Source organism: Tupaia chinensis, unplaced genomic scaffold (genome assembly GCF_000334495.1).
Source record: "Tupaia chinensis unplaced genomic scaffold, TupChi_1.0 Scaffold000661_1, whole genome shotgun sequence".
Lineage (NCBI taxonomy): Eukaryota > Metazoa > Chordata > Mammalia > Scandentia > Tupaiidae > Tupaia > Tupaia belangeri.
Window position 1 is genome coordinate 3,194,361 of NW_006160183.1, and position 71,677 is coordinate 3,266,037.

Genomic DNA, 71,677 nt, shown 5'->3' on the forward strand with positions numbered 1-71,677 from the left:
ATATAAAACAGGCAGTGAAAAATGTAAAGAGAGAAATAACATCGAGTCCTCACCCAAAGCAATTCAAGACTGCAGGGCTGCTGCCGGCTCCGGGGGCATTTTGGTAAATTAGGAAAAGCAGGCCCCCAAAGCACTCCTTTTTTGTCACTTTACTTCCCCTGTCAGAAATGTGCTGCAATGTAACTACACAGAAACATTAGGATAAGACACTTTCCTGCCGCTGTTGGAGTTGTGATGTCACAGTCCACATGGCTGTGATGCAAGCGGTGCGCTCCTGGATGGGGCAAGCTTCTGCTCTGTACCAACTGCCCTGCTCACTGGCCCTGTGGTTGCAGACCAAGCTATAGTTTTTATTTTTATTTAGTGCATCAGGATTATTTTCAGAAATACTTCTTGGGCCAGCAGGTAGTGTGGAAGTTAAGGCAGTTGGATCCCACATAGCTGACTCCATGGTTTAAATCTCAGACCTGGCAGCCTGAAAATCACTCCAGGTATGTGCGTACATGCTCAAAATCCTGAGAGAATAATGGGGAAAGAATTGCAGTGTGATCTTTCACCCCTGGGGCGCGGGGGGTGATTCCTCACTTTCCCTCCCTCTGTCTCTGTCCCCCTCTAGCAATCATACATGCCCTATAGCAAAACCTAAAAAACTTTTTTTTTTTTTTGAGAGGTTTTTGCTATAGGGCACATGCACTCACCAGACAGAGACAGAAAGCAAGAAATCACCCCCCAGGGGGGATGGCCACGCCGCAATCTCTTCTTGTCCATTCTCCTCTCGGGATCTTGGGCATGCACACACACACGCCTGGTGTTTTTTAAGCCACCGGGTCTGGAACTAGAACTGCAGTTGACTACATGGGAGTCCAGAGACATAGCCATTACACTAACTGCTGGTCCCAAAATACAAATTATTTTAAAAAATTTTTTATTAAAGTATAACATATAAACAGGATAAAAGGAAGATGTATCTTTCTTTTTTTTGGGGGGGGAGAGGTTTTTGTTATAGGGTGCAATTGCTCACCAGAAAAACAGGGACAAAGAGACAGAAAGCAAGAAATGACCCTCCGGGGGGGATGGCCACGCTGCAATCCTTTCTCCTCCATTCTCCTCTCGGGATCTTGGGCACACATGCACACGCGCCTGGTGTGAGTTTAAGTCGCCAGGTGCTGGACTCAAACCATGGTCAGCTACATGGGAGTCCAGAGATATGGCAATTATACCAACTGCTGACCTGGGAAGATGTATCTTTAAAAATTACATAACAGGATCCAGCAGGTGGTATAGTGGTTAAGGCAATGGACTCCCACATGGCTGGCCTCAGGTTCTAGTCCCAGATCTGGCAGCTGTGATATATGTGCATGCCCAAAGTCCTAGGAGGAGAATGAAAGAGAAGGGACTGTGGTGTGACCATCCCTCCTGTGGGATGATTTCTCACTCTACCTCCTCTCACGGTCTCTGTCTCTCTGGCAGGTGCACATGCCCTATAGCAAAAACCTTTAAAAAATTACATAACAACAAAAACCAGAAACCACTAGCTGCATAGGAAGAAATGTAACAAGTTCGGAATTTCAAAAATGCATAAATGATGCAAGAAATACCATAAGGATAAACAAACACTAGAGATGTGTATGGACCTAAAGGAACAGGGTCAAAGGGAGAACTCCACGTAAGTCGAGTTATGCACAAGTGACTTCAGCAAGGAGTGTAAAATCCATGATCTCTTCGTAGATAACTTGGAGAGGTATGAGCTGGTAAGTGGGTTGGCACATTGCTAAAATTCTTACCTCCTGGGTGTTGACATTAGGTCAGTTTGTATCATACTGAAGAGAAGTATGGCCCATTACAAGTCCTCAGTCCTCAGTCTTGTTTCATTCAATAGCAGACGTTTACGTACCAAGTTGTTTTGTTTTTCAAGAGAGATTTTTGTGATAGGGCTCATGTACTCACCAGAGACAGAGAGACAGAAAGTGAGAGGTCACTCCCTAAGAAGGATGTCCACTTTACAATCCCTTCTCCTCCACTCTCCTCTTGAGATTTTGGGCACACACACACACACGTGCCCAGTGTGAGTTTCAAGCCACCAAGTCCAAGACTCGAACCACGGTTAGCCATGTGGGAGTCCAGCAATGTCACCATTATGCCATCTGCTGGTCCCCATACCAAATTTTGGAGTAACTGGAAAGAATAACTAATATACCTTAGGTGAATTCAAAATCAACTAATAAATTAATGAATTCAATCCAAGAAAACTTAATTGCAATAAATAAAGGTCCTGCAAAGTAGGTTAGCTAGAATATCAACTGCACAAAGGCAGGAAAAGATTGCCTAAAAAGGCACTAAAATAATTCATCTCCAAGGACTTAAACGGTATCACGTGGTTCTCAGAAAAGCGAGTCCAATATTCGGGTGTTAAATAAAAGAACAGGAGGGTACTAACTAGAACAAAGGATGGGATGAGTGCCCCTAAATGTTCACTTCCAGCTTGTATCCTTTAAGTACAATGAGAAAACAAGAGAGAATTCGGAGAAAGTAAAGTGGTCATCCTACATTATGGATGGCATAACTGGGGATAGAAAGTTGAAGTCACTCTATATAATGGATGAAATAACTGGAGATATAAAAAGAGGTCCTGGAAGTTACCACCATGGCTGTGGCTAAATGCTTTGGTCCTGAGAGTAAAAAAGAGGACTGAGAAGAGCACAGACATGCAACCAGGACAGGCACAGCTGCCCAAGTATGGGAGGAGGCTCCTGTCCTGGCAGTCATACCAGAGGCTGCGACGGACTTCAGGTACTCAGTTTTTTCTACCATGAGATTCCATTAATACATATTAAAGATCTATCCAGCTCAGAATTTATGGTTCTATTTTTTTTTGGGGGGGAGGGGTGTTGCTATAGGGTGTGTGCGCTAGCCAGAAAGAAAGAAAGAGACAGAGAGACACAAAGCAAGAAATCACCTCCCAGGGGAGATGGCCATGCCGCGATCCCTTCTCCTCCATTCTCCTCTCGGGATCTTGGGCACGCACGTACATGCGCCCGGTGTGAGTTTAAGCCACCGGGTCTGGGACTTGAATAGTGGATGACTACATGGGAATCCAGTGACATAGCCATTACACCAACTGCTGGTCCCTATGATTCTATCTCTGAAAAATACACAAATGACAAATCTTTTACTACTTTAACTTTTCAGCATGTAAGACTACAACATCTTTGAAAGAATTTCCTTTATTGGGCATTCTTTTATCTCTCAAAATACAAGTGTTGACTGTTTTTGGATGTGAACTCAAATCTAGAAATTGTTTACTTTGGCGTATTTTTTCTAATATTACGGCAATCAGCACTGACATGTACATTGCTGATGGTGTAAGGCATTTCACTAGTGTAGTGTAGTGCACTGTTACACTATTACAGTGGACTTTCTGTCTTAATTGTCAGATTCACACGTCCCACCCTGAAAAAGTCAAATGCTAAAGACAAATATATGTATGCATAATTCATATATATATATATACATATAAACACATATATATATATATATACACACACACATATATACACATATATATACACATACACACACATATATATATACACACACACATATATATACACATATATATTCACATGCATAGAGAATTCATGTTTGTATTTTGTTTAGTTTTATATTTATATATTTACATATAAACCCAATAATATATAGTTTATAGAAAATAAATATATACATACAGTGATTATAACAAAATACAAACACATATTATTAAAAAGGAATTTTTTTTTTCTCTTCAAAGAACTTTATAAAACTATTCTGTTTTTTTTTTTTTTTTTTGGAGAGGTTTTTGCTATAGGGTGCATGTGCTCGCCCGAAAGACAGAGGGGGAGACAGAAAGTGAGAAATCACCCCCCAGGGGGGATGGCCATGCCACAATCCCTTTTCCTCCACTATCCTCTCAAGATCTTGGACATGCACACACACAAGCCTGGTGTGAGTTTAAGCCACCGGGTCCAGAACTCAAACCGAGGTCGACTGCATGGGAGTCCAGCGACATAGCCATTACGCTAACTGCTGGTCCCATTATATAACTATTCTGAAATGTGGGAAGAACCTAATTCTAACAAATTCCAATTTAGTCTTGTTAAAGGTATGTTTTAGTACATGGCAAGCCAGCTTTAAGCATAACTACTACATAGCATGGATTCCAATAACTCTATTATTTATTTATTTAAGAATTATTCATTTAATTTTATTTCTTCTTCTTCAAGTTGACCAGAGAGAGAGAAAGAGAAAAAGTCACCAGGTCTGGGACCCAAACTGTGGTCAGCTATGCGGGAGTTCAGCACCTCAACCACCACACCACCTGCTGGCCCCCCAATAACTCTATTTAAACATTTGCACTCTGAGACTAACAAAACATGGAGAAATTTGTCCAACACATTAAAGTTCACTATTTCACATAACTATATAAATGAAGTTACTCAGGGACCCAAATTAAGAGGAAAATTTTTTTAAGAATTATTTTTATTTAACTTTACGTATTAATTTATTTTAATTTCACTGGGGAGTGGGGAGTGGAGGAGAGAGAGAGAGAGGGAGAGAGAAAGCCACCAGGTGTCCAGAACTTGAACTGTGGTTGGCCATGTTGGAGTCCAGTGTCCTTAACCACCATATCACCTTCCGGCTCCAAGAGGAAACTTTTCTATGGATTCTCCTAAAAGATTACCTACTATTTAAAATATTCATTGTTATCTCCATATTTATATCAATTTTCCTTGGAGAAGCAAGAGTTAATCTTGGCATACCTTCGTGCTCAAGGATCAAACCTGTTCATTTTTTGTTATCACACCCTCTTGTACTCAGTGGGAATATCGTCTCTCAGAAAGGGAATTTAGGCTCCCCCCATGAATGGCACACACCCGATGCGGTTATTTGGCAGGCTGGGGCCACATAGGAGGCCTGGGTATGATTCCAAGCTCACCCTAAAAGCCAGGCATAGAGGTGTGCACCTGTGGACCCAGCTACTTGGGAGACTGAGGCAGGAGGACTGCAATACCTTCAGACTCTGTCTAAAACACACACACATATACACACACATTCACACACACGCATAAAACAAACAAAACAGTAAAGGTAGTGTATATGGCTACAGTTGCTGACTACTTCTTGATTACAAAAGTGTATTGGTTGGGACCAGCAGGTGATGTAGTGGTTAAGGTGCTAGACTCTGACATGGCTGACCACAGTTCGAGTCCTTGAACTGTGAGGACCCAGAGGCTTGAAATTCAAGCTGGGAGTAAGTGCATGTGTGTACAGAATCCCAGAGGAGAACGGAAGAGAAGAGACTGTGGGGTGGCCATCCCCCCAGGGGGTGATTTCTCACTTTCTGTCTCTCTGTCTCTGTCTCTCTGGCAAGTACATACACCCTATAGCAAAAATCTCTAAAGAAAAGAAAACATATCAGTTAACAAATGGAATTGCAAAAAAACAGTGTAAGAGAGGAACTTGCCTAGCAAGTCTATTACTGGTTAAAAACACTATTTTTGGCCAGTTAGAGGCCTATCTAGAAGAAAATATCTGATTCTACTCCTTGCCTAAGTAATTCATTATTTTCTATATTCTTAAATAATAGATCTTGGAAGTCATCTGAATTGAGCCAAAAGGGTCTAATTTAAGAGAGCTATTAAGAAGTGTATTTATACAGAACATGTCAGCAACAATGCTACTTCCCTTCATATTAACTATAAACACTAGCTCGTGTCAGAGGAGATGTGGGAATGATACAGACCAGAGTCCAAGTTGCTCTTACACATTGAGAAATCTAGTAACTTCTGATTTAAATGGTGGTTTTAGGAGAAGGGAAATAATAATGACAGACTAACCATGAGAGCTCCTGGAATAAAAGCAAAAGTGCTACTAAGAAGCCACAGGTGTTTATCATATAGAGAGGGAAAAATATGATTTTGAAGGGCACAGTGACAGTCCTCTGCCTGCACTAATGGGCTAGAAGACTAAAGGTTAATAGCAGTATAAATACTATAATTACATAATGTTGGGTTCATTTTTCTTTCAGGTTCACACACACACAAAAAAAAAACCTTTTTGTCCTTGTACTTCTGGGCACTTGGAAGGTCTGTCAGCCACTGCCTTTCTCGTCACCAGAGCTCTCAGCGGGTTTACAAATGGATATGCCCAACACTGCCATCTGGTGGAAATGATAGAAATGGAAATTATTTTGTTGCAAGTGAATTAGCTGGTTGTCTATTACTAAAGTAGGAATTAAAAATAAAGTGTGTGTGTGGGGGGGAGTGGAAATTGTTCATTCATAATAGTAATGAGAAATACAAAATAACAAGGAGTCAATTTAAGAAAACTGTAGACCATCTGGGGAAACTACAGAACCTCACTGGGGGCATTAATGACCACTTATATAAACTGCAAGATGAAGCATGTTCCTGGAAGGGAATTCTGCTAAAGACATCAATGATCCAAATCGATCTATACATGTAACAACCCAAACAAGGGGATTTTTATTTGGGAGGGAAGTCTTGGTCAAATTAAGTTCATCTGAAAGAATATTCAATTTTTGTAAAAGAACAAAGGGATACTTTCCTAATTATATATAAAATATATAATAAAGTTCTAGTAATGAAGATGACATGCTAAAGATACACAATATAGAACAACTAAATAGATTTTCCATAAAAATACAAGCCTACACAAAACTATATGAAGAATTTCCAAATAATGAGAAGACTGGCATATATAATAGCTGGTGTAAAGAGATAATGGTAACAGACTCACTCCACAGCAGTAAGTTCTAGCTGAATTAAATATATACAAATGCATTTATTAAAAAGGCCAAAATCCTAAAACAAATTATATATACTTACTCATAATGTAAAAAAATTGTCTGTGTATACATCTGAAGGCTGATGAAACTGTTAAAGAAAATAATAAAATTCTAAAATATTTGAATAAAAAAGGCACTTCTCAAAACTCATTAAATTTATTACCTAAGAGCTTTGCAGTTTAATGTAGGTAAATTTGACCTCAATTACTTTTTAAAAGTAAGACAAAATAAACTCTCATTATATTTCATTAAAAAGGGTATATGGGTCAGCCACTGTGATGCAGTCAGTAGGGAGCATCCACATACTACCACAGCCACATGGGAGGCCTGGGTTCAGATTCTGGGTTGAACTGAGTATGCCAGACGTGCCCATGCACAGTGATCCTCACTGCCTGGGTGGCTGGGGAGGACTGCAACACAGCAAGACCCTCTCAAGGGTATCTGTCTCTGTCTCACATGAAAGAATGCAACTTTAAATGAAGTAAAAGGGTTTCGAGAAGGTAACAGAATATTTCTGACTAAGGAGAACTATTCAGTTCTCTTCAGAGAGAGCATCTTAGCCCCCTCTAGTTTCTCTCAAGTCACTGTGAGTAGAAAGCCCTTACTCTTCTGATAGGAAGAGCTGGCATAGAAACAAGAAATCACTGTGGGAAAAACAAAACCAAACCATGGAAACAAAGTAGCATGATACAAGATTTAGGGGGAAAACTCATGATATTGTGCTTGTGGTTTTTCAGGAATTAAGTCATTTCACTATAGTTAGATGCCCTTTGCTCCCAGTTCCATTCCTCAATATCCCTCCTTTAAACAAATAAAAGAAACAAAGAAAAAAATTACAGCATTGGAAGGTAAATGGTGAGCCAGAGAAAATAATTTGTGACATATATAACAGAATAATGATTAATATCCTAAATATATAAAGAGTGCTCAGAAATTAACAAGAAAAATAATAGTATACATAGAAAAATAAGCAACACATGTGAATAGGCTTTAATAAGACATATAACTAACCAAATACAAGGAAAAAAAGGTCACTCACTAGAAATTGAATAACTGGGATTAAATCAATAAAATATCATAAATTATAATATTCTAACCACCACCTTGGCAATGTGCAATGTTTGGTGAGAAAACAGAAAACCTGGGCATTAAAAAATTCCTGTATACTACTGAGATTACAAATTGGAATCCCTCTTGGAAGGCGATTCAGAAGCACTAAAATCACTTTACTTCCATATTTTATTTTCTAATTCAGAAATTTAAAACATACAGAAAATTATGGAAAATATAACACTATCTGCTACCCAAATTTAACAGATATTACAATTTTTACATTTGTATCTTTTTTTGAGAGGTTTTTGTTTGTTTGTTTGTTTTTTGCTATAGGGCACGTGTGCTTGCCAGACAGATAGAGACAGAGAGACAGAAAGCGAGAAATCACCCCCCGGGAGGATGGCCGTGTCACAATCCCTTCTCCTCCATTCTCTTCTCAGGATCTTGGACATGCATGCATGCACATGCGCCTGGCCTGAGTTTAAGCCACTGGGTTCAGGACTCAAACTGCAGTCAACTACATGGGAGTCCAGTGACATAGCCCTTACGCCAACTGCTGGTCCCAGACTTTTTTTTTTCTTTTTAAAGATTTATTATTATTATTTTCCAATTTTGGCCAGAAAGAGAGAGAGAGAGAGAGCAAGAAGCCAGGTCCAGGACTTGAACCGTGGTCGGCCAGGCTGGAGTCCAGCTCCCTGAACCATCACGCCACCTGCCGGCCGCCGAGATGACTTCTTAAAAAAGAAAAGCAATAGCAAAGACCCTAAAGGGAAGTCAGATGATGGTACAGCAGTAATGTAGACACTCTTGAGAGGCAAGCCCATGTGGGAAGGTGCCTGGTGGGCATCCGGAGGCCTGAGCATGGCAGTACGTGTATGCACATGATCAGGGCTGGCTGGAGGCAAGGGGGGAACTGTCACATAGACCATAGCAAGAGTGCTGTCTCTGTGACTTACGGAAGAAATAAACATAAACTATAAAGGAAAGATTGATAAATACACGAAACTCCATATATAAACTAAAGACAGACATATGAAAACAAAAATTGCAGACTAGGAAACAAATAATTAGTATCCAGGTTATACATGTAAAAGACTACAAATACATGAGCAAAAGACAAACCCAACAGGAAAAAAAATGAGCAAAGAATGTGAGCATTCAATTCAGAGACCCAGTGGCCAACACACACAGGAAAAGATGTTCTCACAGGTAATCAGTAATGCAAACATGAGATATTATTTCATATTCATAGGACCGGCCAATTTACAGTCTGACAATACCAAGTGTTACTGAGAATAGGGACAGATGGAGAAATAGGAATTCTGGTAACTTCTGGTGAACATATAAATCAGTACATCTTTACTATAATGGTTTTTGCAATATTAACTAAAAGATGTGCATAACCAATGAGCTATTAATTTTATCTCTAGGTAAATACCAGTCGAGAGAAACATCAGTACATGTGCTAAACAGACACCTGCTGGACACCCATTCCAGCAGTTTTTGTATTAAAAACCTGCCAACAACATAAATACCCCTTCATGGGAAATGGATACATTGTGGGGTGGCCGTGCAATGGAATACTATACCAGTTTACGCGTATTAGAGGGCATGGAGAGGAAGGGATGTGAGCAGAAAAAGTTCCAACTGGGGATGGGAAAAATACCCTTTCTTCCCAATAATATCCAGAATAACCAAACATGTGGGTAGATGCGCGAAGGGTAAGATTGTGACTGATTGCTTTTGGTAGGCGACATCTGAATCTTGTTCCAATCTCATTTCCTCTTCCCTACCTTTTAGATCTAAGTACCTCACCATAGAGTGGGACCACCAAATAAAACATGTAAACATTGTTCACACTCAGCCATGTCTTCTTAGTTTCCTTTTTTGTGTAAGCATTAACTGTCCAGTTTCCTCACCATCTGAGCCGAGTGATTTTCAAACTTTCCAAAGTTAAAAGCCTTACTCAAATAACTTTTATGAGATCCCAGCAGGTAAAACAAAAACAGTAGAAATGCTGTGGAGGCTGAGAACTGGTATCCCAATCCCTCTGAAATTTCTAACAACGTAGGGAGAGCTTGAACTACAAGAAAACTACTAGTTTACTTCTGAGTAAGGAAACAAAGTTTGTTAAATTCCTAAAGAATCCTGGGTCAGCTAGTGGCATGGTGGTTAAGGTGGCTGGATCCCACATGGCTGACTGCATAGTTCAAGTCCCAGACCTGGCAGCTTGCAAAATATGCCAGGCACATGTGTGTGCATGTCCAAAATCCCAAAGATTTCCCCAAATTCCAAATATCCCAGGAGAATAAAGAATGGATGTGGTGTGTTCATCACCCCAGGGAGTTCTTTCTCACTTTCTGTCTTTCTGGCAAGTACACACACTCTCTGTCTGGCAAGTACCAAATTACACACACACACACACACACACACACACACACACACAAGAACCTATACTCCAGAATTAAACCCAATGACTTACAAATCCAGGGGTATACATTAATAGAGCCAAAGCACTATAATTATGAACAGTCTTAACAAAGACTATTTTAATAGAAATACTAAGTAACAACATTTAAAGTAAGCTTAATTGACGTATTAATTTACTGAAAGCATGTTAATTTACAGACAAAAATCTCATGAAAATTAATGCTACAGTCCTCTAAATCATGTTACTATAGGGAATTTTGACAAAATAAGTTTTACTTGATGTCTTCAAGTCTTAGGAATGAAGCAAAACTTCATAGTAGACACACAAATAAAAGTGTAAATATCCCAGGCGAAGGAGAGGAGGTATCAGACTAACATCCTAGAATAATTTCTGGATTGTACTGGTCCTCTTCACCTCAAATGCATACACAAGCATTTTTTTCTTTTTTAAAAAAGAATTATTTAGCTTTATTACCATTTTGGAAAACATTTGACCAGAGAGAGAAAGATAGAAAGCTGCCAGGTCTGGAATTCAGACTGCACTTGGCCATGTAGGAGTCCACACCACCTGCTGGCCCCTATACAAGTATTTTCAATACGGGTTAGTTATATGCAAAGAATTCAAGAATACACTGGTTGTACAGACTTCATGACTAGATACCATACACACACACACACGGTTGTCAGACCCAATTTATACAATAAAGCAATACTATAGATTAGGTTACTGTCAGGCACACACACACAAAATGATTCCAAACTCTTGATTCAACTTATACATAAAAGGGAGGTTTCTTTTGTGTTCATTAGCATGGTAAATGCTCAAGAGAGAGAATAACTAACCCTAAAACTAAAATTACGCACCCTCGGCCCTGAATTAAAGCTCATGTGCCAGTTACATCTGAGCACAGAACAGTGAGCTAGTTAGCACAAGTGTTTGTCAGGGGGAATAAAACTGAAACAGAAAATAAAGGAGGGGTCTCATAGCCAAGAAAGCCAGCATAAAGTGAGAAACTGTGATGCTGCCTGAAGAGCAATTTTTTTTTAAACTTACTTTTCTATACATTTTTTTCTTAATTGCCAGAGAGTGTATGTGTTCATCAGAGAGAAAACACCACTCGATAGAGTGTGGTCACATCACAATCTTCTTCTCCTCCATTTTGTCAGGATTTTGGTACACTCCCTGGACACACCCTGGCACATTTTTAAAGTCTCCGTGCTGGGATCCGAACCATGGTTGGTCATGCTGATGCACAGCACTGAACCACTACACTACAGCGCAGGCTCAAAAGCAATTTAATCTGGGACCAGCAGTTGGCATAATGGCTATGTTGCTGGACTCCCATGTAGTTGACTGGTTTGTGTCCCTGACCCAGTGCGTGCCCAAGATCCGGAGAAGAGAATGGAGAAGGGATTGCCGCATGGCCATCCCCGCTGGGGAGTGATCTCTTTTTCTCTGTCTCTCTTCCTGGCAAGCGCATGCGCCCTATAACAAAAACCTCTCCAAAAAAAAAAAAAAAAAAAAAAGGCAATTTAATCTGTAGCTACTTGTTTTAACTCTAGATCACAACATAGCATATACCAATCATAAAATGGCAGGCAGGCAAACACTTACTGAGCATTTTCTTTAGGGTTTACAGAATAGTCCCCAGGTTGGACTCAAATATGACGATGCAGGCCTAGATGTATCCAATGCAGGTTGGCATATCAATGCACCCTGGTTGATGCTGTGTCAGTGGGGTGAGGCCATGTGGGAGGCCTGAGTTTCTTACTCCATTGTCATCAGGACATAATGAGAATCTGTCTTACACACACACACACTCACACACTCAAGGTGTTAATAATGCCCAGAAAGAACTTGGAAAAACATGTAACTTCAGAACTTAAACACATCCCCCCACACACACTTCAGATTGTTATAATGCCCAGTAAGAACTCATAAAAACGTGTAACCTCAGAACTGTTTTCAAATTAATCATTTAAGTTCCAGTCTTAATGACTACTATATAGCATTTAAATTGTATTATTATGCCAGAGGGCACATATGTGCACAGGGGTAGGAGGACAGAGGAGGAGGAAGAAAACACCCCAGATTGGGCTGGGTCACACTGCAATCCTTTGGCCTTCAATTCTCCATTTCATCAGGATCCTGGGCATATATGGCATGCACTGGACGTATCTCTCAGGATGCTGAGGCCAGGACTCAAATGCTGGTCTGTTGTGTGGGATATGGCTTCCTCTGCACAACACTTAACCACTGTGCTTGGGGCCAATCCTACAGTACCATTTGACTGTCTCACAAATACAATGGATGTTCTGCACACCTAGGGATTATCTATGTAAGAAAAGCCACAATATTCTATTTTTCACTAAATACTATTTTTAAAGAATTCTTTAATTTGACAAGAGTGAGAGAGAGAGAGAAAGAGAGGGATATTGAGAAAGCAAGCCACCAGGTCCGAGACTCAAACCACAGTCAGCCATGTGGGAGTCCAGTGCCCTTAAACACCCTGCCACCTGCTGCCTCCTACTAAATACTATTTCATATCCCAAAACATAATGTGCTCCGAAAAAAAATCTTATCAAATGCTTTTCCTTGATACTTTAAGCCAGAGTAGTTGCAAAATACAAATGAAGGCAATTTGAAAGTGGAAATGTGAATTTGAGGTGTCATTTAAAAAATATAAATTCAAGATGAGAAAGAATATTTGACTAGTAAAAGAAACTTTATGGATATCTTCAATTGATGTCAATGACTGAAGCCAAATAAAACTCAGCTTAACTCAGGGAATGCCCTGCCCTGGTTGTGTATTTTCCAAGGTTTTACTAGGTGTCAGGAAAGTTATGACGTTTTTCTATGCAAAAATATGTCAAAACTTTCCCAACACAACCCAACAGAAAATACATTTGTTTCCTGTAAGACTAATTTGTAGGTTAGAAATAAAATTCAATATACATAAGAATACTTATTTATACATGGCCTCAGTCCATTCAGTTTGTAGTATAAACTAGTGAGGTTCTAATTTCTAGCCCAAACCTTGTTCTAATATTAAAAAAATTTTTCTCCCAACTAATACTACTTTTGTTATTAAAAGGCATTTTGAAGCCTGAATAGGAAAAAAAAAAAAAAAAAAAAGACAGGTTATCCCAAGGAGTATGATGGCACCATCACTTTCATATTAAGACAAGTTCTAATTTTTTTCAATGACAATACAACTCCCAATGGATTTCTGCTTTCAGCAATGAGTAAATTATGACACTTAGGGCTAGTCCCTGGGCACAGTGGTTAAGGGAGCCAAATCCTGCATGGTTAGCTGGTTAGAATCCTGGCTCTAGCAACTTGGAAAATCCACCAAACCTATGTGCATGTGTGCCCAAATTCCTGACAGGGAGTTAAGGAGGAGAGGGGATTATATTATAACCACACTCCACTGGGGGGCCCTTCTTTCTTTCTCGGGCAAGCACATATGCCCTCTGGCAATAAGACAAAGTACGACTACTCGATATGACCTGTACTCAGAGTAATGAGTTTGGAAGACTTATTGCTTAAATTATTTTTCCTTCACAATGAATTGTAATTTTAAAAATAAAGATCAGAATATATATGCAGTTTGATGTTTTAATATTTGCTAAATTAAATAATAATATAACCCAAATAAACAGGATATTTAAATAGGTTTACTTGTCCCTAATTAGCAAATTTCATTTTAGCTTTAAATTTTGCTACAATTTCTTGTGAGGATCCTCTACCTGGTCTGGGAGGGGTTGACTGCATAATAAAAGGACATCAAACCAAACAAATCCCACACATCTGGAAATAAAACTTACTTGGAAAGACTTAAGGAGAAATGAGGGTTGCAGTAACTTTTCAGCATTCAGAAAATTTAAAAACAACTCAGAAATAAGAAATCTACATAACGAAACTTAAAAGATTAAAAGTGAAGTGAACATATATGCCATTAATCTTTAATTTTTTTTGGAGAGGTTTTTGCTATAGGGTGCATGTACTCACCAGAGAGACAGAGAGACAGAAAGCAAGAAATCACCCCCTGTGGGGGTGGCCACACTGCAATCTCTTCTCCTCCATTCTCCTCTCGGGATTTTGCACATGCATGCACATGTGCCCAGTGTGAGCTTAAGCCACTGGGTCCGAGACTCGAACCGCGGTTAAGCCAACTGCTGCTCTCTTTTTAATTTTTATTCATTCATTTAAAATTTGACCAGAGAGAGAGAGACAGAGAGAGAGAAAGCAAGCCACCAGGACTAGGACTCGAACAGTAGTCAGCCATGTGGGACTACCCAGTGCCTTACACTATGCCACCTGCTGGTCCTCATATGCCATTAATCTTAAATCATGAATTTTCCAAGTTGAAATGCATCACAGAAATTTTCCGAGGGTGGTTTAAAAAGACACTGAAGATTTCATCTTGTTAATCCTGCTTTCCAAGGTCCAGCGTTTATAGTGACCATCCACAGCAGTGCTGTCACAGCTACACATCTTATGACTCATTTACTATTATATTGTGATATTTGAAGTAAACAAACACATTATGAAGCTGACCTAAAGAACCAGGGCAGCAATTCTGAAAGTCTCAAGGAAACTTCAAGGTTGTTCATAAAGTCAAAACTATTTTCCTAACAGTTTTCTAACAGTTTTTTCACCATATTGACCTTGGTACTGGGTGTACAAAAGAACCACTTGAGCACAAATACAAACAGTAGCACTCAACAGCTGTCATGTTGTAGGTCCACTGGCACACATGGTAGAAAAGTCAGTTTCAGTGAACAATTTTGTTGATGAAGCAATAGAGATTTTTTTAAATTGCCAGAGGGCATATATCCTCATTGGGAGGAGAAGGGGGCACCTTGATGGGGTATGGTCACACTGCAATCTCTTCTCCATCCTGCTGGAATTTTGGAAGTGTATGGGCACACACTTGGAGGTGTTTTCCAGCCTCTGGGGTCAGAATTCGAACCATGGTCTGCCACATGAGATCTGGCTCTCTTAACTCACTAGACTGCAGGGCCAGCCTGAAAATTAATTTTATTAAGTCTCTACTCCTGGATAATGGGAAGTCCTGGTACTACAGCATACCGAAGTGATGGGTGCTTAAGCTGAACTAGCCACTCATCATGGAACACTGCTTTTCCTTTGAAGAATGACTGACAGACTATGTTTTTCAGCAGAGATTTTCTCTAAAATAAATGAAGTAAGGCTGTCACTTGCGGAAAACAACTGACAATATTTGTTGCCAATGATAGGATTTCACCTTTCAAAAGTAAATTAGAATTTTGAAAAATTTGTATCCATCATCATGAGCTTGACAGCTTCCCAATTCTTAAAAGACTTTCTGACAACATCACTTATATTTAAAAAAAACATTTTAAATCATGGCTTAATAATACATCAATATTCAGAACTGCAAATTTCAGCAAACCTGCATTTTCCAAATGACTAACTTGTTACAAATCATGTATAGGTAAAAGACCCATTAAAAACTGCAAGACAGGCCCAATTGATTTTAAGAGTATGAAACCCTTGAAAAGGTTTCAGATTTCAACTATTGCAACAAACCTTCAAGAAACTACTAGTTGTGGGGACAGCAGGTGGAGAGGTGTTTAAGGGCGCTGGATTCCCACATGGCTGACCACAGTTCAAGTCCCAGACCTAGCGGCTTGCTTTCTCATTTTCCCTTTCACTCTCTGGTCAAATTAAAAAATAATAAGTGGAAATAAAAATCTAAAAAAAAAGAAAGAAAAAAAAGAAACTACCAGTTGTCAAGTTCTGACACCCACAATTACCTGAAGCTATTACAATATTCCTTTCTTTTCCAACTCTCCAAATGTGTGTGAGGCCAGATTTCTTCATATACTTCAACTAACAAGCCACACTACAGCAGACCGAATGCAAAAGCAGGTAAGAAAATCCAACCCAACACGAAAGGGAATATAAAAATAAAATCCAGCACCATTTTTCACACTTAAACATTTCTGGATTTGGAAAATAATTATTTTTCAATAAACGTTATTTATGTTAACATGTGATGGTTTTGTTATTTTAAAATTAATTAAGACCAGGGCCAGCAGATGGTGTGGTGGTTAAGGGTGCTAGACTCCCACATGGCCAACGGTGGTTCGAGTCCTGGACCTGGCAGATCACTTTCTCTCTCTAGTCAAATTAAAATAAATAAAGTTAAATAAAATAATTCTTAAAAAAAAAAAAAAAAGAACTAAGACAGTAGGTAAAACTTGTTTTAATTTCTAATATAGTAATATCAATATATATATAAACCACAAAAGCAAAAGTTCTTTGGGATATTCCATTTTTAAGAGTATTGGGCTGGCCCTGTTGCATAGTGGTGAAGGAAATAGGATCCTACATGTCTGAGTCCTGACCCCAGAAGCTGGAAAAACACACAAGTGTGTGCATGGACCCAAAATCCCAACAGAAAGAATGGAGGGAAAATGGACTGTGGTATGACCATGCCCTATTAGGGGGTGCTATCGCTCTGTCTCTCTAGTGCGCCCTCTGGCAATTTAAGGAAAAAAGAAAAAAAAAAAAGTGTGTATGGGTCCTGTGACCAAAATAACCACATCAGACAATTCAGAAAAGTAAACACTAAATATGGGTTTTTCTTCTGCTAACTCATTTATTTGCATTATTTATACTTTGAGAATCATTAACTCCCTAAAAAAGGATTTTTTTGACTGTAGTATAGAAAATCTTTTTGGAGTAAAGAAGGTGCTAATTAGTATTTTCCTACACAGTTTAGTTAACTCTTCTTTAGAGTTATAACTCATATATATACATGGTTTTGTTTGAAAATATGCACAAGTATGCTAAATATAGTGTTTAAGATAACGTTCAAAAATGAATTTTGAGTTTTGGAAATCATACCCAATAGTAACATATCACACTGTTTTTTTAATCAATTCTTTATTTAGGTAACAAGTTGGTTATGTTCACTGCATTGTATGAAACATCACAATATCATACTGGAAGGGTACTATCAGTACAGAGTTGGATCAGAGCAGACAGTTTGAACAATAAACCATTTTGCATTCTTCATTCCCTTTTAACAACCCCCAAACCCAGTAAAGGGACAAATAGCTTTTAACATCATCATGTAAAGCACTTTTAACTTACAAGGCTAAAATCTAAATAATAAATAAAATATATTGTGGCAATAATTCCTTTTAGGCCAAAAAATCAGGTGCACAATAAATCAAATGATAAGGATAGCTGTCTGTATTCATATGTGTGGCTCTCCAGAAACAGCTTCAGGAAAATGTTACAGAAAATACCATGAATTCCATTTCACACAAGACCAGATGATGACTCATTTTAACTACACACAAGGGCAATTACATCCTGCTGTAACACAATTTAAACAGATACGGAAATGTTTACAAAGCATCCACAACATGTAAACCATGTACAAAATGGATACATTCATTACTTCTCCTACCCCAATAACTTCTTTAGATAAATACTCTTCATGTTCAGCATTAATTGGATAAAATACATGCAAAACTCAAAGAGAATTCAAGAATTCAAGGTTATTGTAAAAATAGAATAAAACTAATAATCTTCAAGTACCTTATGTGACAGCCACTCTGTACCGTGCCCAATGTTATAAAATGAAAGGTTACTGAACCCATGAAAATATCTCTGTAATATTTCCTTAGATCTAAAATAGATAATTTAAATGTATTTATAGTCATTTTAATGTAATATTCTGAGCTTTTAAAATAACATAAACAATTAAAAATTATACCAAATTACACAAAACTTGTAGTATTTTAAAAGCTGAAAAATTAAAATGATAGAAATCCACATGTAAAACAAAAATCACAATTTACATTATAAAGGCAAATCTCATCATTTAAAAAAATTTGCAGCAGTGAGATGTCAAAGCAAATTATAAATAGCCATAAATTAAACCATTTCGTTTCAAAAGATTTTTCTAGTGAGAGTTGAAGGATGTAGTAGATACATGCATAAAATTTGTAAGGGTTTATAATATTATTGCCAAATACACTTTATCCTAAAGCAAGGCAACATTACAATTTGGACATTATTGGAGAACCCAGTTTGGTAATACAGATAAAATTGGAAAAAATTAAATAACAATTAATAAATATATATCCTATAGTAAATTGCTCAAATAAAATTCCAAGCCACAGAGCTGCAAAAGGCTTCCAACTTGGTGAATTGAAAAAAAGGAACATCTCATACAATTCTTTACTCTTACATGCTTATATGTTATGTTCTTTTTTTAAAAAAAGAAAAAAAACATAATGTATCTTCAGATTATAGCTAACTATATTCCCATGCACCTCAGACACATTTATTGATTTGTGGTGAAATTACTCTGCTGGTTTCTAGGGCCAAAAGTTCAACACAGATGTAACCAGTATGCCTGAGGTTGGCAAAAAATACTGTAGTACAGGCAATGCTACGAGTGGCAATTATCAGAAAACACAAATATGAACAAATGATGGGAAATGCTAATGATTTTCTGCTTGTATCACAAAACGTTGGGAATCCACAAGAATATTTTCCCTTGTATTGAAGAAAATTGTGATTAAAAGTTTTTTCCCCCAATTTTCAGAATCAAAAGCATTTTAGAAGGTTTATAAGGCTACCATGGGTCTTCTAGATCTCCAGCACCCTACAGGAAAAGAAAAGGAAGAATATTATTATTATTTACCTATACCACCTCCAGGGTGGATTGAATTTCAAAAGAAGACAAAATTAGATGAACAAATTACCTTCCTTTCTTTGTCTGAAAAGGCACTTTTACAGAGAGGTGTGTGTACTATCTATTGTGTGTGTACACATGTATCTATCTAACCCAGATAGAAAAGTGGTTGTTCTTTTCTTCCCCTCTCCACCAAAAGCTTTCCTCTTTCTCAAACCACTTAAAAATATTCTGGCATTGGAAAAATAGATCAAAACATCAGCTACAAAATCTGAAGATTCCAAATTTCTACTTACATGGTACCTTAAACAACTACAGACACATGATATAAAACATAAACATGAAAAAGTAAAGTTAATGTTCTACAGTCACAAAATAGTTGTTTTAAAAAATAACCTCCCACGTGACTAACAGCAATCTATAATTTAAAAATCCCTTATATTAAAAACTAAATTCATATATGCTACTATTTTAAAAATAGCCCATAATTCTTAGATTTACAAAGAACTGATGAATACTTGTAATAGAATCAACAATGCTACAACCCTTTAAAGTGCTTGATGTGGCAATTTTCTCAAGTCTATGTATGCCCATACTTTCCAAAGATTAATGCTTTGTACCACACAAAAGGGGGATAAGAAACAGATTTACTTGGAGTAGAAAATATTTATGTATTTTTATATTGAAATTTTTTCCCATTTTGCTAATTGAAAAAAAAAAAAAAAAACTAAGCCAAATTTCAGTGTGTTGAATTTTAAACAAATACACATAAATTTCAAATGGGTATTTTTCCAATAAACCGAACCTGGTTGTTTAAAAAAATAATTAAAAAAATAAGTACAACATGCATAGATTATTCCACATCACATGCTTTATTTGGACTTAAACACTTATAATTTCATTCTAAACACTTGGTTGACATACATTTTGATGTGTGTAGTTAGGCTATACAGAAGATACAAACCAAAGATGTATGACTAATACATAGGATTTTCAAAAATCATGTTTGATAAAGAATACAGAGAAAGGAAAAAACCACACATCCAATATCTCACAACTTCTAAAAACAAAACTACAGAGATGTAAAATATAAACAAATCAAACAACACACAAATTATCTTTGAAAGAAAAATTACAGCCAGCATCAGCCATTCTTTGAAGAACTAAAATTATTAAAGAAAACACAAATTTATTACAAAGCTAACTATGAATGTACTAATATATAAAATAATATGAAGCAGTATAATGCTACATTAACAAGTTTTTCCACAATAGAATATAATCCCTCTAGTCAATAATCTCTAATCCTGTCTAGTACGTATTTAACTACTGACTTTAATAAGTGGTAGCCTAATTTCTGGCATACAATATGAAATGACATATAATTTCATTAAATTCAAAGTACTATAAGTAGTAAATTTTAAACTATCTCATAAAGGTGTATGCAAAGGCCTTTTCAAAAAAAAAAAACAAGGCTATGTGAATATAATAAAACTAGCTTTCCAAGATTTAAATAACAAAACGGTTATATAAATGCATACATTATACTTCCTAAGTAAAAACCATCAAATCAAAGATCACAAAAATATTACCAAAAAGGAAAGTCATATTTTTTCATCACTCATCTTTGTCCCTGCATCTTCATGAGAGCTGTCTAATTCAGCAAGACCACTTTCTGATTCAGTATGGCTTTCCTGCATTGTCACTGGGTTTCCAGCATCACTGTTCGAAGAAGTAGCTGGAGCAGCTGGGTCTGCAGGGCTTTCTTCTCCCTCTACTTTAGCTAGCCTGTAACTAGTCAGCATCTCCTCCAGAAGTTGTCGGTAGTTTCCCCTATGATTAATTCTCATTTGCCTGAGCGCTTCCACCAATTTTCCCTGTGATCCACTTTCCTCTGCTTCATCGGAGGCCTTTTTTTAAGATTCAAGACCCCAGTGTCAGTAGACAAACTAGGATATCACATGTATTTCATAACATATTACAGCAAAACACTAATTTCTCTACCATGAGTAATATAGGCTATGCAAGAGAACATTATATTAAATAAGTATCAATTCTTACCTGTGTCAATTAATAAAAACTTTTGATTTTAATAGTTCAAAAGTTACTTATAGCAAGTTATCATCAACTAGTTTATGTCCTATTTCACATTTGAAGTTTAATCTTAAATTTACTCTGCTTTTAGAGTTCAACAGCAACACAAACATTTTCTAAAACTGACTTACTTTAAAAAAACAGGAATTCACTATAATGATTTAGTACAAAAGGAAATTAGTACGTAAAGCGATAGGAAGATGACAGAGAAGCAAGCCATGGAACATTAGTTTTTTCATTTCTACTAAATGTTAAGTAGGAGAGAAGATACAAAACATAAAACTGCATATGTCTAAACTGGATTTTTGGAAGATTTTAAAGCTTTCATGTATAAAAAATTATTTCTTTTGCCTTTAAATATTTTAATAAAAACATCTCTAGGTAAAAATAGACAAATTATCTTAAATATTGTAAGATAGAAGTCATAAATTAATTAACCTGTTTATATTTTACTATATTTTAGAAAATCTACATGTTTCTAAAATAGCAGCCAGTAATAATTAAACTGGTTAGCAAAGTAAGCTCTAATCATCCAAGTTGCCCATAGTTAACCTGACAGATTAAAATCAAGACATTGTTCCTGACATTACGTGCCTCCTGATGTAATGCCTTATGAGGTATAGTCCTACCCTGTATTCTTGCCAAAAATGTTTAATTTTAATTTAATAAAATTAAGTTCCAGTTTACAAAAACAAAACAAACAAAAAACAAAACAAAACAAAAAAACAAACCAGGGAATAAAAGATTGAGTCAAAGGACACCATGAGGAAAAATCATGTGAATCCAGAATGTAGGACACATCCTATAAATAACTGGTTCAGATTCTTCAGTGTCAAATAAAAAAGGGAGAGGGCTTCATTAAAGACTTGTTTAATGTGCTTCACTGTAGACTTAACCTGATCAGACCATGATTCAAAATAACAATTGAGACAGTTATTCTAGGGACAACTAAAAATTTAAACTCCTATCAGTCATTTTCTTCAGTATAATGGCATTATAGTTATATGGAAAAATGTCTTCATTTTTAAGGGCTGCATGCTGAAATGTTTGGAGGTAAAAATATTATTGTGTCTGAAATTTGCTTTAAAAGTGACCAGTCAAAAATAGAAAAAATAGCACATAGATACACACACACGTAAAAAATAACTGGCAAAATGTTAATTATTGAATCTGGAGAGAAAGTATAAAAGTACATCATTTAAATTTTTCTCTCATGTTTGGACATTTTCATCGTAAAATGGGAAAATAAAATAGAAAAAAGGTTACCAATGTAGATGATCTGACACAAACTCTTAACCATCTTTGGAAACTATTAAATAAACTGCAATGTTTAATAGTAAAATGAGAGCAACTGAATGCTTTAAAAGAAAAAAGTTTTCTCATGGCAAAAAGCAGGAGACAATACTATGTGCCTGTGTATTTTAGATTTTATACATGCACTGTTCATTTTGAGATATATAAAATGTTTGAAAAGAAAGGATATAGCAATATAATGAAAATGGCTAGTGGAGTTTTAAATGCTTTATTGGAATTTTTCAACAAGAACATTAACTGTCAAATTAACTTTTTAATTTGCAAATTTTATTTGCAAAGAGAACACAATAAGACGTGTTAAGACTTTTCTTCTATTTTCCCCATTACCTTTCCTCTGTACTAAAATAAAAACTTGACATTTCCCTAAAGTTTCTTATTTCAATGAGATAAGTCTACACTAATCATAAACCTTGTTTTTAATCAGGTTTTCCAAAAGGAAACTTTATACTTTATGACATATCATAGAGACCTTTTAATGGAGGATCCTAAGACTGCCCCTTACTCCAAAAAAATCCTAAACAAAAACAACAAAAAATTACTTAAAAAAAATTTTTTTTGTAGGACCGCTGAAAATGAGCAGTTGACTTCACATAAAACTCTATTTCACATCAGGATCATACGTAGAGCTTTTAAAATCACATAAACGACAAAATTCCATTTCAAGATATGCAGATTTAAGTATATCTGGGTTACTTTTAAAAAGTCTGACAAGTAATTCTGATATATCCAGGGTTGAGAATCACTGACACAGACTAAATAGTATAATTCTACTTGGAGCTGGACTTATTGATAAGGCAGGACCAAAATTTGTTATATTTGGTGTGTCTGAGTCAACATGGGGATAAAGTGCCTCTTACTCTCCAGTGGACAACTTTATTATTACAGTAATCATCTCTATTTCTGTGAACTGTTATAGCAGTGGTAGCTGGAGAAGAGCAATCGCTCTTCTAAAAATACACTAAAACCAAACCAGTAAATCACACTGAGACCTTCCCCCGCCCCCCTTTAGGTTTTTGCCATAGGGCATGTGTGCTCACCAGAGAGAAACAGAGAAAGGGAAAGTAAGAAATCATCCCCCAAGGGGGATGGCCACACTGCAGTCCCTTCTCCTCTCAGGATTTTGGACACACATGTGTACATGGTGCCTGGTGTGATTTTAAAGCTGCCAGGTCCTGGGCTCAAACCATGGTCAGTCATGTGGGAATCCAGTGTCTTAACCACCACGCCATCTGCTGGCCCCAAACAGAAGCAATTTTATAATGGCTTGCATTTCAGAGTCACTAAACTGAACAGAACTTCAGCTAATGGCTACATTTAAAAATAATAAAATATCCTCACATTTCCCTACTGTGCTGGAAAGATAGATAGGGATGGTGGAAACCTCTTACCCAGCCATTATATTTGGTTTTCCAGAATACTACTAAATAAATTTTTCATAAGCTTTCATTAATATCAGAAGAGAAACCTATTATCTAGGTTCTTATCTTTCTTTACCTGATCTCCTACCCAGTTTTACACATTATTATAACAATTAACTCCACTTTGAAACTGCTCACAAGTCTCAATAGACTGTACACCTCTATAAAAACAAAGGTAATTTCATATTCCTTTCTATATTTTCCTAGGAAGGAAAATGAACATTTGTGCTAAGAACTTTACAAGTATAAGCTCAATGACTCCTCATAGATCTCATGTAACAAGTATTCCAACTGTCATTTTTCTAAGTGAGAAAAGTAAGGTGCAGAGAGACTTAACTTATTCATCAGGGTGACAGTGCTATTAAGCAGCAGAGGTCAGATTCCAGAATACTACTAAATAAATTTTTCATAAGCTTTCATTAATATCAGAAGAGAAACCTATTATCTAGGTTCTTATCTTTCTTTACCTGATCTCCTACCCAGTTTTACACATTATTATAACAATTAACTCCACTTTGAAACTGCTCAAGTCTCAATAGACTGTACACCTCTATAAAAACAAAGGTAATTTCATATTCCTTTCTATATTTTCCTAGGAAGGAAAATGAACATTTGTGCTAAGAACTTTACAAGTATAAGCTCAATGACTCCTCATAGATCTCATGTAACAAGTATTCCAACTGTCATTTTTCTAAGTGAGAAAAGTAAGGTGCAGAGAGACTTAACTTATTCATCAGGGTGACAGTGCTATTAAGCAGCAGAGGTCAGATTTGCAAGCAGATATAATCGACATCAATGTCTATCTTTAATGCTCCACTGAATACCTTATGGTGACTAATAGTTTCTCATAGAAGTTCCCCATGTATATACTTACTAAATAAGTACTGGTTAAAATTACTGTAGAACTATACTGTGAATTATTTCATCTTGAAGCCTATATGATATACTCATTTCCTTAATCATATTTATAAATATTTAATATTAATAAAAATTACAAGATACTAGTTATATAAATAAAAATATTAGAGGGGATGGTAAAAATTATTCTCTAAAATAAATGTAAGGCAATTACTCTTTTTAGAGAGAATTTTACTAGAAACAGAGACAGGAAGATAGAAAGCAAAAAAAAATCAACCCCCAGAGGGAATAGCCACATCACAATTCCTTCTCCTCTTGAGATTTTGGGCAAGCGCATATAATGAGCCTGAGTGAGTTCGAGGTTGCCAGTTCAAGATTCAAATCATGGTCAACTATGTGGGTCAATTATGCCATTTTCTGGTCCTTGGTTTTTGTTTGTTTTTAAAGATTTATTTATTTGTTTGTTATTAATATTTACTTTTTAATTTGACCAGAGGGAGACAGAGAGAGAAAGGGAAAGTGAGAGACTTGAACCAAGACCTGCCATGTGGGAGTCCAGCACCTTAACCACCATGCCACCTGCCTGTCCCTGGTTTTTGTTTTTAAAGTTCTACTGTTAACTAGACTAACACAGCTTAAAAATCAAATCTCTCATTAAGAAAATATTGCCTTACAGCAACCTTAAACACAAGACTACAGATAAATCAAGCAGAGAACAAATGGGGAGGAAATTTAAGCACATTTTTAAAAATAAAATTTAACCAGCTGATATTTAATTGCAATGATATATGTATGTGTGTGTATTTTTCTCATACAGCTCCCATAAGCAAAATTCTTCAAATGTTTAGTTTAAAAAACAGTGTAGGGACCAGCAGTTAGCGTAATGGCTATGTTGCTGGACTCCCACGTAGTTGACCACAGTTCGAGTCTCGGACCCAGTGGCTTAAACTCACGCCGGGCGTGTGTGTGTGCGTGCCCAAGATCCCGAGAGGATAATGGAGGAGAAGGGATTGCGGCGTGACCATCACCCCTGGGGGGTGATTTCTTGCTTTCTGGTGAGTGCATGCCCTATAGCAAAAAAAAAAAAAAAGGGTAGAAAAAGTAAAAAAAAAAACCACCATACACACTAGTAAAAATACATGGTTTTTCTTTTTTCTTTTTTTTTTTTTTTTTGAGTCCTATATGGGCTGGAAAATTTTAGGATTAAAAATTCTCAGATATGACAAGCACTTATTTTTTTGGAGAGGTTTTTGCCATAGGGTACGTGCATTCCCCAGACAGACAGAGAGAGAGACAGAAAGCGAGAAATCACCCCCTGGGGGGATGGCCACGCCGCAATCCCTTCTCCTCCATTCTCCTCTCAGGATCTTGGGCATGCACGCACACGTGCCTGGCGTGAGTTTAAGCCACCGGGTCTGGGACGAGAACCATGGTCAACTATGTGGAAGTCCAGTGACATAGCCATTACGCTAACTGCTGGTCCCAACAAGCACTTTTTGTTTCTCAGGGGAGGGATTAATATTTGATTCTGTCCATTTACATTTTTTTAAAATCACTGTTATTCAATGTCCATTTTGTGTTACTTTGTAAGTAAGGTTACATTTTACAGAATAAGTATCTTTAGTAATTCACATGTCACTATTTCATTATCTTGTTCACTCACTTAAAATTCTGCTAAAATTTACCACTGTGAAGAGGAATGATCACTTATTCACCAAGTGTATCTGAACATGTCAATGTTTAAGAACTAAACATAAGAAAGTAGTTTGGGTTGATAAGATTACCACAGTACCCTTCTCCCTAAAACATAAGTAATGGCTTAGTGTGTTTTCTTATGGAATACACTTAGAAGAAAGACTTTCAAGAACTTGGGGATGTGAATAAAAAATTTCTCTAATAAAATTTTAAATTGTATAATAAAAAATTCTCAAATATGACTTCATCTGATACAATGTAATACAATATCTAATAAATTACATATTATTTGAAGGATCATGTAAAATTTAATGAATTTGCAATAGTTTTAGACAGAATCGTTTAAATATTCAAGACCTCACAGCTAGAGTTACATCAAATCATATTTTTAAAAAATAGTGATAAAAGGTAGTGTATTTTTTGAATCAGCAGATGGCGCAACGGTTATACTGCTGGACTCCCATGTAATGTTGACAATACTTCAGGTCCCGGAACTGGCTTAAAACTCATGCTGGGTGCATGTGTGTGTGTGCCCAAAATCCTGAGGTGGGAGAGATTGGAGGAGAAGGGACTGCAGCATGGTCATACCCTCTGGAGGGGTGATTTCTCACTTTCTGTCTCTCTGTCTCTCTCTGGCGAGTGCATGACCCCTATAGCAATAAGCTCTCAAAAAAAAAAAAAAAAGTTACTGCATTTTGGGGCCAGCAGGTGACACCATGATTAAGGCGTTGCACTCCCACAGGGCAGACAGAGGTTCGAGTCCCAGGCCTAGTGGCTTGCTTTCGCCCTCCCCCCCTCTCTGTTTAGATTATAAAATAGTAATAATTAATAAAACAAAATAGATAATATTTTTAAAGATTCTTCGAAAATAATTTTAAAAAGTTACTGCATTTTCAAGCAGTTCTATCTTCTCCCTAAGAATGCTTTGACAATAAAATAAAAAAGAAAAATGAAACAACTTAGAAAAATACAGTATTCACACAGTCCTAAAGACTGTGACATAAAAATGTAAAAGTAGCAATGTTTACTGCATTTATCCATCTGAAGTAAAACAGAACAGACAACTGCATGTAAAATTTAAAAATGTATGGGTTGGTCCCGAAGCCTAGCAGTTAAGGGAGCCAAATACCATATGGCCAACCATGGTTCAAATTCCAGTCATGAAGGCTTGAAAAAGCAAACACTAAGCACATGTGCACGTGTGCCCAAAATCTAGACAGGTGGAGGAATGGAGGAGAAGCGATTGTAGTATGTCTATGCCCCACTGGGGTTTGTTTTCTGCCTCTTTCTCTCTGTCTTAGCATGTGCCCTCTGGCAATTAAAGTTAATACTGTGAAAATAGTATGAAAATTCTTTGGGCTTAAAAAGAGCCCAATCTGTTCTGTTTCTACCCCTTCTCAAAATCTAAATATCTAAAAAGTTTCTGGATGAAGAAGACTAGAATTAAAAAAGAAAAAAGTGTACTTAAGTGAAAAATAAAAGACTGATTGCTTAGCTCAACAATGTTATAAAACAGAGTATCTTAAAACTATTAGACATAAGATTCACAAAAGAATGAAAAATTATTTTTCTTGGATGTTTGACAGAGGTTGGGAACAGACATATATAATCTCTAAATATCTTAGAGAGACAGCATGGAACAGCATAAAGAGAATAGGTTTGGGAGTCAGCCTGATTCAAATGTGGCTGCATGACTTACCTGGCTCTGTGACATGGGTAAGCTACTTCATCTCTCTGATATTTAGTCTCATGTAAAAAAAGGTGTTGACATTACTTATATATGCATACACACAAATAAACAGACTTGCAAAAGTTTGTGGAAAATGGAATTAATGTATGAGTTTATTTTGGGGCAAAAGATTTTGAAATCCATGTATAGTTTTTTCATAACACGCATTTCTTAAGAACTTCTGAAGACCCCTCGTGCGTGTGTGCATCTGTGCATACATATAAAGGGGATGGCATAAACAGGAGTTGGGTAAATACAAGTTCTCCCTTTACGCATGGAAAATGATGAATTTACATAGTTATTACTTAATCAATGATATACTAATCCAAAAGCACTCTGAGTCCTCTTTGAAGAAGGAACTTAACATTTTTGTATGGAAAATATAAAGCTCTAAAAATACACACTTTCATGCCAGCCAGTTAGCAACCTCAGTTTTTTGGTTTTTGGTTTTTGTTTTTTAATATATGATTTAAGGACAGTCTTAAGCAAATGACTAGAAATGAATAAATGTAAGTATTTCCTATTTAACAGACGTTTATTGAGCTCTCCCCATCTGGCAGGACTGTTGTACATGCTGGGATTATAGGCATAAGTAAATCAGATAAAGTCCTAATGCTCTCAAAATTTATTTTCTAATTATAAAATACAAACTTAGCATTTTTTAAAAAGGAAAGGAGTGTTATCTCAGGGCCTTGCCTAATGTGGGAACAGCCTACAGTAAAATGTTCTATTTTTATGGAGATTTTACAGTAGATGGAAGAGTCTTTTAGGCAGTTATTCCTTTGGGATCACAGACTCCTTTGAGAAACTGAGGAAAACCACAGGCATGCTCATCATTAAAGAATACGTATATACATACAGAAACGTTTGAAAAAATTTCTGAGGATTTATGAAACCTTTGATTAAGAATCCTACTAGACTCTTTTCCATGGATTTTTATTTTAAAAGTTGGAAAAATATTGCCTGCACTGAGAAGACAAAATATAGTCCAAAAAAATTAAACAAACAAAACCAAATTTATTAGGGAACAGCTGATGGCGTGGTGGTGAAGACAGCTCAATCCCACATGGCCAACTGCATGGTTTGAGTCCTGGACATAGTGGCTTAAAAAGTTCGCCGGCATGTGTGTATGTGTGCCTAAAATCCTGAGAGGAGACTGGAAGAGAAGGGACTGAGGAGGCATAGCCATACCTCTGGGGTGCTTTTTCACTTTTCCCCATCTCTTTGTCTCTCTCTGGTGAGCACATGAGCCTTGGAGCAAACAAACAAACAAACAGCACACAAAACAAAACAAAAAAAAGTATATGATTTGAACTACATCCTTTTTATTATTTTTTTAAAGAATAATTTAATTTTATTTACTCACTATTATTTTTCAATTTGACAAGAGAGAGACAGAGAGAAAGAGAGAAAGCTGCCAGGTCCGGGACTTGAACCATGGTCACCATGTGGGAGTCCAGTGCCCCTAACCACCACGTCACCTGTGGGCCCCTAGCATCCTTTTTAAAATATCTAAACAGACAACTATATTTTAAATAACAATTTTAAAATCAATTTTTAAAAATTTGCGAGAGAATGTGTTTGCTTATGAGAGAGAGAAAAAAAAAAAAGAAAGCACCTCCCAAGGGGAAATGGTCAGGTCACAATTCCTTCTCCTTCTCCTCTACTTCTCCCTCCTTTCAGGAATTTTGGGCATGCATGCCCCCATGCCTGCCATATTTTTCAAGTCGCTGGCTGGGCCCAGGATTCAAACCACAGAGTTGGCCATGAGGGATCCACTGCCTCAACCACTTGTATCATGAGCTGGACCCCGAATTACATTTTTATAGTATCTTCCAACCCTCTACTCTTTTTTTTTTTTGAGAGGTTTTTTCGCTATAGGGCACGTGCGCTCGCCAGAGACAGAGAGACAGAAAGTGAGAATTCCACCCCAGGGGGGTGGCCACGCCGCAATCCCTTCTCCTCCATTCTCCTCTTGGGATCTTGGGCACGCACGCACATGCGCCCGGCATGAGTTTTAAGCCACCGGGTCCGGGACGCGAACCATGGTCGACTATGTGGGAGTCCAGCGACATAGCCATTGTGCTAACTGCTGGTCCCACCAACCTTCTCCTCTTCTGTGTTTTTACTACACTTTCCCAAATATCACTTCCTGCCACTGTACCATCTGGCAACATCTTCTATACTGTGAAGATCTAAGAAATGCAGCACTTTTTGAGCAAAAATGTGCCTAATTCTGTGTTATAATGAGTCAATTAAGAACTAAGAATTAATTGTCTATGTTTTCTTGATTCTTTTCACTTCTTTAATGTGTGTTTTTTTTTTTTTTTTTTTTTTTAAGTATATTTCTACTACTTAGAGTTATGGCTCAACATTTTTCTCAGGTACTGATTATTCTGAAGGGTATGGTAATATTTCCAAAAAAAGAATTTTGGGTTGCAAAGTCAGGGTTTATAATAAACAAGGAAACTCTACGCCATGTATTTACCCACTAATAATGAATTGACACTTATGATTTGATTTCTGCATTTACTTCTCAACTACTTGATTCCCAGCTGCTCTTTAATACTGCAGATATCTCTAACAGATTAAAACACCACAGGTATTTCTCTAAGTCTATCATTCTTATGTTCCAAATACATGGTGATTCCTCACTCTAAAGTAAAGCTCAAAAGGCCAGTCTCTTAGCAAATACTTCTATGACCTAAATTCTTTTCACCACCGCAAATCTCCGCTCTAGCTAAAGATACCCTTTTTTTCAAAGCTATGCTTTGTTCTTGCCTTTTTCATACACTTGAAATGTCATCCTCATCTTATTTCTGCCAACCAATCATTCTCCAAATCCTATCTCTTCTTTGAGAATCTGACTTCCCCTCCTTCTTTTAATTCCACAGCAATCACAGTATAATCCACATGGTAATAATCACATTCTATATTTTATCATTTCTTCCATTCTTAACCAAACTATGTGAAACATTTTTATTATTTAATTTGTGTGTTTGTAACTACATTGTAAGTAGCAATAAGCATGAGTGGGACTATGCCTTGTTTTATAGTCTCTTCTTTCCATCAATGTATACACGGTAGATCACCAGTATTTGATTAGCTGTTGTTAACAGAAAATTTTTATTTATTTGTTTTTGGGGAGAGGTTTTTGCTATAGGGCATCCACTCGCCAGAGAGAGAGAGAGACACAGAGACAGAAAGCAAGAAATCACTCCCCAGGGGGGGATGGCCATGTTACAATCCCTTCTCCTCCATTCTCCCCTTGGGATTTTGGCCATGCACACACATGCGCCCAGGGCAATTTTAAGCCACCGAGTCCGGGACTTGAACCACAGTCGGCTACACGGGAGTCCAGCAACATAGCCATTACGCCAACTGCTCGTCCCCAGAAAATTTTTTTTAAATCTTGTCTGGAGTAAAAAACAGAACACTTTCTTGAGGGACCAAGAAACTGTGTGTGTGTGTGTGTGTGTGTGTGTGTGTGTGTGTTTGTGTGAATCAGTGTGTGGCAGGGAGAAGAGGGGAATTTTTGACAGAGTCTGGTCATGCGTACTCCTCTTGCCCTAGCTTTCTAGTTAGCCAAAATTACAAGTTTGTGACCACACCCAACATATTTGGTCCAGGAAATGAACTCAAGCTATCTACACAGCCCCAGGCTTGAGCAGTGGCACCCTATTGCTTACACTACTGTGGTTGGGCCTATAACAATTTCTTTAAAAATTATTTATTTAATTTTATTTACTATTATTATTTTAAATTTGCTATAGGGCATGTGTGCTTACCGGAGAGAGGCAGATAGAGAGGAAGAGAAAGTGAGAAAGCAAGCCACTAGGTTCAGGACTCAAACTGTTGTCAGCCATGTGGGAGTCCAGTGCCTCAACCACCACAATACCTGGTGGCCCCCCTACAAAAATCTTAAGATAAAACAAAGGGGTGTGTTTTGAAATAGCCGAGGAAGGTCAGCAAATAGCATAGAGTTTATGTCACTGGACTCCCTCATGGCCGACTGTAGTTGGGAGTCCCAGACCAGCTGGCTTCAAACTCATACTGGGTGCATGTGTGTGCATGCCCAAGATCCTGGGAGCAGAATGCAGAAGAAGGGACTGTGGTGTGGCCAAAACCCCCAGAAGGTGATTTCTCACTTTCCCTTCACTATGTCTGTCTCTCTCTTTCTTCAGTGAGCACATGTGCTCTAGGACAAAAACCTCACCAAAAAGAAGAAAAGATATAGCTGAGGAAATGGGAATAATGAATCATTAACTATCTATAGCTAGTAATGAATCAAAACTATTTTCTGAGGGTTCCTCTACTCAAGGTGGTTAAGATCTAGATGAAAAGGTAAGAGCCTCTTTTCTCAGCCTCCCGAATTACTACCATGTTTTTAGTTATGTCAACATCCTACGCTTCATTTGTTTGTTCTTTGAGTGTAGCACATGACACCTTTATTTTCAAATTAACTTTCACAGCTTTAGGTATAATTTCTAATAACTTGAGGGATCTGACACAAAAGAAAGACTTAGAATCACTGCTCTAGACCAAATGGTAAGTTCTGTTATCAGGAATGTTGTATTTGACTCACTAAATGTTTACTTAACTCACTAAAGCTGCAGTGTAAAATTGTTTTTACTAGGCTACTAATTCTTAAGAAAAAGAAACTATTATAATGCAAAACAACAACAAATCCTAAAGCAATGCAACTGACAAGATACAGAATTTCTACCCAATGGCTATCTCTTCTTAAGACCTGTCAAGAGGAGTTGGAGACTTGGAGGGAGAGTCTATTTCTTCTTAATGAGTTTCATTACCAAGTTTGGCTCTCTTAAAGCTTTGAAGCATACATACTAAAAATTAGGTCATTCATTTTTAGATGTCCAAAAACCTGAAAATCCTATGAGAAAATAATTATTTGAATTACTAACTTTGAAATGTGTGCAATCATTAAAAAAAAAAGGCTGTTTTGTCTCCTGGTACTAGTACTAAAACAAAGCAACTGTAGAGAGACAGCTAGCAGTTCATCAGTATCTCTAAGAACAGCATAATAAAAGGTAAAGGGATAGATTTTGCTCTGATGAAGCACAGTAGCATGTAATAGAAATGGCTATCTCAGTTTAACATTCAGATAGCCATAACACAACAATAGTATTAGAAAGAAGTTATCCTCAGGTATAGACACTGGGCACAAAGGGGCAATGAAGGAACCAGTTGTTTAAAATGGTAACTCACTCACTATCACTAACATCACTAACTTCTGGGAATAATAGTAGCCACCTGGAGGATAAACAGATATACTTAAAAGCATATTATTGCTTGAAAATTAGGATGTAAGGGAAGAAAAGAAAAGGCAGACATAGAAACAAGAAAATATAAACAGCCTAAACAAAAAGGTCATTTGAAGCCCATAAAGTGAAAATAAATCTATTCATAAAATAGTATGTTATCTCTATCTCCATTTTAATACAATTTAAGCTTTAACTGACTCCTTAAAATAAAAAGCAGTAATAAATTATAGATTCCATTATGTACATGTATTCACTTCTAGTTACTTATATTGTAAAATCATTTCAAAATGTTTAAAAAATTACATACAACTTACCCCATCACTTTCTCTATGTGGATTCAGTCTACTATAAACAGCTTCAATAACATTGCGTCTGAAAAAAAAACAAAAAAGGTTAAGTTTTTGTCTCATTAAAACCGTAAGCTTATGTTTGTAATCTTTGCCTCACTAATTAACTACTTAATTAACTATAATACTAAATACTTCCCAAGAACCTAGTTTTCACATTTTATTCAAAACGATGCAGAATTGATCCTGTTCAACACACTTGTTCTCATAGCAAGACAAAAAAGGGCCTGTATGCTCAAACACTATGATAAATACCTCCTTTCTTTTTTGAATGAAGTTTTAGAGTTCTTCTTTAATATAAGAAATAGCCCACATCACCTCTAGCCCATGTACATCTGATTTAAGTTTTCCCTTTAGTGTGTGTATGTACATGTGTGATGTCTTAGAATTCTGCTGTGTTGAGATCTTCTTTGCTCAGCCACACAAGTAGTTGGACCACAGGTACCTGTCACCACATCAGTATTTAGGGGAGAATGGGCATTGAACCTGGGCCTTCCATGAAGCCTCAGCCTGCTAAGCAGCAGTGTCCAGTGTACACTACAGCAACTGGGCCTGATTTAAGTTTTCTTAACCAAACTTATCTAATTACTAATTTATAAGCACTCAGAATTAGCTCTTTTTATTTACTTACTTGCCAGCAAGACCTCCTCCAGGAGGCAAATTTGGGATATTTTCAGCAGATAAGATGCGCATAACATGGGCAAGATCAGGCATTCCTTCTTCACCACACTTCTCCATAATTTCTACAGGTGTTACCCAAAAAAAATCCCAAATTAATGCAATAACCCAGTATTCATGAAAAAAAAAAGTACCATTTTGAAATGTACAAAAGCCAACACTACCACCACCAAGAAACAAAAATAACATAAAATGTTATCTGCATATATGTCCAAACCAACATATTCATAAAAGCAGAAACTAAGACAAACTACATGCCTAACACAAGCTAACAAAAATCTTAATATAACACTGAATGAAACAGTTTGTAGTTCTTTTTTTTCTTGGAAAGGTTTTTGTTATAGGGCACAGGCGCTCAGAGTGAGTTTAAGCCATCAGGTCCGGGACTCAAACCGAGGTCAACTACATCGAAGTCCAGCAATAGAGCCATTACGCCAACTGATGGTCCCAACAGTTTGTAATTTTTTTTTTTTTGAGAGGTTTTTACTATAGGGCGCGTGTGCTCACCAGACAAACAGAGACAGAGACAGAAAGCGAGAAATCACCCCCCGGGGGGGGGATGGCCACGCCGCAATCCCTTCTCCTCCATTCTCCTCTCAGGATCTTGGGCACGCACGCACACACGCCCGGCGTGAGTTTTAAGCCACTGGGTCTGGGCCGCGAATTGCGGTTGACTACATGGGAGTCCAGTGACATAGCCATTATGCTAACTGCTGGTCCCAACAGTTTGTAATTCTTAAAAATGACTCCTATGAACATAGTAACTGCTACATGGAAAAACATTTTTGATCTAATTTTAAATAAAAGTAATATAAACATGATTAGTACATTACAGGAAAACAAATCCAACAGCTACACAAGGATTAAAAGGAAAAGGGAGGACCAGCCAGATGGCGTAATGGTTACATCACTAGACTTTCATGTAGTTGACCGTGGTTCAAGTCTCACACCAGGTGGCTTCAAACTCATGCTGGGCGCATGTGTGTAAATGTCCAAGATCCTGGGAGGAGAATGGAGAAAAGGGATTGTGGCGTGGCTATTCGCCCGGGGGAGGGGGGGGTGATTTCTCACTTTCTGTCTCCGTCTGGCTCTCCAAGTGTACACACCTTATAGCAAAGATTTTTTTTTTTAAAAAAAAGGAAAAGGGGGAAATTAAAAAGTCTTTATGGGCTTTCTGATAACTAGTTATGTTCTTTGACAATTTATTTTTAATAAAAAGGAAAATAAATTGTAGCACTTGCTAATACTTGGAACAGAACAAAATAATTACACTCTCCATTTCTATTTATAATTTATAGAAAACAGACTTTTTTAGAACATGATTATTCAGTGGCATAACATAAACTTCTCAAAAATCAAACAATGGCTAAGACAATAAAAAAAGCAGTGTCCTGGGTAGCTCACAAGATGTAAAAGCTAAACTGTTTTATCATGCTTCACAAAGACCCTCGCTTTGACCTTAAACTTCACCATTCCCTTTCATTCTGCTCCTACCTCCCTCTTTTCCAAAAGATCTATTTAAAGACAACCCCTGCTTCTAGATCTTCACATGTATTCTCTTCCTCAGTCTGGAACACTTTTCACACCAATCTAACCAATCCTATTGTACAGTGAACTGCTATTCATCTATCAGTTTCACATCGTTTTTTTCTTTCAAGACAAGGTCTCACATATGGAGATTCTCTCACCTCAACCTCCCAGCGAGGACTTAATGGCATTTTTTTTTCCCTTCTTTTTTTTGGAGAGGTTTTTGCTATAGGGTGCGTGCACTCGCCAGAAAGACAGAGACAGAGACAGAAAGTGGGAAATCACCCCCCAGGGGGGATGGCTACATCGCAATCCCTTCTCCTCCATTCTCCTCTCGGGATCTTGGGCACACATGAACATGCACCTGGTGTGAGTTTAAACCACCAGGTCTGGGACTCAAACCACAGTCAACTACATGGGAGTCCAGCAACATAGCCATTACACTAACTGCTGGTCCCTTACTGGCATTTTGAAGGACAGCATTCTCAAAAGATAACTCAGGCCAGCCACAGGCTCACAATCTTCCTGCTTTGGTCTCCGAATCACTGGGGTTATAGGCACACACCATCATGCCTGATCTTTAGATTGGACCAGGAATCAAGCCCGGGCCCTCCCATGTGATCTCAATCTAAGGAGTATGGTACCTTAGGAGCAATAGACACCGCAGCTAGGCCTGGCTTGGATCCTTTTTTATTTTTAATGTCATAGAGTGTGTGTGCTCACCAGAGAGAGTTGGGGACAGTAAGAAGGAAAGTAAAAAATCAACACCTTTGGGGAATGGCCACACAACAGTCCCTTCTCTTACATTTCCCCTTGGGATTTTGGGCACGTGCGCACATGCTCTCAGCATATGTTTCAAGACTATAGGTTCAGGATTCAAACCATGATTAGCTACGTAGAAGTCCACTGCTTTAACCACTATATCACCTGCATATCTTAGTTTTCCTTACTTAAATCCTTCCAACCCAGGCCTAGAGTAAGTGTACTGCTATAAATTCCCATCTGCCTGAAACATACTGTAGTAAACAGCAAAGTGCTATACACTGTCATATACATGATGCTTACTGTACTGTAGACTAAAAGCTTCACAAAGACAGGACTGCAGTTTTTCTACTTTACACTTGTATTGCTATAGCAATAAAAGATAAATAAAATAAATAAAAATAAAAGATAAATTTAGCACTACTGATTTTTTAAGGTCAATTTCTTGTCATTGGAGATGTCTTGTGTATGCCCCTGGTGTGAGTTTAAACCACCAGGTCTGGGACTCAAACCACAGTCAACTACATGGGAGTCCAGCAACATAGCCATTACACTAACTGCTGGTCCCTTACTGGCATTTTGAAGGACAGCATTCTCAAAAGATAACTCAGGCCAGCCACAGGCTCACAATCTTCCTGCTTTGGTCTCCGAATCACTGGGGTTATAGGCACACACCATCATGCCTGATCTTTAGATTGGACCAGGAATCAAGCCCGGGCCCTCCCATGTGATCTCAATCTAAGGAGTATGGTACCTTAGGAGCAATAGACACCGCAGCTAGGCCTGGCTTGGATCCTTTTTTATTTTTAATGTCATAGAGTGTGTGTGCTCACCAGAGAGAGTTGGGGACAGTAAGAAGGAAAGTAAAAAATCAACACCTTTGGGGAATGGCCACACAACAGTCCCTTCTCTTACATTTCCCCTTGGGATTTTGGGCACGTGCGCACATGCTCTCAGCATATGTTTCAAGACTATAGGTTCAGGATTCAAACCATGATTAGCTACGTAGAAGTCCACTGCTTTAACCACTATATCACCTGCATATCTTAGTTTTCCTTACTTAAATCCTTCCAACCCAGGCCTAGAGTAAGTGTACTGCTATAAATTCCCATCTGCCTGAAACATACTGTAGTAAACAGCAAAGTGCTATACACTGTCATATACATGATGCTTACTGTACTGTAGACTAAAAGCTTCACAAAGACAGGACTGCAGTTTTTCTACTTTACACTTGTATTGCTATAGCAATAAAAGATAAATAAAATAAATAAAAATAAAAGATAAATTTAGCACTACTGATTTTTTAAGGTCAATTTCTTGTCATTGGAGATGTCTTGTGTACTTCAACATGTTAAGCAGTATCCCTAACTTCTACTAACTAGATGTCAGTGGCGCTCCCTCAATTATGACACCAAAATATCTCTAGACATTGCCATGTGGTCCCTGGGAACAAAATCTCCTCCAATTGAGAACCACCGCAGTCTAGCATATCCAATTTTCATACCTCTCTATTAGAGCCATTCTAACCCAAGTCACCACCATATCTGCCATGTGCATTAATGTATCTTTCTAATTGGTAACTGACTTCTTCCCTTATCTCCACAGTGCATCCAAGAGAGAATCTTTTATATTCTTCCTAGAAACCTCTCAATTTTTTTTCTCCTGTTCTACTGGCACATTCTAAAGAGGTCACAGTAAGCGCTTTTCCTCCTCAGTCTGTGGCTTTCTCTACCTGAAATGCTGTCCCTCAGATATCCACTATTTCCAGTTACAGGTTTTTGCTCCTTCCTCACAGAGACCTCCCCAACCAACATTCCTTGTTACTCTCTGTTTATTTTATTTTTCTTCTATTATTTTTTAAAAAATTGCTGGTCTCTACTAGAATATAAACTCCATAAGACTTGTTCTGTTTATCATTACATCCTTGGTGATAAATGTGCTCATCATAATTAAATAAATTAATATATGCACAACGGACTCACTAAATATCTAATAGATCAAATCAGGTTAAATCCTATTTTTCTCTCACCTACTCACTTCTACTAAAACCACATACACAGATGTATCTAATACACCAGCAGAATGCTTTTATCTCAAAATTTGGGAACCAGCAGTTAGCGTAATGGCTATGTCGCTGGACTCCCACGTAGTCGACCGCGGTTCGTGTCCCGGACCTGGTGGCTTAAAACTCACGCCGGGCGCGTGTGCGTGCGTGCCCAATATCCCGAGAGGAGAATGGAGGAGAAGGGATTGCGGCGTGACCATCCCCCCTGGGGGGTGATTTCTCGCTTTCTGTCTCTATGTCTCTCTCTGTCTGTCTGGCGAGCGCACGCGCCCTACAGTGAAAATCTCTCCAAAAAAAAAAATTTAAGGTCAGAGGGGACCAGCAGTTAGCATAATGGCTATGTTGCTGGACTCCCACATAGTCGATCATGGTTCGAGTCCCGAACCTGTTGGCTTAAACTCACGCTGGGTGTGTGCGTGCGTGCCCAAGATCCCGAGAGGAGAAAGGAGGAGAAGGGAGTGCAGCGTGGCCATCCACCCCCCCGGAGGTGATTTCTCGCTTTCTGTCTCTCTGTCTCTCTCTCTCTGTCTGGTGAGTGCACACGCTCTATTGCAAAAACCTCTCCAAAAAAAAAAAAATTAAAGGTGAGAGTATCTCATTTAAAGCTCCAAAAGAAATACAATCCCTTGAAGAACATTGCCTTATAAAAAGAAATTACATCTTAAAGTGATTTGTAGTGGCTGTCTTGCCCTGGATTTTAAAGTTTTCTGATTGAACGATTACCATCAAGTATTTGCCACAGGTCTCAGAGATTATATTATGTACTTGCCATTTCTGTCCATGTAACGTTTGAAATTTATAAACTATACCAGAGAAAACTGAGACTATATTACCCATGTTGAAATGAATTAACCATAACCATGCCTTTAAGAAATTGAAATTTAGTTCAAAAAGGAGTTAAGAGTTAATATTAAGTTGCAGTCTGCTGAGAGCTTACATGTTAGGTACCACATTAGATGCTTAACAAATAACTCATTTATTATGACAAAGATTTTCTTTGACCAAAATTTTAGTTAAGTTCTTGAATCCTTTCTGACTGGGCCAACTTCTGGCTTCCCTCTGTGTCTTTATAGCATCTTGTGTCTTTATAGCGTCCAATCTGAGCAAGAATCCAGCTAAATCAGTTTTGTGAAAATCTACTGCCTGTAGCTGACCACCTTGGATTATTTTTTCACTCTAGCTTACCTTCAGTAATGATCCTATCAAGTCAGTTAAGTCAGAAACCCTTTATCCTTGATGCTTCCTTTTTGTGATTTTCTATGCATTGATCCCCTCCCCCTGCTCCTTGGTTACAAATCCCCACTTGTCCTTGTGGGAGTCCAAGTTGGATGCTAAAACTGGTAGGTGAAAACCTTATGAGGAAAAAGTTATTAACTTAATCTCAAAGTCTTTCACCATAGAATACTTACTAATAAATATAACACATTAAGTAAAACACACTTATTAACTTTTCAACAGAAGAAAATCAACATCTCAAGCAAATAATCAAAGTTAACATTACCAGTAATAGGACAAATCAATATTGTATGCTTCCTAATATGGTGCACTGAGAAGAATCTAGAATCACTTCTTTTCTTCTAAAATTTTTTCTAAGAAATTATTTTATTTAACTTTATTTACTTATTTTAATTAGACCAGAGAGGGAGGGTAAGAGAGAGAGAAAGTGAAAGTGAGAAAGCAGGCCACCAGGTCTTGGACTCAAACCACGGTCAGCCACGTGGGAATCCAGCGTCCTTAACGACCACACCACTGCCGGCCCCTAGAATCACTTCTATGACATTACTGTCAACATACTGTTTAAATCTTACCAAAAGGTAACACTGGCCAACTCAAATTGGTGACATTTTACAAATAAAGTAAATTATTTAAAATAATTAAACTGTACTCTTAAAAAATGGTCAAGGTCAGTAAAACAAGAAAAGACCAAGGGATTTTTAAAAATAGAGAATGAAGAAGCATGACAGCTAAGTGCAGCACATGCTATGAACTAGATCCTAGATGTATACATGACATCACTGGGACAATCAGAGAAATGTACATGGGACCTGAGGTAATACCATATAGATATTAACTTCTTAATTTTGATAGATGTACTACAGTTAGGTAGAAACCATTCCTGTTTATTAGGAGGTACTGGATATTATATTTGTAACTTCCTTTCAATTGGTTCATGAAAACAAATTTAGTTAAATATGATGGGAGATTTGTTAGAAAAGGCATGTATATAGAGAGAGGTAAGTCAAATGTGATATACTATTAACAAATGGTGACTAGGTAAAGAGTATTTCATGTATATGGAGTTCTTTGTAATAAGTTTTGCAACTTTTCTCTCTTTTTTTTTGTAGACAGATTTTTGCTATAGAGCACATGCACTTGCTAGAGACAGGGACAAAGAAACAGACAGAAAGTGAGAAATCACCCCCCCAAAGGGGATGGTCAGCAACAATCCCTTCTGCTCCACTTTTCTCTCAGAATTTTGGGCACACACACACATGTGCCTGGCATGAGTTTAAAACCTGTGTCTGGGACTTAACCGCCGTTGGCCATGCGGGAGCCCAGCGACCTAACTGTTATGCCATCTGCCGGTCCCAATTTTTGCAACTTTTCTATAAATTTTAAATTATTGTAAAATGAAAGGTTAAAAATAAAGTGAAATCAATAATCTTTGGAAACATCAATGCCAATTCTACCAGTAAGATAAAAAACATGAGCCAGACCTTGGTCTGGTAGTTAACAGAAATGGATCTCACATGGCTGACTGCATGGTTCTTGTCCCAGGTCAAGTGGCTTGAAAAACACACTGGGTACATATACACAGTGTGCAAAATCCCAGAAAAAAACGATACAGAATAGAGATTGTAGTGTGACATGTCCCACAAGTGGGATGCTCTCTCCCTCTCTCTCCCTTTTTGGTGAGTGTACACAATCTCTGGCAAAACTTTTTAAAAAGGTAAAAAAACACAAGGTAATGATTCTAATAATTAACTTGGGAAAGGTTGGGAAAGAAGAATCTGTATCTGTGGAATTATAGCGCTTGATGTTTACGATAATTGGAGGCAAATTTCACTTGATTCTTCACTTACTACTAAGGAATGTAATCAGGGAAAAGGAAAAAAAGCAAACTTTAACAGATTATTTTCGAATTTTGTTTCTCTTTGATGGTATATAAATCCTCACACTTTGGCTCATGATAGTAAATCTTAGACATACAGATGTTTTTTGAGACTTCGTATTGAAGTAATTGTTTTTCCTAAGGAAATTTAAAAAGAATCATTTGATAAACAAGGAAGAGTATTTTTCCCTTCTTCTAAACAAACAAAAAAGCCTCTTTCTTACCTTCAACCCGTGATTCCAAGTGCTTATCCAACTCTGAATCTTTTTTCACTGCTTCATCTGAGACCTTGGGGGCATTTGAAAAGCAAACTAGTACAATACTCATGTTATCTCGACTTCCCTGCACATTAAAGAAAGAAAAAAAATTATACTTCTATAATCTACCAACTTTCTATTATTTATTTCAAAACATTCCTTAGTTTAAGCAACTATAGTTTATTTCATCATCTAGGATGTATACATTTAACATGTTTTTTTCCAAAGAACTATATTCCCAGAGTGGCTCAAACCCAAAATGTACCTACCCTCTTCCCAACACAAGTATGAATTTCTTCCATCTGATTAACCTGCCATCAGAACAAATGTTATCACAACTCCACTGAATTTAATGTAACTGATAATTCTCGATCAGCAAGATACCCAAGAAGCTAAACTGAGCAACTGCAAACTGTGGAATATGTTAAATTTGAAACTATTTTAAGGGCACATACAGCAACAAACAGTGGAATACATAGCTGGATGACTAAGCTATAACCCCTCTCAAATGGGATAACTTTTAAAGAAAGATGTCAGATTGTTCTACAAAATCATAAACAACTTTAGAGTCTGCAGAGCAGCTAAATGGCTACTTTTAGCACAAATTTCACCATTGCCTTTTAAACCACACCATTACAAATTATCTACGTTAAAATGAAGGCAGAGACTATATTCTATATTGTATTGTAGTACAAGATTATGAACTATAAATATAATGTATTTTCTATTTTATCTACAGATTACTTTAACTGAATTTCTTAAAACAGATGAAACTGTTCTTAGAATGATGACTTTTTTTTTAAGAGGTTTTGGCTATAGAGCATGTGCGCTCACCAGACAGACAGAGACAGAGAGAGAGAGAGAGATAGAAAGTGAGAAATCACTCCCAGGGAGGATGGCCATGCTGCAATCCCTTCTCCTCCATTCTCCTCTCAGGATCTTGGGCATGCACGCACACGCGCCCGCCAAGTTTTAAGCCATCGGGTGCGCGACACGAAGAACGGTTGATTCACTGCTTCATCTGAGACCTTGGGGGCATTTGAAAAGCAAACTAGTACAATACTCATGTTATCTCGACTTCCCTGCACATTAAAGAAAGAAAAAAAATTATACTTCTATAATCTACCAACTTTCTATTATTTATTTCAAAACATTCCTTAGTTTAAGCAACTATAGTTTATTTCATCATCTAGGATGTATACATTTAACATGTTTTTTTCCAAAGAACTATATTCCCAGAGTGGCTCAAACCCAAAATGTACCTACCCTCTTCCCAACACAAGTATGAATTTCTTCCATCTGATTAACCTGCCATCAGAACAAATGTTATCACAACTCCACTGAATTTAATGTAACTGATAATTCTCGATCAGCAAGATACCCAAGAAGCTAAACTGAGCAACTGCAAACTGTGGAATATGTTAAATTTGAAACTATTTTAAGGGCACATACAGCAACAAACAGTGGAATACATAGCTGGATGACTAAGCTATAACCCCTCTCAAATGGGATAACTTTTAAAGAAAGATGTCAGATTGTTCTACAAAATCATAAACAACTTTAGAGTCTGCAGAGCAGCTAAATGGCTACTTTTAGCACAAATTTCACCATTGCCTTTTAAACCACACCATTACAAATTATCTACGTTAAAATGAAGGCAGAGACTATATTCTATATTGTATTGTAGTACAAGATTATGAACTATAAATATAATGTATTTTCTATTTTATCTACAGATTACTTTAACTGAATTTCTTAAAACAGATGAAACTGTTCTTAGAATGATGACTTTTTTTTTAAGAGGTTTTGGCTATAGAGCATGTGCGCTCACCAGACAGACAGAGACAGAGAGAGAGAGAGAGATAGAAAGTGAGAAATCACTCCCAGGGAGGATGGCCATGCTGCAATCCCTTCTCCTCCATTCTCCTCTCAGGATCTTGGGCATGCACGCACACGCGCCCGCCAAGTTTTAAGCCACCGGGTGCGCGACACGAAGAACGGTTGACTACGTAGGAATCCAGCAACTTAGCCATTACACTAATTGCTGGTCCCAAAATGATGACTTTTTTAAAACATTTTTTTCCTTGTTTACTATGCCAAAAAACTAAGTCGACAGAGGTGGTAAGCTATTTTGATAACGGGGTTTACCAATCCAAGTGAAAACTGCCAAGGTCACACCTGTCCTAATATTTCAGTCATTAATGCCAAACTTTGGTTCAGACTTGCTACCTTTCCAAAACCCACATGACAGCCAAAATGGAGAGAGGCTTTGAAGAACTTCTGCTTCCAAGTCCTAACCTAAGAGGAACAAACGCTGAAGACCACAGGGGTCTTCAGAAGACTTTAAAAAAAAAAGTAACTCTCTCCACAGATTCTCATGCTTTGGAAGAAGAGCTGTCATGACTACATAACCAGATTCACGATATCTCAGAAATCAGCCTCTCTAAATTGGCCAAACTAATTTCATTCTTTAATGAAACCAAAAAAAACTTCATGACTCATTACTAGAAATATTATATTTGGTTGATGACTGTACATATATAAGTGTAGGTAAAACAAAAACTAAAAAATATAATTCCATCATTTGGAAAATCAACTAAGACATAGTTTCAAGAAGTTCATGGCCCTCTGAAGATATTTAAAGGAACTACATTTATACCTCAAGCATGTGGGATTTCAGCGCTGCAGCTTTCTTTCTATATAAAGATAATTCCCCCCCTAAATACAAAGTATGAGTGTGTTTCAGTAGTTTTTGAACAGGAATTGAAAATAGCCCCTCCTGTTTTACTAGAGACAGATTATTCCTGTATAATCAGTGTAATTTTTTTTCCACTGAGAAAGGAAATATGCTTTTTGAAAAATCCAGCCTAGATAACCAAAGCAATTAGCCAAATACTGAAATTTTATTAGTTCAGTACCTCTTTTTGCTTTTTACAACAGCAGAGCAATCATGCTAAAGAATTAGAGGACTAATAGATGTAGTAGTTAAGTCAAAGAAGCCAGTCGCCCTGCTATTAATAAGGGCACCAAAATTTAAATTGAAAACAATTTGATGCTGTTAGTTTTAAAAGCTGACTGTTGCATGGTTACAAAGTAGCTTCCACAATCAAATCTTACCACAGCATATGAAATAGGTTGTAAATATAACTTCTATCACTGCCATGGTTAGTAAATAAATACCTGAGAAGTGAATTATTGGTATTCATTTTTAAAATCCTTTTTTTTCCCCTTAACCTGACACTCAAAATAGTGATCTCATTTACATGAAGTTGAAAAAATCAGCTACAAACCATATTTTCCCCATCCATGAAAACAGGAAGACTATGATTACGTCAAGAATATTCACTACGTCCATCGTTACCCTACTCCTTCAAATGATTTTTCCTCCATAAGAATTTACCTCTTTGTTTCATAATTATCGTTAGTAATTAAAATTTATTGAGGCCTATCAACCATATACTTTCAGGAACTTGCCAGGAGTTCTTATTTCAACAGCCCCATAAAAAAGATACTTTTCTTTCATAAAGATGATGAAACCGGACTTTGCCCAAATTCATTCCAAGTGGCTCAGCATAACTTAAAACGTAGTTGTCTGGCTCCAAAGCCTATGTTCTTATTACTAAACCTGTGGTTCTCAACAGTGCACAAGAAGCCCTAAGGTGCCACAGTGTGCTCACCAGTGACATTTTTTTTTTTCTTTTTTTGGAGAGGTTTTTTTGCTATAGGGTGCATGTGCTCGCCAGAAAGAGAGAGACACGCACCCCCCAGGGAGGATGGCCATGCTGCAATCCCTTCTCCTCCATTCTCCTCTTGGGATCTTGGGCACACTCGCACACACGCCTGGCCTGAGTTTAAGCCACCAGGTCCGGGACTCAAATGGCAGTCGACTACATGGGAGTCCAGAGACATACCCATTATGCTAACTGCTGGTCCCACCAGCGACATTTTAAACAAGAGGGAAACACACTGACTGATCTCACTGTCTGTGAACATCCCACAAGCCAGCTTGAGACAGTTCAAAATTTTAATATTACGTGATATTTCTCTTAATGACATCTTATTTTTTGGAAAGCTAGTTTTGGGGATTGCTGTGGCAAAAAGCAAGTCTCTATAAAAACTGATGTCATGTAAGTGGCAGTGTCCAAGGAGTACAAGGTTTGAGAAGTTGTACAGTGTCCAACATGTATACACATCCCATTAATAAATTTTTAAGAATAAAAAATACTTTTTCAATATTGTGTATTATTTTGTTAGGACATTTAGACTCATTAAGTTTAACCACTCATTATTTGAAACTGTTAATTATGAATACTGAGGAGGCACTCTAAAAACATTACTGAGACAATACATAGAGCAGTGAGAACTAAGAAGAGTGGGGAATCTTTACAAAACACTACATTTCCTTCACATCCTACACTTTATAATCAGCTCTCTTCCTCTACTCCTCAAAATATATAATACCAAACTCCACTCTAGTAGTACCCATGTCTAATTATGCATTATTTATATTTTCTAAAAACTACAATGGAAAAAGCCCTGAGTTTATAAATAAACAATTATTTGGGGGTGCATATGAATACACTTTCCATTTGCATGAATAATCCAGAATAATGATGCTAGAAGAGTAATGAATTTCCTTCAATTTCAGCCAAAAATCAGGTACTATCTCATATTTTAAAATAAATAAGCTTCTAATATGCTTCTAATATGTGGTATGTAAACTGAATTTGGGAAAAACTAAAGAAATAATGACTTTTATAATTTAAGTAAAACAAGGCAGGTAGCAATGTAATATGCACAGCATGATCTGTTTCTATAAAATGGTCCAAAAAATGCTATTTTTATGCTAATACATTTTTACTGAATGACAGAGAGTCATTTGGAAGGACACAGAGCAAATCATAAACAGTAGTTAACCCAGGGGGATTGAGACCAGAAAGGAAGAATATAAAGATGAGTAACTACTTCAAACATCTTTGTATGTTACCAAAAAAAAAAAAAAAAAAAACTTGTAGAAATTGAAGGAAAAAAAGGAAAGTTTTAATATTTCTGTCAGGGAAAATGTTTCAGACTGAAAAAACTAATATACTCTCACAAATATTCACACACACACACACACACACACACACACACACAATACTTTATCAGAGCCTGCTCAGAAACACTGCTAACAAAATACTAAACCTGAAAAAAAAAACAAAAAACAAAAAACTAAACCTGAGTCAGGAAATTCAGATTCTAGTTTCAGCTTCAACACTCATCAAGTAGAATACTAATAACTACCTTAATGTCAAACAACCTTCATTTCCTTACTAGTAAATTGGAGATATAAAAGTATATTTTGTTTACCATAGAGGTTACTATGAAGATTAATACAATATATATGATTTGTAAGTTAGAAAAGGCTATGCAAACAACACTAACATATTTTATTCAACCTGAAATGGGTCAGCAGTAAACCCCATGAACACAAGTATTCATAATAAAATGAGAAGGCTGCTTAAGGACCATTTGTCTCTAGAGTTATATAGCTAATTCAAATAGGTTAATAACTAACCAGAGCCATCCAATACCTACATATTAATACTGTTAGTGGGGTTGGCAGGTGGCATGATGATTGGGGCGCTAGACTCCCACTTAGCCCACTGCAGTTCGAGTCTTGAACCTGGCGGCTTGCTTTCTCACTTACCCTGTCTCTGTCTCTCTTTGGTGAGTGCATGTACCCTACAGCAAATTTAAAATAAATAAAACTTAAATAAGTAATTCTAAAAAAACTATATATATATAAAACCTTGAAGAATGATTATCAAAAACAATGATTCTAACTATCTCACAGGATTGTTGTAAAAATTAAATGAGATAAAATATGTGTAAAGTGTTTAGAACATTTGATTTCTTTTTTTTTAATTGCCAGAGAGCATGTGTTTGCCAGAGAGACTTTCGGAAAGCATCCCCAAATGGGGCACATTAACGCCACAATCCTTTCTCCTCCGTTCTCCATTCTGTCAGGATTTTGAGTCCATTCATTTGGATTTTGGACAAGTGTGTTTCTCAAGCCACTAGGGCCGGGATTTAAAACGTGGTTGGCTATGTGAAATCCAGCTCATTCAAATACTGGGCTATGTTGCTAACCTTGGTCATCATGATTTTGATGATTATTAATTAACCTCCCAAGATTTAATGTAAAAGTTCTTTTTTTTTTTTTTTGAGAGGTTTTTGCTATAGGGCACGTATGCTTACCAGACAGACAGACAGAGAGACAGAGAGAGAGAAAGCGAGAAATCACCCGCCAGAGGGGATAGCCACGCGACAATCCCTTCTCCTCCATTCTCCTCTTGGGATCTTGGGCACGCAAGCACACGCGCCCGGCGTGAGTTTAAGCCACCAGGTCCGGGACTCGAACCACGGTCGACTACGTGGAAATCCAGCGACATAGCCATTACGCTAACTGCTGGTCCCAATGTAAAAGTTCTTATAAAAAGTTAAGACATGACAAGTATTACAAATACTGGGCTATAGTGCTAACCCTGGTCATCATGATTTTGATGATTATCAACCTTCCAATATTTAATATAAAAGTTCTTATAAAAAGTTCAGGCATGACAAGTATTAAAAATGCTAGAAAAATATAGAAATTATTAAGACTTCATTTAAAGTTATTGTCAGGAATATATCTACTAAATAACTGATCTCTTTCTCCTTTTAAAGCAGAGTAATACCTACCTAAGCTAAACTGCTAAGTGCTTTCCATGGATTTTAAAATTTATATTCAATCTTTGTTTAGTTTGCTACAGGGTATATGTGCTTGGGGGGTGGGGGGGAGAAAAGTGAAAAGGCAGCCCAGGGCAGATTGACACGCTGCAATCCCTTCTCCATTCTCCTCTTAGAATTTCTGGACATGCACAGGCACATGTCTGTTAGGTCCTCCAAGATACTGGGTTCAGGACTTCAACTGCAAAACTGGTCATGTAGGATCCAGTCACTAGCTGGCCCTATATTCAGTCTTTTAAGATTAAATTCAAAGAAATCATATTCTATTTTATAATATTGCTAACCCTTGGTTTTATAATACAAAAGTGGAACAACAAATTTATGGAGTTAAAAAATAAGAAAAAAAGGTTTAATTCCATATCTTCTGATGGTTCAAACAATTCAATGTCTGTTATGTTTCAACCCAAACCAGGTAAGTTTCCCAATACTGATTTCAACTTGAATGCGGCTTTATTCAGGAACTACAATGGTCAGTTTCAACTAAAATGGAAGGAATCACCGGCCCCAACCTCATCTTATTATTATTCCTCATTTCTGAGATTCTAGAGCTCCAATCTTTTAGCACTATCAACATGAGCATTTTAATCCCTTAAAACTAATAAAACCTACCACTCAAAGCTTGACACTACAGTCACTTAAATCTCACTCAAAATTCCAGAAAATTAGCATTCTTTCAATTGTTCAATTGTACGGAAGGTATGATTTATCTGCTATATAAACTTCTTTCCTTTGTCCAAATTACACATCTAGAATTATTTTTAGCTATTTCCTCACAACCACATTATTCATTTAACAGGATGCTTGCTATGCAGTCATGCAGTCATGAAAAATGATGCATATCAGTATGTAGAGACATGAAGATCTCTAGTCTACAATATACTGTTGGAAACAGGCTATAGAATTTCAAGTAAAGGTTTTCATTTTTATAAAAATATACACACTCACAGTCAAGCAAAGACAGGAAAGATACAAAGAACACAACAAAAGTTTGAATTTTTAAAAATATTTTCTATATTACATGGATTTTTTTCACTAACAATTACTATTTTTATAATTGGGGAAATGCTGTTTTTATTTGCTAATTAAGCAAAACACATATGCCTGCTTTCATCTTGAAAAGCTGTAGGTCAGGACAGCTGTGTTGCTATAGCAGCAACACCACTCTTGGCACTGCTGAAGTCAAATGTGAAGGCCCAAGGTTGACTTTCTGAGAGCTCCCTATACATGCTGAACACACGTTTGCCCATGACCAAGGCTAGTTGAGGCTTACGGTGGTAGTGGGGTTAAGGAGACCCTGTTGGAAGTGATGTCTTTCTCTCTTCCTTATTTGGAAGGAAGAAAATGTGAGGGGAAAAATCTGGTCAAGATCATTTGATTTAGAGTCTAAGGAGAAAGACTACCACTACCACTACCCCATCCCACCCCGTCTCAAAAGAGGGAAGGAGAGGGTGAAAGCACATTCCAGTCACAATGAACAAGGTCCCACAATCCCTTCTCCATTTCCTCACTTGTCAGGATTTGGAGCTCCTATGTACAAGTACCTGGTATATTTTTCAAGCCTCCAGGGCTAGGGTTTAAACCACGTAGTCAGTCATGTGGGATCCATTTCCTTAACCAGTAAGTCATGGAGCAACCCCAGAAAGACATATTTAGAGCCACTTACTATTTGCCCAATGACCCATCAATACTTCTGTCCTTAATTCATGCAGAGAAGTAAAAAAGATAGTATACTGGGACCAGCAGTTAGCATAATGGCTATGTTGCTGAACTCCCATGTAGTCAACCGCAGTTTGAGTCCCGGACCCGGTGGCTTAAACTCACTCTGGGCGCATGTCCGTGTGTGCCCAAGATCCTGAGAGGAGAATGGAGGAGGATGGAACTGTGGCGTGGCCATCCCCTCTGGGGGGTGATTTCTTGCTTTCTGTCTCTTTCTGGCGAGCGCACACACACTGCCCCGTCCGGCAAGCGCCACCACACTATAGCAAAAACCTCTCAAAAAAAAAAAAAAAAGATAGTGTACTAAAAAATAGATAGTGTACTAAAAATAAAAATCAGCAAAAGATACTACTACCATTAAAATCATTTCAGGAAAAAAAAAAAAGAGGAATTTTTTTCCTGAGTGCTGGTAACAGCAGTCCTTAAATTTCTTTGTTTGAAGTTGTTTCTTTCCATACTATGGAAAAGAAATATGTATTTCATCATGTACCCAGATCCTTCTTGAGAAACTTTGTTAGTACCTTCCACAGCAACTTACATGGTAGAGAGAACAGTTCTAAGCTAGCCAGAATAAGTAAATACAACTCTGCTTAATATAACTAAAAATTAGCCTTGATACCTTTACAGTTATAGTACAAAGGGTCTTCAAGAAGTTCATGGGGGGACCAAGAGAGGGTGTAATGGTTATGTCACTGGACTTGAAACTAACACTAGGCATGTGTGTATGAGTGCCCAAAATCCCAAGAGAAGAATGAAGGAGAAGAGATTACAGGATAGCCATCCCCCCCTGGAGGGGGGCGAATGATTTCTAGTTTTCTGTCTTTCTTGGGGTAGGGGGATGATTTCTAGTTTTCTGTCTTTCTGGTGAGTGCACATGCCCTATAGCAAAAATCTTCCTCTCTAAAAAAAAAAAAAAAAAAAAAAAAAATAGTTCATAAGAAAAGCATATAATGAGAAAATTATGTATAGCTTCTCAAATTTTTTACAACAAAACAAACTGATACTTTAATTCTATTCTTTTACACACTTTTAAGTCCCCTTGTGTACTTGCACACTTCAGGCACTAACCAGATAAATCTTAAATGAATTCTATATAGATGCTATCAAAAACCAAATTACCTGTTAATTCTAATTTTTTCCCCATTACTGTATCAAGATTAATATAGTGTTCCATAAGAGTTCTTTACAGGGTGGTATTTTATTAAAGCCTCTAGTTTTTAATCAGTAATAATGAAAACATCTATTTAAAAAGAATTCTGGTATCTTTTACAAAAGAAACTATCAAATCATATATTATTTATATAGTGTCTCACCTGTAAGTTTCTTTTATATTTTATTACTAGGAAAAAGCTTTTTTAAAAAAAATTAAGAAATTATTTAACTTTATTTATTTATTTTTAATTTGACCAGAGAAGGGGAGGAGGAGAGAGAGGGACACACAGAGAGAGAGAAGGCAAGTCACCAGGTCCAGGACTTGAACCACAGCAGCCATGTGGGAGTCTAGCGCCCTTAACCACCCTACCATCTGCCAGCCCCCAGAAAAAACTTTCATATATTTATTTCTGCTTTGTTTTAATTGCTGGGTGTTTGAAAATTAAATTTTACTTTGGTGAGACTCTGGAATATCTTCCAATATTTTATATGGCTTTTCATCTTATAGTATATATAGTACAGAATACCGCTACATAGCTATTTTATCAAGTGGCTTAATAATCTGGCATAAGATAGCTATTAATCAAAAGTCACAATTCTGTATAGATGCCACAGCAACAAGCCATAAAGCACTTACATACAACAAATACCTCCAATTTATTAAACTTAACTTTCAAATTAGAATGCTGGCACCAAAGAGGATGGCAAAAGAACACAATATTGGGACCAGCAGATGGTGTAATGGTTATGTCACTGGACTCCCATATAGTCGACTGCAGTTTGAGTCCTGGCCCCAGTGGCTTAAACTCACGCTGTGTGTGTGTTTGTGCTTAAAATCCTGAGAGGAGAATGAAGGAGAAGGTATTTCAGCATGGTCATCCCCCTGAGGGATGATTTCTCACTTTGTCTCTCCTTAAAAGAAGAGAAGGAGGAGGAGAAGGAGGAGGAGAAGGAGAAAGAGAGAGAGAGAGAAAACACAAAGGTATAATTTCTGGAATGAAACTATTTTGAAATTGAGAGGTTATTCCTAATGAAAACATGAAGTTTTAAAAAAAAACTTCAGTTTGCTTTAACTTACTTACCAGGCCTTTTCAAAATTAAGGCATTATTTTAATTATAACAAAAAAACTTACATACCTTATGTAAACAAGTGTCCACTACCCAATTGCACACATTTTCCAGGTCATCAGATACCTCAAGCCTAGATTTAACAAATTCACAGAGCTCCTCATTACTCATAACATCCCAGATCCCATCACAAGCCAAGATGATAAATTCATCCTCTTCTGCTCTTAAAATTTCATAAACCTCAGGCTCTGGAGAAACAAGTTGTTCTGTTGGGCCCTTGCCATCAACACACTTGTAATCATAGTCCCCCAGAGCACGAGACACTGCTAATGAACCATTAACACGCTGTATCATTACACTGCCTCCTGCATTTTGGATTCGCTCCTTTTCCCTTGGATTGCAAGGTTTGTGATCCTGGGTAGAAAAGCAGACTTGTCCATTCCTATACAGAACGGCACGTGAATCACCACAGTTGATAAAGTATATGTGCTTAGGTGAAATCATAACTCCCACTGCAGTTGAACCGAACCATCCCGTTTCTGAGGTCTGAAAAGTTACGCATGTATTCATCGATTTTCAAAAAGCCAGTTCTGATACCATTCTTGACATTTTCCACTGAAGGTTCAAGAGCAGATCCTGATTTTCCAGCTGCCCGAAAGTCTTCATTGGTAGTGATGTGTTCTAATAAATGTGTTGAACAGTAATTTGCCACTCGAGATCCAGCATGACCATCATAAACAGCAAAAAATGACCAGTCTTCCAAGCCGTGAGGAATACCTACAACAGCTGTGTGAGCATCTTCCATTTCCACTCTCCAGCCTTGCATGCTACTGAGGCCATAACGTAAACCATTCCCAGCACCGTGAGCATTATGTTTTTCAGTTTTGGGTTTATCCAAAAATGCACCCATGTTTAGTAATGAATCTGAAAGAAAAAATTGTAGGTGTTAAAACATTTAAATTAGATAGAAAACTGATCTACAATAGTCCACCTCGTCTCTAGTAATTCCCATCTCAAATGCATTTTTCAGAATAAATTATCTTAATTTACTGGAACAAAATAGAAACTAAGAAATTTCTTTTCTTACATCTTTCTTCTAGAACAGTGGTTTCTCAATTCTAGCACGCTAGAATCACTGGATTAATTAAATCAGAATCTTGGTGGGTGAGACCCAGATATAATTCTTTTTTAAATTTGCTATAGGGCATGTGCTTGCCAGGTAAAAACAGAAAAGTGGCCATCCCTAGATGGCCAGTGCAATCCCTTCCATCTCTTTCAGGCATGCACGCACATGTGACCCGTGTTGGTACAGGACTCAAACTGAGCATTCAGTCATGTGGGAACCAGCCACCTTAATTGTACCAATAGCTGGCCCAATCTAAGTATTTTTTTAAAAAGCCTCTCTGGTGACTTGTATGGGTAACAAAGTTGAGAATCACTGTTGTAGAAAAAGAAAAAAAAACAAAAAATAAAACTTCGCTAAGGAATTTTAAACATTCAATTATAACACAATTTTAGGGCTTAAATATCAGTTTGTAGAGAAAGTCATGACCTATTTTTCTGTTCTTCTATGCAAAAATGTGTCGTGACTTTCCAAACAATCCAATATATGTCTCTGTTAAGACTGGTCAATGAGAATATTCAGGATGGTGAGTAGCTGTGTTTAATAAATTAAGGCAGAAAAAAAATGCTATTTTAGTAAGACTTCCAAAAATATTAATCAAGACTTTATATATTTATTTCTTCTATAAATAAGACAGAGATTGAGAGAGCATGTGCACCTCCAACAGGGTCTTGACACCCCAATCCACCCCCAGCCTTTAGCCAGCCCAGGGTAAGCAAGTGTACAGTGTACTCGAGAGGGCCCAGGTTTTGAACTCGGTGCCTTTATATGTGGGAATACCTCACAGAGTATCATTTTTTACTACTATACCACTGTCTAGACACTCAAAGGTTTCCAAAAATAGTTTTAAGATTTCTATTGCCAAATTCGTTTTTAATTTAGCAAAAAAGAAAGGGAAGGAAGGCTGGTTTTCAATAGAAAGCTAAAGTTGAGGCTGTCCTATAATGACTTAATTTTTAAAACATTATGAAATGTCATATACATAAGAGTTTATGTAATGTATATGTACAGCAAAGGAATAATAAAACAAACACTCATGCATCCACTATACAGGCTGAGGAACAGAACATTATCCAGACACTGAAACTCCTACTTACCCTCTCCCCCAACTCTACCCTTCTCTCATCCAATGTGGTAGATACTAGCTTTAATTTTATAATTAGCATCCCTTACTATATAACCAGATTCATGTGTGCTTGTTCAGTTTTATATATTTAGTACTTCACATTGATTAGTACTTTTCTTTCTTGCTAAATATTCTCTGTACTGTACTGTATGTTTATACCACAGTTTGCTTTTATCCATTCCACTATCAATTAACATTTGAGTTATTGTTCATTTTTTTATTGTAAACAATGCTGTTTTAAGCAATCTTGATGTATATGTAAGATTTCCTAGCTTATCCACCTAAATTTACAGGTGCTTGCAGCATATAAATTTGACAGTTAATATATAGATGATCTTTCTTTCCCCCAACAAAAATTACCTAACAATCACATTTATTTCACAAATGTTCTCTAACATTGTTTCTTCAAAACAAGTACATTCTTAGTAACTTTAACCTAGAATGAGAAAATTAAAGAGTATGTTTGCGCCATGTGTTTCCTATTCAAAAATATCTGCATATACTGCTGTGCTATTTTAAGTTCCCCTAAATCTTTAAAACCAAATAACTTTGTTATAGTCAGGAAACCATTATGTGGAAATGTACTTTTTAGGTCACTCCCTATCTCATTTATAAACATACTATATTACTTGATTTAATGGCTTTTTCTGAGAGAGAGATTTTTGCTATAGGGTGCATGAGCTCATCAGACAGACAAAAAGTGAGAAATCACCCCCACCCCACACAGGTGGGATGGCCATACCACAATCCCATCTCCTCCATTCTCTTCTGGGATTATAGGCATGCATGTGCACAGGCTGAGTCTGGGACTTGACAAATGGTTGGTCATGGGGGAGTCGTGCCTTGACCACTACATCACCTGCTGTCCCCTAAAGGCCTTGTTTTTATAAAATTAAGTAAATCATTGATACTTTAAGAGCTGTTTGTAAGCTCCTACTTTCAATTTGTTTGCTGCAGTAATTTGCCTATAGATGATGCAGTGAATGACTTTCACACATGATTTTTTTCTTCCATAAGAAGTAAGGTTTTCCTTTTTTTTTTTAAATTTTTTTTTTGAGAGGTTTTTGCTATAGGGTGCGTGCGCTCGCCAGACAGAGAGACAGAAAGCAAGAAATCGCCCCCCAGGGGGGATGGTCACGCCGCAATCCCTTCTCCTCCCTTCTCCTCTTGGGATCTTGGGCACACACACACACGCGCCCGGCGTGAGTTTTAAGCCACTGGGTGCGGGACGTGAACCGCGATCGACTACATGGGAGTCCAGCGACATAGCCATTACGCTAACTGCTGCTTCCCTTTTTTTTTTTTTTTTTTAAATTTTAATACTTACTTATTTCATAAAAACAAGAAAAGAAAAAAGAGGGGAGAGAGAAACAAGAAAAGTGTCCATGACAGGGACTTACCATGTCTAATTCCCCAGCCTCTAGCCAACCAGGATCACAGGTGTGCCCAGAGTGTCCAAGACAACCTGGGATGCAAATCCAGGCCTTTCAGTGTGACTTCAGTATCACAAGGCAGCCTGCTACTGCCTTGCCACTGCAGGTAGGCCAGAAGGTGGCCCTTCTTAAAGTCTTTTACTATAGTGAATATTGTATACATTTATCTAGTATCTCTTTGCCTTTATTCTTCACACACACAAAACGTAGTCTTTTAACTGAAAACTGACTTAGGAAAATAATATTGGTAGACACATTACAAACACCTATACTTTAATGAATTTTAAAGTAGATAATCCACAGTTCTTTATCTGCAGGAACTTTTTTCCTAGGAGACATTTTTGCTAAAGGGCACATGCAGAGAGACAGACAGAAAACAAGAAATCACTCCCCAGGGAGGATGGCCATGCTGCAATCCCTTCTCCATTCTCCTTTTGGGATTTTGGCCACGCATGTACAAGTGCCTGGTGTGAGTTTTAGGCTGCCAGGTCCAGGACGCAAACCACGGTAGACTATGTGGGAGTTCAGCAACATAACCCTTAAAACTATCTGCTGGTCCTATGACTTTTTTTTTTATTGATTTTTATTTATCATAATTATTTTTAAATTTGCTACAGTGTGAGCATGCTCAAGAGAAAAAGAAGAGGAAGAGGAAGAGGAAGAGGAAGAGGAAGAGAAAGAGAAAGAGAAAGAGAAAGAGAAAGAGAATGAGCACCACCAGGTCTGGGACTTGAACTGTGGTCAGCCATATGAAGTCCACTGCCCCTAACCACCATGCCAACTGCTGGGTCCTGAAAGAGACTTATTACACTAATACATATGAAAGTGAAAAAAATTACTAAACATTTGTAGTAACTGATTTTTTTTTTTTAAGTTCATTCATTTCTTTAATGAGTGAGAAAAAGCGACAGAGACACCCTCCTTACACCATTGATCCATTCCCAGTTTCTGCTAGTCTTGAATCATGGGCACACATGTACCTGGCATGTTTAGGGAGGGCTTCAGACAATGAACCCAGAACTTTCCCATATGGGCTAGCCTCATAGTGTTGTATTATCACGGTGCCACCATTCAGCCCCTATAGTAACTGATTCTAATTTAACCCAAAATCAAAAGCATAACTATTCTTACCTACCATAATTTGGACATTTAATTATTTTTTTTAATTTATTTTATAAGAGAGAAGGTTAGGGGAGGGAAAGAAAGGAAGAGACAAGCACCCTCAAAAGGGTTTCACATGGGGGCCAGTAGTTGGCGTAATGGCTATGTCGCTGGACTCCCATGTAGTAGACTGCTGTTTGAGTCCTGGACCTGGTGGCTTAAACTCATGCCGGGTGCATGCGTGCGTGCGTGCATGCATGTGTGCGTGTGCCCAAGATCCCAAGAGGAGAATGGAGGAGAAGGGATTGCAGCATGGCCATTCCCTGTTGGGGGGTAATTTCTCACTTTCTGTCTCTCTGTGTCTTTCTGGCAAGCACACATGCCCTATAGCAAAAACCTCTCCATAAAAATTAAAAATAAATAAATAAAAGGGTTTCACACAATGATACCACTCACCACCCTTTCTAGTCAGTCAAGTTCATGAGCATGTGTGCATGACATGTACAGGTTGACCAGGAGGACCAGGAAACTGAACTCTCTTGGGGTTCAGAATAGGTACAGGTTACTGTGGGGACACGTTTAGAGAGAAAACCTGAGGTATGGAGACATGCTCTGAGCAAACACCACCTGTCCTTTCGGGCTTTGGCAGAACCTTGTAACTTGTCCTTTCCTTGACCCTACCTGCAGACAGAGCAAAGGGTGGAAATTGCTAGAGGCTTTCCAACAGACACATCTGATGGAAGTCAAGACACATATTGACCCCAATTAGCAAAGTCTAATCCCTGCTCTGCATCTAAAAGGTTCTTTAGCCTTCTCTGGGTGTGGTGGTACACTCCTTATGGAGAAGTTCTTTAGCCTTCTTCCTCACACCTACAGCTAGACTTCTCTCCATTAGAAAAGATAATGGGATTTTCTCATGATGGGATTATCACCAAGGGATACAGCCTGGCCCAGTATAACTAAGCCCTTATAGATTTGTTAACTGCTTCTTACTGTCTGTAACCTGGCAACGAAGTGTCATGAAACATACATGTGTAGTGTCTCCTTATACTAAATAAAGAGGCCCAGTTTGTCTGGGTGGCTTAAGTACGGCACAGGTTGCTTGGGCTACCTAGCCTCAGGCTGCCTGTTTCCACTTCTTCTGTCTCTTTGTCTCATTCTTTCCAATTCCCAGGTCCTCTCAAGATTGAAGGGCTTCCTCTTTTTCTTCCTTATCAGCAGCCTCCTAATCATGATTCAGCTGGAGCCAAGCCCTAGGGTGGATGCTGACAGGCTACATTATAAACTTAGTTATCATGCATTAAACATTTATTTCCCTTTGGATATCTCCTACTCTTTAGAAAAGTTCAAAGTTTTTTTTCTTTTTCTTTTTTTTTTTAAAGAGAATTTTGCTATAGGGCAAGGGCACTTGCTGGAGAAACAGAGACAGAAAGCAAGAAATCACCTCCCATGGGGGATGGCCACACTGCAATCCCTTCTCCATTCTTCTCTCTGGATTTTGGGTACATATACACATGAGCCCAGTGCGAGTTTCAAGCCACCAGATCCAGGACTTGAACTGTGGTCAGCCACATGGGAGTCCAATGACATAACCATTACACCATCTGCTTGTCCCTAGTTTTTTTCTTTATTCATTATTGAATACCTGGATACACACATGAGAAAAAGAGAAAGAAAGTGGGGACAGAAAGGGAGGGAAGGAAGGATAGGCACTCTCCATAAGGTGTGGTCCACACTGCAATCCCTTCCTCTAGACCTTCAAGCCCACTGGATTTGGGGCATTCACACATTTGCCAGGCAAGCTTCAGGTTGAATGAGTCAGGAACTCAAACCACACTTCTGTTTATCCTTCCTTTTAGGATTGTGGGCATGCACACACGTGCGTAGCATGTTTCCCAAGTCACCAGGTCCAGTGACTCGAATTGGGATCCAGTTTCCCTTGAAAAGTGTATCACTGCTGTGAAATGGAGTCAGTTTACTTTGAATAAAGCTTAAAAGTTCTCAATTTACCTCAATTATCTTGAGTCCAAATAAGGAGGGAAAGTCTCAGGCCCATATTCTAGGAAGGGCACTGGCAGTAAAATAATCTGTCCCCTAAATCAGAACTAGGGGTGGGGGTGCAACAGGACTAAGAAATAGGGAGGGTCTCCCATAGGGAAGAGAAATCTCAGCTTAAGCCAAGGAGCTGGAAATGGAAGGTCTAGTCACCCCTGCCTGCTTGGGCCTGAGTTATTGTTTGTTTGTTTTAAAGGAAATAACTGTTCACTCACTAAAACGAGAGTCATAAGGTCTTATTGTTAATGGTTCCTATCACAGGATTATCTATCTATACGCTTTGATCATGAATTTCATGCTATGACTATAGTCAGAGAAATTACAAAAATATCTATTTAAAAAGCTTATTAGGATCAGGTCCCATATTTTATTGAATCGATGTGGGAAAGCATGTAACACAAAGTCTCAAAACAAATTATGTTTGAGTACAAAAATAGATCTAGAGTTTAAAAGACTATCTCAAAACAAACAAACAAACAAACAAAAAATCTAGAGTGCCTAAAATAATACTTTCTGATAATAAAGGAACACTAACTTGCACTCAAAATACAAGTTATGATAAAACTGAAGACAAGAATAATCTTAAAAATCCAGGGTCAGCAGGTGGGTAAGGCACTAGATTCCCACATGGTCGACCACAGTTCAAGCCCTGGATCTGGAGGTTTGAAATCACTCTGGGTGTGTGTGCCTGCATACCCCAAATCCCAGGAGAATGGAGAAGTGATTGCAGCATGGCCATCTCCCTGAAGGGTGATTTCTCACTTTCCCTTTCTCTTTCTGTCTCTCTCCACTGAACACACGTGCCCTAGCCAAAACAAAACAAAAAACAAACAAAAAAACTCTTGTACAAAAACAAAAAACCTAAAAATCTTCCAATATGAAAAGCACTAATTTCAAGACTAGGATCCAATAATACATGCCACAGCACAATGGATGAAGACAGACACATACTGGAGCTGGACTGTAGAGCAGCAGTGAAATGCGACATTAAAAAAGACTGATCCACATGGGAAAGCTCCACGTTTGTGTATGGAGACCTGTATATACTGGACATGTATGTGGTCCATGAAATGCAGTTAGTTAAAGCTGGGATGTATTGTATTGCAAGCCCTTGTGCTCTTTCTCACTCATGGAAGACATAAATAAAATTAAAAAGAAAAAAATAGACACATACAGGATCTTTGAAAAGTTCATGAAAATACATATTATGGGGACCAGCAGTTAGCATAATGGCTGTCGCCGGACTCCCACGTAGTCGACCACGGTTCGTGTCCCGGACCCGGTGGCTTAAACTCACGCCGGGTGCGTGTGCGTGCACGCCCAAGATCCTGAGAGGAGAATGGAGGAGAAGGGATTGTGGTGTGGCCATTCCCCCCTGGGGGGTGATTTCTCGCTTTCTATCTCTCTGTCTCTATCTGTCTGGCAAGCGCACACGCCCTATGGCAAAAACTTCTCCAAAAGAAACCAAAAAAAAGTACATATTATGAAAACCTATAGTAAATCAGAATTTCTTTCTCTCTCTTTTTTTTCCCTTTATTTGCCAGAGGGCACACACAATTGCCGGAGACAGACAGGAGTAGGGAGTTGGGGCATGGCAAAAGAGCATCCCCTATGGGGCATGATCACATCGCAATCCCTTCTCCTTTTCTCCAAACTTTGGGGATTTTAGGCTGACCCTCAAATTGTTTTTGCACCAAAATAAATTCATATTGTAAGTCTTTTTTTTTTTTTTTTTAAATTTGCCAGAGAGTAAGTGCTCTCAACAGATACAGAGAAACAGAGAAAGTGAGAAAACACCCTGCCGTGAGAGGTTGTTATACCACAAACACTTCTGTTTATCTTTCCTTTTAGGGTTGTGGGCATGCACACACATGCCTAGCATGTTTCCCAAGTCACCAGGTCCAGGACTCAAACCACACAGTTAGCATGTGGAATCCAGCTGCCTTAACCATCAAACGACTGACAATGCAAGACATGTTGAGGGAAAAAAACACCAGAATCATTTCATTCTCCCTTAATCCTAATAATTACAAATGCCAGATAATTACTTGTACTTTTACTAGTCCTCTCCCTGAAGATGAAGAATCTTCAGCTGTCTCAACAGAATGATGGAGGAAACCTCAGAAAGGTTTGGCCTGAAACCCAAGTCACTGAAGAGACAAGCAGAGAACTAATCAGAGGGTTAAAGATCCTACCATCTCTGGTCATTTCTTTTTTTTTTTTTTTTTTTTTTTGAGAGGTTTTTGCAATAGGGCGCATGTGCTCACCAGAAAGAATGAGACAGACAGAAAGCGAGAAATCACCACCCCCAGGGGGGATGGCAACACCACAATCCCTTCTCCCCCATTCTCCTCTTGGAATCTTGGGCATACACCCACACTCATGAGTTTAAGCCACCAGGTCTGAGACTCAAACTGCGGCCGACTACAGGGAGTCTAGCGATATAACCATTACATCAACTGCTGGTCCCTTCATTTAATTTTTGTACCAAAGGCTCATGTTAACATGTAATCATAATATGCTTTTATCTTATCTGAGGCATGAAGGAATAAGTAAATACTTGCTTATTCTGTGGCAGGCACTGTTTAAAATGCTTCACAAACATTAGCTCATTTGAGTTCTACCCTACAGAAAAATATCAAAAAAGCTAAATGATTCTCAGCAATCTTTAAAAAAAAATCTTTAGACAAAGGAAGCCATAAAACTTCAACAGAGGATATTTAGATACTGCAAAATTCTCCTCCTTACCCCAGTTGGTACACTTTTTGTTAGAGGGGGCACATGGACATAGGCAAGTCTTGCTTATTAAGAGCAGCACAATCTGTCAGTCCCATCTGCTTCCTATCAAAAGGATGAAGCAGTGTTAGGGATGCTTCTGGCTCACAAACAAGATTTTTCCTAAGGCTTTCTGAAGCCTATTAAGTTGTTCTTTTCACTAAAAAAGTAATATAAATAGCAATAAAAATGCTTTTTTAAAATAAGCTGTATAGGCTAGTGACTCTACTAAGATAAACTCTTGCATTACATGATTTATTGTAATTCTAGTGACAACCAAGTAAGGTTAGCAGTTAATATTCTTATTTTACAATTCAGAAAATTGGTATCTAGAATACATCCAAACAACACAACTGAAGAGGCAATTGGGGATTCAAACCAAGGCAGACCAGCCTAGAACTTGTATTCTGAAACTCTAGATATAAGTGGAAAATGCTTACGAGCTTTTCTTTCTTAAAACTCAAAAACAGTTGGAGTGAGCAGATGGCATAATGATTATGTCGCTGGACTCCCACGTAGCCCACCATGGTTCAAGTCCCGGACCCAGTGGCTTAAAACTCATGCCAGGTGCATGTGCTTGTGTGCCTAGGATCCCAAGAGAAAAATGGAGGAGAAGGGATTGCAGCATGGCCATTCCTCCAGAGGGGTGATTTCTTGCTTTCTGTCTCTGTCTCTCTAGCGAGTTCACATGCCCTATAGTAAAAATCTCTCTTAAAAAAAGAATAGAAAATAAAAAACATTATATAAATACTTGGTCTCAAAAGGCAATGGTACAAAAGGCAATGTATTATTCTGAGTTAGATATCAGCACAAACAGAAGATTACTAGAAAAACTAGTGAAATTGCAATAAATTCTAGAATTTGGTAATACAACAATGGCTTTTTTATTTTTTTAAAGAGATTTTTGCTATAGGTGTATGTGCTCCCTGGAGAGACAGAGAGAAACAGAGACAGAAAACAAGAAATCATCCCCCAGGGGGATGGCCTTGCTACGATCCCTTCTCCTCATTCTCTTCTAAGGATTTTGGGCATGCATGCACATGCATCCATCATGAGTTTCAAGTTGCCGAGTCCGAGACTCGAACTACTGTAGACTATGTAGGAGTCCAACACCACAACCACTTCTCCATCTGCTGGTTCCACAATGATGGTTTTATAATTTTGACAAATATACTACAATAGTGTAAGAAGTTAACACTAGCAGAAACTAAGGGGTTTGCAGGAATTTTCTATACTATCTTTGTAATTTTTCCACAAATGTAAAATTATTTCAACATTAAAAATTTATTTTAAAAAATGAAAAGTAAAAGGTAAGCCTCATTAACTCATTTCAACCAAAAAGTTGGATAAAGCTAGGATTGGGCTGGCTACAAAAAAATCTCTCTACCTGTGATTTTGCCACTCATGCTAGGGTAGCTTAGAAATGTAGCCTAAAAATACCAAGATTATACAATAACTGGTAACTCTGATCCAATGATTCTATTTCTGAGAAGTTATCTCCACTCTTGGTAAATGGTAGATGAAACAATTTTGTTTTAAATTAGCCAGAGGATGCATATGCTTCTCTGAAATGCAGAGAGAAAAAGTGAGAAAGCACCCATCATGGGAAACGGTTACAGTGCAATTCCTTCTCCTCCATCTCTCCTTCTCTTCAGCATTTTGGGCAAGCACACACATGCACCCAGTGTATTTTTCAAGCCACTGAATCCAGAACTCCAACTGCACTGTTGGCCACATGGGATTCATCTGCTTTAACCACCATACCACCAGCTGACATTTTATTTGTTTAGTTTTAAACGGAGAATCTAAAACAACAAAATAAAGTAGTATTGAGTTACAACCAAAAGTATAAAATGACTATCCATGACTCTAGATGGATTAAAATAACTGACTGAATAAATAAATAAATGGGGCGAACACAAATTTTTAGTAAAGAAGAATTCCAAACAATTTAAGTAACTTCTCTCAAAGCAGTAGTAGGGTAACTCCTACCTTCTAAATGTGGATTGGGCAAAGAGTAATAAATGAAAAGAGGGAAAACGTAACTTCACAGTGGAGGAATCTGAAAAACTCTGTCTCAGCCAGGGAATCAAAAGTTGATAGCAGCAGTAATAAATCACTTTCACAGTATGTACATAAATAAAGTGATGAAAGTGGTAGTCTATAGTTTTCCTCCCTCCAAACCAATCCATACCCCAGTCTAATCATGATAAAAACATTAGATAAATTCCAATAGAAGAATATTCTACAAAACACCTGAGCATACGCAAAATTGTCAAACACACACACACACACACACACACACACACACACAAAACACAAAAACTGGAGAAGCTTGTTACAGCCCAGAGAAGCCAAAGGAAATATGATGAGTAAATATAATGTGGTACATCCTAAATGTGATCCTAGAACAGAAAAGGGACTTAGATCTTAGGTAAAAACTAAGAAAACAGGAATAAATTAGGGACTTTATCTAACAATAATTTACTAATATTGGCTTATTAATGGTTAAGGTTCAGCTAGACAGTTTTCCCTTGGGTTTTCCCATATTATGGCATACAGCTAGTAGCTGAGGAGAGTCACCAGAAAGCTCATTTACATGACTGGCAGCTAACACAGGTCATCGGCTAGAAATTCAACCAAGACTTTGGCTAGAAATCCAACTGAGACTATCTCAGTAAGCTTCCATATGTGGACATTGAGCATTGTCAGGCTTCTTACACGGCACCTGGCTTCCCCCAAGCAATGTCCCAGGCAGAAACTACAAAGCCTTTTCTTGCCTATACTCACAAGTTACAAGGGGTCACTTATGCAACATTTTTTGATTATAAGCAAGTTAATAAAGCCTGTTCAGATTTTTTAAAAGGAGGACGGACAAACACTCCACCTTAGATTAGCAAAGAAGTGCTCACATGTGTTAAAACTGCCAACATAAGCAAAAAACTAAGGTTTACTTTGAAAATGGTAACCTACAGAGGCTCTGGAAATAGAAATAAACAACTTGAGGGCTGTGATAAGAAGCCTTACTGAAAACCAGTTTACATAATGAATGCTAAAATAATCAGCCTTCTTTCCCAACTTTTAGAAATCTTAGGCAATGTTCAACTGCTCTCCAAGAAAGTTCAACAATCCCAGAAAAAATAGCTATGGATTACTTACACACAGGAAATGCTCAGGTATCTGCGATCACCTATGGTGAGACCTACCAAATGACTCTCCTGTCCATTCAAAGTTCCCAAAACTTATGCTTAATTATGAATAGCTATCCAAGGATTACCAGTTACTGAAGAAAAATACACAAAATGAAAAACAATAAATCAAACGCAGAAAAAGGAATCAGAAAGAAAAAAAAAAGGAGTAGGAAAAAAATATACATCCTCAAGAGAAATAAAAAAGTTATATTCATAACCAGTAGTAAGACATTATTTTTAAAAAGAACACTCAGAGAAGGTGTTCTTAAAAATCAAAATGGTAGAATCAGCAGGTGGCAGTGTGGTTAAGGCATTAGATTTTTTTTTTTGGAGAGGTTTTCACTATAGGGCGCGTGCGCTCGCCAGACAGACAGAGAGACGGAAGGCGAGAAATCATCCCCCCACGGGGGATGGTCACGCCGCAATCCCTTCTCCTCCATTCTCCTCTCAGGATCTTGGGCGCACACGTGCCTGGCGTGAGTTTTAAGCCACCAGGTCTGGGACGTGAACCACGATCGACTATGTGGGAGTTCAGCAACATAGCCATTATGCTAACTGCTGGTTCCCAAGGAATTAGATTTCTATATGGCTGACTGTGAGTCCCAGACCCAGAGACTTGAAAAATCATGCCAGGTGCGTGTGCATACATGCCCAAAATCCCAGGAGAAAAATGGAGAAGGAATTGTGGAGAAACATCTCCCCTGAATGATGATTTCTCACTTTCCCTTTCTCTGTCTCCCTTTGCCTCTCTCAAGCATGCACATGTGCCCTATGGCAAAAACCTAAAAAAAAAAAAAAAAAAGAAAAAAGAGAGAGAGGAATTAAAATGGTATAGAGATGACTAACAGATATATGAAAATATGCTCAACATCTTCAGGCATTAGTGAAATGCAAAATAAAACCACAATGACATATCACCTCATACCTGTCAAAATTATTAGCTATTGTCAAAAAGATAAGGATAACAAGTGTTGGTTTAGATGTAGAAAAAAGGAACTGCTGGTACACTGTTGGTGGGAATGTAAATTAAAATAGCCATTATGTAAAATGGTAAAGAGTTTCCTCAAAAAACTAAAGAGTTCCAGCAATCCCATTTCTGGGTATATATTCTCAGAATTTGAAATCAGTATGTCAAAAAGATACATGCGATCCCATTTTCACTGCAGCATTATTCACAATAGCCAAAATATGGAATTGACCTAAGTGTCCATAAAGGATAAAATTATGCTAAGTGAAATAAACTGGGTACAGAAATACATAAACTGCATGTTCTCATTTACACATGCAATCTGAAAACAACAGAATTCATAGAAGCAGAAAACACAATGGGAGTTACCAGAGGCAGAGGGATGGACAATAAAAGAGAGATGTTAGTCAAAGGACTCAAAGTTGCAGTTAGACAGGAAGAATAAATGACAAACTTGAGATGATGACTATGTTAAGCAGCCCGATTCAATCATTCTACATTGTATACATATATTATAACATCATCCAGTATGCCATTAATATATATTATAATTTATCAATCAAAAAAAAATCTTTAAAAAAAAAAAAAAAGAAACTAAGGACCAGTCAGATGGTATGGTAGTTAAGGCAGCTGGATCCTACATAACTAACTACATGGTTCAAGTCCAGGACCTGGTGGCTTGAAAAATATGCCAGATACATGTAAATACATGTCAAGATTCCAAGAAAATGAGGAGAAGGAACTGTGGCATGGCCACCTCCCGCCCCCTTGTGGGGTACTTTCTCTCTCTCTCTTGTCCCTCCCTCCTTCTTTTGTCTCTAGTGAGCACACATGCCCTATTGCAAACGGGAAAATAAAAAAGATATTACGAAAACAAAATGTTCAATGAAAGTTTGAAAACCCACTCTAAAAGTAAAATTCCCTTATTCTTTTCCCCCAAAACAAACAAGTAGATTCAAAATATGAGAAAACTAAGACAACTTTAGGATCAGTCCAGTGTCCTAAAGTCGACTAGCAGATACGATAGGAAGAAAAGGGAAAGTAAAGAAATAATTCAGAGATGTTTTCCAGAACACAAGAACATGAATATCGAGATTGAAAGACAACAACAACAAAAAAAGAAATTTCAAAACACTGATGATAAAGATAGGGTAATTCCCAGAAGGAAAAAATAGGTCACATATACAAAAAGGAACCAGGGCTGGCCTAGTGGTTAACGGAATTGAATTACACAAGGCGGATCATGTAATCTTTTTTTTTTTTTTCAGATACAAATATTTAATAATATTCAAGGACCATGTAATCTTAATCCTGGCTCTGGTGAACTGAAAAACATACCAGGCATGAGCATGGGCATGCTCCAAATCCCAAAAGGTTTTAGAAATGTAAAAGAACTGTGGCATGACCACATCCCATTAGAGTACTTTTTCTCTCTCCCTCTCTCTCTAGTGAGCAGATGTGCTTTCTGGAAAATTTTTTTTAAAAAAGAATAAGAAAAATCAGGAAACATAACAGTACCAGAAATCTCCAGAGATGTGGTAAAGATGTACATAATTTCCTGTGGAATTACTGGTTATACAGCAACCACCCTAGAGAAATTCTCTTTTCAAATATTGCCAATGTGTGTGTGCACTCACTTGAGAGGCATAAAGAGAAAGAGAGAGAGAAAATACACAGAAGGTGAAAAATGCTTCCCCCATGGGTATCACGCCACAATTCCTTCTCCTACATTTCTCCCTCTTGTTGGGATTTTGGGTATGTACACATGCATACACACACATACACTTGGTGTGTTCCCCAAGTGGAGAGATCTAGGACTCAAACCACAGTTGGCCATGTGGGATCCAGTTGCCCTAATCCACCAAAGGCACTGGTTGGCCCCAAGATAGTCTCATAGATACAACAGGTGCAGCATACAATGATGCTAGCACAATGTAATAGTCCACAGACATTTTACAGATAGGTTTTATTACACATAGCACCATGAATAAATCTCAAAAACCAAGCTAGCTGGTAAAGGATACATACAGTGTAACACCATTTATGTAAAGTTACAAACTTTCTAAGATAATATATTAATTTAGAATGTATGAATATGTACGAAAAGTATTAAAAACATTTTTAAGTAGTATTAAAACTAAAGCTACTTGGGGCCAGCAGTTGGACTCAGTGGTTCAGACTCACTCCAGCCACGTGTGTGTGCCTGCTCAAGATCCTGAGAGGAGAGTGGAGAAGGGACTACAGCGTGGCCATCCCCCCAGGGGGGTGATTTCTTGCTTTCTGTCCCTGTTTCTTTCTGGCAAACGCATACGCCCTATAGCAAAAACCTCTCCAAAACAAAACCAAAAACCAAAAAACTAAAGCTACTATCAAGACCAACTTGATAGTACTGTAGCTACTTCTAGACAAAAAGAAAAGAGACAGTGGTAGTATTTAAAGTTGGTAACCTTTTCTGTGTCTTGGAGAACAGGTGGAAGCAAATATGTTAATAACATTTGTTTTCATGATGGAAACATGAATCCTTATGTTAAGAACTTAAATTTTCATACTGCAAGACTATTCAAATAGGGTATTACTGTTGGTATAAAAATCCATGTCTCAGAAAAATTTCATTCCAAATGATAATTCTATACCAATTTATCTTACTATTAAATCATCATTAATACCCATTTCCTTGACAAATTTTACAATAAAACTTAGTCAACCCCAAAATATGGGTACTTGCTCTGTTCAATTTATGGAGTGTGAAAATGCTATGTAAACACATATGTAGAACAGAAACTGTTTAGCCAAAATAAATGTCACTTCTGTTCTAACAGACGCCTGGTCTAACACTTACAAATAAAAGATCAACTCATTTAAATTTATCTGCCTACTAAATTTTCTCAGAGTTCTTTAAAATTTCTTTCAAAAGAAATGGAAAAACTGCTTTAAAAGATGAGAACAACGAGAGAAGGTTCAAATATACTAGAGGAAACCAAAACATGACACTTTAGAGTTCATTATTTTCTCAAAATTAAATATAAGCTCTGTACTCTTATAGCAATCTGTACATAAATGTTATCTTAGAGCAATTTAATCTTTTGTGAAATATTTTTGAAATGAAAATAATCATGCACGCTGACATGATATAGCCCATGAATAAAAGGGCTTCGATTTCTATGTCACCAGGTGACATAGTGGTTAAGGGCACTGGACTCCCACACAGCTGACCATGTTTCAAGTCCCGGACCTGGTGACTTGCTTTCTCTTTCCTTCTCTCTCTTGCTCTGTCCTTCTATGGTCAAATTTGTAAAATGACAAAGTTAAATCATATAAAAAAAAAAAAAAAAAAGGCTTCTATTTCAAGAGAGAAAGAACATAGTCATTTATCTCTAAACCCTAATCCTTTATCATAATGTTAGTAAAGGAATTTTTAAAAAAGATATAAAACATGAAAGGATAAAAAAAATGAGCAAGAGAAGGAAGGTAAGAGGTACCATCAATGGGAAGGCATCAAAAAATATTTGGAAAATGTGGAAATGTGGTGACAAAACAGAATGAAGGGTTGGCAATTCAGAATATGAAAGTAGCAAATTACAATAGGGAAGAGAATCCTAGACAGGAGGTGAAGTCAGTCGTAGCATGTGCATGGGCATAGTAACACAGGATCATGCACAGGAAAAAAACAGGGAGAGTGACTGAAAGTTACAGAGAACCATCAACCCCAAGCTCCCCTCATATAGGGAAAAACACATGTTATTTTACCAAGAAATTTATGTTGAATATTCTATTCATATTCAAGAATAAAAATAAACTGACAGCCAAAGATAATCAGACATGTACAGCAACATGAAAGGCAAAAACTACAATAAACATTATGATCCTGCCCTAGCCTTCCAGTTAGCTAGAATTACAGAAGTATACCACTGTGACCAGCCTGTTGAAGCTGGTCCAAGAACCAAACCCAGACCTCCCACAGGGCCCCACCCTCATGCAGTGGTGCCATCCATACTACTTGTATCACCAATGGACAGGCTGAGAAAAAATTTTTTTTAAAAAATCAGAAATCAGAATCCTCAGAGATGCAAAAGTCTTTATCTTGCTTCCATAAAACAAGATGCTCTGCAAATGGAATAGAATGAAAAGTAGGTCTTCAGATTTAAATGTATGACTGCTTCAATTCATTCCTCCTATAAAAGCAAAATAAACCTCACTAGAGGGCCTTTCAAAGTTTAAGTCAAAGCAATGTCTTAGACTGTATAATTGAAAAAATAAAGTTGAACACCACAGAGGCTCAATCTAGGAACCAAAGAAGTACCCCAGAAATAGAACAAAGAAAAAAATTAAAATTACCAAAGAAACATAAAAACAAATATCATTTCTCAAGAGTTGAGGGAAGATGCAAACATTCAATTCAAAGCTCACTGTTTGAAGGAAAGGCAAATAGGTGAGTTTTTCCAAAGATCATTGTGAAGATCATTGTGAACTTCAAAGGAACAAAAATTAAGAGAAACCTTTTGTAGCTTTTAATTTTATTTCATTTTTTCATATCTTAGAAGAGTTTTATTTGTTCACTGATCCAGTATTTACGGGGACCAGAGCGACTGGACCATGCTCAGCCCAGAAGGGCAGCTGCCCACACCTGCCTGCCCCCCCATCCCTATGTACAGATAGGAGACTGCTTGGATCACCTTCAAAGCCATCTGGCAGGGACTGTGGGGCTGTCTGGGACCTGACCTCCAGAGGTAGCGCTGAGCCCATTATCCTGCACTACCAGGCCCTCTGGGAACGCAGGGGTTCCAACTGATCGGGACCAACTGATCATCTCGATCAGTTTCCCACCACCGAGTGCCACAGCAGAGGTCATGCAGATAGGTTTTCCATCACCCTGCATGCCCTGCAGAGGTTGAGGAGGCTAGCATACTAGGGAGAGCTAGTGATGCCAGCTTCCTGCAAGCAGCCCTGTCTCTGCTCTCCCTAAGAAGGAGACATGCTAATACTGAGGGGCTGGGCAGAGGCTCATCTGAACTCGAGTCCAGGGAAA

At 37.7% G+C, this 71,677-nt stretch overlaps 1 protein-coding gene across 1 annotated transcript; it reads right to left on the reverse strand.

Annotated features, from left to right (window-relative positions):
- Window positions 1-19,883: 19,883 nt before the first annotated feature.
- Window positions 19,884-53,804, reverse strand: PPM1B (protein phosphatase, Mg2+/Mn2+ dependent 1B). The gene is given in 6 exon segments (XM_014592155.2): window positions 19,884-20,942; window positions 33,740-33,797; window positions 34,404-34,515; window positions 42,141-42,258; window positions 52,950-53,409; window positions 53,411-53,804. Coding segments are annotated over 6 exon segments (1,434 nt in total). The 5' UTR covers window positions 53,791-53,804; the 3' UTR covers window positions 19,884-20,636.
- Window positions 53,805-71,677: the final 17,873 nt, after the last annotated feature.